At 41.0% G+C, this 72,089-nt stretch overlaps 2 protein-coding genes and 1 pseudogene across 2 annotated transcripts; 2 read left to right on the plus strand and 1 right to left on the minus strand.

Annotated features, from left to right (window-relative positions):
* Positions 1 to 7,918: 7,918 nt before the first annotated feature.
* On the minus strand, positions 7,919 to 11,944 carry HINT1 (histidine triad nucleotide binding protein 1). The gene is made up of 3 exons (XM_024557104.3): positions 11,709 to 11,944; positions 9,670 to 9,774; positions 7,919 to 8,226 (listed from the first exon to the last, which is right to left on the minus strand). Exons 1-3 carry the CDS (start codon positions 11,817 to 11,819, stop codon positions 8,062 to 8,064), a joined length of 381 nt encoding a protein of 126 aa, XP_024412872.1. The 5' UTR covers positions 11,820 to 11,944; the 3' UTR covers positions 7,919 to 8,061.
* A 3,895-nt stretch (positions 11,945 to 15,839) lies between these two features.
* LYRM7 (LYR motif containing 7) lies at positions 15,840 to 36,285 on the plus strand. Its single transcript, XM_024557106.3, has 5 exons — positions 15,840 to 15,924; positions 24,723 to 24,795; positions 26,228 to 26,298; positions 29,142 to 29,223; positions 35,953 to 36,285. The coding sequence occupies exons 1-5, from the start codon at positions 15,907 to 15,909 to the stop codon at positions 36,021 to 36,023; spliced, it is 315 nt and encodes a 104-aa protein (XP_024412874.2). The 5' UTR covers positions 15,840 to 15,906; the 3' UTR covers positions 36,024 to 36,285.
* Positions 19,657 to 21,722, plus strand: LOC112301621 (heat shock protein HSP 90-alpha pseudogene; annotated as a pseudogene).
* Positions 36,286 to 72,089: the final 35,804 nt, after the last annotated feature.

Consider the following 72,089-nt stretch of genomic DNA (forward strand, 5'->3'; position numbering starts at 1 on the left):
TCCCTGTCCCAGAGGTCCTCCTGCCCTTCGTATCAATGGCAGTAGCACTTGGCAGCTCAAAGGCTTGACCTCAGCTGGCCCATCAGTAAACGTGACCCATGGAATCATTTAGTTAGCTCTTTTGCTACTATTTACCATGGGCTGAGAAAAATCTAGCTTCTCGGTGTTAGCGGGACCGTCCTGACCATTGTCCCAAACCAGGCCAAGTACCTAATCTCAGCTTAAAGCCACCCTGCCCACCTGCACTACCACCACCACCTCGCCCTGACGATCTGCCGCCTACAACCATTCCTGCTAAACATTTCTCCGGCAGTTAGTTTCTTGAAACAGTATTTAATGGGTAGCTCACACATTAACTGAGAAGATAGGCAAGAATCAAGAGAAGCTACGCAAATAATGCCCAGCCAAATTAGAACCAGAGAGCTGGCTGTTGGGGCGCAGCTGCGGCGGCCACTGAGCAGAGGGCCTGCAGCTTGCTCCGCTGTCATCCCTGGTATTCAATGCCAGGTCCAGCAGCTGGCAACACTGATACTGCTGTGCCTGCCAACTGGATGCTGCTGTCACTGACACCATCGAGAAATCTCCACTGTCCTTGTTCCTTTGTGTCATTAGTTTCAAATTCAAAATCCCAGATGAGTGCATCTGATTGGCAGAGCCCAAGACAAGGGCCCACATCCCAGCTGGCAGAGGAGCTAGAATATTAGGTGTCTGTTCATTTCAACTTCTCTTTGGGGAGGCAGGGAATCCCTCACATTCCAAGGGGGTTCAGAGGCGGAACATCAATCATTACAAGTGTGCATTACACATACTCCGCTCTGGGTAATGCCACAGGTTGTAATAGACGTGCACCGTGCTGCCGGGTTTTGAGTAACACTCTAACACAAATTGCACAGTGCCTGCCTCAGAGCAGGCATTAAATAAATAGCAATCGCTGTTCACACTATTATAAAGCTATTATCATTACTATCATAATCATGGTGATTGTTATTATAAAATGTCAACCTACAGGGATCAATGAATAAGGATTAGTGAGATAACAAAAGTCCCAGGTAGCCTGTAGAGACCAATGACAAAGAGGCCTAGATGGCCCCTCCTGATGCCATGATTCTGTGTAAGACCCTCCGGAAATGAGGTACAACCCCTGGGTGGGAGGGGAAACTCTAAACTCACTAAAATTAAGAATCTTCACCTTGGTGGATCAGAGACTCAAAACAGAAAATTAGTTGTTACAGAAAATCTAAGAGGTAGCCCTGGCTGGTGTGGCTCAGTGAACTGAGTGCCGGCCTGCAAATCAAAATGTTGCTGGTTCAATTCCCAGTCAGGGCACATGCCTGGGTTGCGAGCCAGGTCCCCAGCAGGGGGCATGTGAGAGGTAACCACACATTGATGTTTCTCTCCCTCTCTTTCTCCCTTTCTCTGAAAATAAATAAATAAAATCTTTAATAAAACAAAGAGAAAATCTAAGAGGTATATTTCTTGCATACTTAATTATAGCCCAATATTTATACACACAACAACTTTTTTCAGGTGCACTGTACCAGGCAAGCCAGGCGCCTGTGTAATGCTTCAGAGGACCTGCCACTCCCACTGTCCTCTCTGTTAGGAGTCTGAGGTCACATGCCTTGGCCACCACGGATAGAGGACTGCCTTACCACAGTGAAAACTGACCAACCCTTCACAGGCTCTTCTGCAGTTTATAAGGAGATCTGGCCCCAAGTTAATGCCTTCAGAGTCCTTGTCTTCTCTTAGGGAGTAGAAGTCACACAGAGGTACAGAAGCATCTGTCTTCAATGGCAGGAGGAGAGAAAGTAGCTGAGTCAGCAGGATGGAGGTGGGGTAAACTGTTGCACGGCTGCATCTTCCTCCCATTCTAGTAGGTGCGCCCCTTTGCAATGGGACTTTCCCACTTCTCCTTGCATGAGTGAGGTCTGTTTCTCCAAACCCTTGAGTCTAGACCAGCCTTTTAACTTGCTTTGACTAACAACCTGTGGTGGAAGTGATGTTATTTGAGTTCTGAATCCTAGGCCTGCAGGGGCCTTGCAATATCTGTTTTACCTTCTTGAAGTGCTGCCCCGAGAACCTTAAACTATTAAGAAGCTTGGGCTTAAAGTCAACATGGAAAGAGGCCAAGCCACCCACTTGTCCCGGCTAAGTCCGTTCCATCCAGCCTACATGAGTGAGTCCAGGCGAGATTAGCAGAACAGCCCAATCAACACACTAAATCATAAGAAATAACATATTGTAATTGTTTAAAACTAAGTGTGGGGTTGTTTATTACTTTGTGACCACCATGTAAGCTGATCTAGCCTACAGGAGAGGGAGGGGTCACATAGAGGAGAATCGAAGGACCCCAGCTGACTGCCAGTGCCAGTCACGAGACACCTGAGTGGGGTCTCCTTGGGCCCTCCGTCCTTCAGCAGACCACAGCAACATGGCTGTGCTCAGGCAGAAGCGACAGAGACCGTCCCGTCAGTCCACAGGATCTTGAGAAATAATAAATCCCTGACTCCTCTCTATTCTCCTGCCCCCATATGTCGCCCACTGGCAAATCCTGCCAGCTTTACCTTCCCGAGTTCATGCTGAATCCGATCGCTTATCAGCTCCACCACTCGTACTGGTCCAAGCTACCATCATCACTTGCACGGACTATAAACTGGCCTCCTAACAAGTCTTTTTGGAAAGACGAAACTAAGGTGTATCTGCATTGGTGTTGGATACATGACTACGTACATTTGTAAAAACTTACTGGATGTACAATTTTAAAAGGAGGATTGTACTCTAAGTTATAAATCAATGCTCTTGACTATTTAAAAAAATAACCACCCAAGCTTTCAGGTCATAGTCACACAAAGTACAATGAATCCATGTTAAACCAATTGCATTTTTTCTAGGACGAGTGCAAAAAAAAATGTTCAGTGTGAAACAAAGAGAAGAAACCAGCCGTAGAAACAGCAGCATTTACTCTACACACACACATGGATGTGCAAGTCACACTATTTTTAAGAAGCTTATAGAACTGGCTGTAATTATAATAAATATATTCAGGGAGAAAACTTAATGAGCTATCATAGGCAAAAATGTCTTTATTAAAGGGTCCTGTATAGCATAGAAAGCAATTCAAGAAGAAATTCGCAGCAGCAGCAGGTGCTTACTTTTTTATTTAATTATATTTATTGATTATGCCCCACCCCCTCAGGCAATCCCCACACCATTGCTCATGTGCATGGGTCATGTGTATAAGTTCTTCAGCTACCCCATTTCCAATATTGTACTTTACATCCCCAGAGCTATTCTGTGACTACCTATTCGTGCTTCTTAATCCCCTCACCTCTTCACCCATTCCCCCACACCCCCTCCCATCTGGCAGCCCTCAAAACGCTCTCCATATCCATGACTCTGTCTCTGTTCTTGTTTGCTTAGTTTGTTTTTTAGATTCAATTGTTGATAGATACGTATTTATTCCCATTTTATTGTTCATAGTTTTGATCTTCTTTTTCTTAAGTAAGTCCCTTTAACATTTAACATAATAATGGTTTGGTGATGATGAACTCCTTTAGTTTTTTTCTTGTCTGGGAAGCTCTTTATCTGTTCTCTATTTCTAAATGATGTCTTTGTTGGGTAGAGCAATCTTGGCTGTAGGTCCCTGCTTTTCATGACTGAATATTTCTTGCCAGTCCCTTCTAGCTTGCAAAGTTTCTTTTGAGAAATCAGCTGATAGTCTTATGGGAACTCCCCTGTAGGTAACTAACTGCTTTTTTCTTGCTACTTTTAAGATTCTTTATCTTTAACCTTGGCATTTTAATTAAGATGTGTCTTGGAGTGGGCCTCTTTGCATCCATGTTGTTTGGGACTCTCTGTGCTTCCTGGACTTGCATGTCTATTTCCTTCACCAAATTAGGGAAGTTTTCTTTCACTATTTTTTCAAATAGATTTCCAATTTTTTGCTCTTTCTCTTCTCCTTCTGACACCCCTAAAATGAGAATGTTGGAATGCTTAAAGTTGTCCCAGAGATTGCTTACACTATCCTCATTTTTTTTAATTCTTTTTTCTTCTTATTCTGATTGGTTGTTTTTTGCTTCTTTATGTTCCAAATCATTGCTTTGATTCTCAGCCTCATCCACTCTACCGTTGTTTCCTTGTAAATTGTCCTTTATTTCAATTAGTGTATTCTTCGTTTCTGACTGGATGATTTTTATGCTGTTGAAGTCCCTACTAAGTTCCTTGAGCATCTTATAACCAGCGTTTTGAACTCTGCATCTGATAGTTTGCTTATCTCTCCCTTTTGTTTGGTTCTTTTTCTGGAGTTTTGATCTGTTCTTTCACTTGGGCCACGTTTCTTTGTCTCCTCATTTTGGCAGGCTCTGTTTGTTTCCATGTATTAGGAAGATCTGCTTTGACTCCCTGTCTTGGTAGTGTTGTGGTCCAATGTAGTAGGTGTCCTATAGAGTCCAGTGGCACAGCCTCCCCTATCTCCCAAACTGGGTGCTTGAGGTGCACACTTCTCTTTTAGTTTAGCCTTTGGCAATGATGGCAGGTCAATGGGGGGGATTTACCCAGGCCAGTCAGCTGCAAGTACTGGCTGTGACTACTGACCAATCTCTGCACTCCGTGGAAAGTCAGCTGTGCTGGGGCAGAGTGTTGGTGCTCCGATGTGGTCTGTCGCTGTCCACTGGGCGCACTGGGGTTTCCCAGGTGGTGCCAGCCAAGGTTAGCCCCATTTAGCTATTCCATTTCCTATACTGTACTTTACATCCCCTTGGCCATTCCGTAACTACCTATTTGTACTTCTTAATCCCCTCACCTTTTGTCCTATTCCCCCACACCCCTCCTGCAGGCCAAGATCAGCCCCCACCTGTGTTTTGCCCGGGGCCACCCTGCCTGAACTATTCAGCAATCTGAGATGGCTGCTACTTGTTCTGGGCTGGGGGATTCACAGGTGGAGCCAAGCTGTGAATCTAGGGTGGCTGCTGCTAGTGCCAGGCCTGGGGCCACTTAGCAAGAGATGTAGTACCTGGGGACTCACTGAGGCCAGCTGTTGCTTGTTGGAGTTTTTAGGAAGTTGTGAAGCATGAGCTAAGACCTGACATTCATATGGAAAAGTCAGTTAACAGCTTGGGTGAGCCTGTAAGTTGGGTGTGACAGAGTCTCAGGGAATCCCCAGGTTGGGGCAAACAGTGTTAGCCAGGTTGATGGAGTCTCATAGATGGCACCTGCCTGCCAGCTCTGTGACTCTGGTGGGGGAAGGGTTTAGAAAAGGAGCAATGACCTTGCCTGCCTTTTGTCTGAAGGGAAATTCTTCCCTAGCTCTTGCCTTGATGCCAGACACTTCAGTTCCTCTCTGTATGCCATGGTGCCCTTCAAGCCGCTACCCTGGTGCTGAAGCCCAGTGGGAGTGAGTCTGAGTAAGGCCATGTGTAAGTTCTTTAAGAGGAACTGCATGGGACTCCAGAATTTTCTTCCACCAACTCAATCCCCACTGGTTTTTGCAGCCAGAAGTTATGGGGACTTACCTTCCTAGCACTGGAGCCCTGGACTGGGGGATCTGGTGTGGAGCTGTGACTCCCAAAATATTCCTCCTGAATTTTTATCCACCACACAAGGATGTGGGACCAGCCTGTACTGCATCTCTGCCCCTCCTACCACTCTGGATGGATGTGGTTGTTTTTTAATTCCATAGTTGTCAGACTTCTTGATTTCTGATGGTTCTGAGTGATGGTGTTCTATAGCTTAGTTGTAATTTTGAAGCGGTTGTGCAAGGAAGCAAGCCGTGTCTACCTATGCCGCCATCTCGACCGGAAGTACTCAGCAGGTGCTTTCATAGTTTTGCTTTACCTGTGAATGGACTGATTGATAGGCAGAGGACTGATATCAACTCTTTGCATACCTTACAGTACGTATTTGAGAAAGGCTTAACGACTTTTCTGTTCTGTTTAACTAAAACCCATGCCATAAGAAGAAGACTTTTTAAAATTTAGTCACTTACTATTTTGTATGGCATTATGAGTACAAAAAAGTATATTGTAATCAGTATGATAAAGCACCAGAAAACAGTGCAATAAGGAACTTTACTTGGAATTAAAGTTGCACCCACTACTATTCACTGAAAATAGTGGTCAAGAAAATGCCTCCGGGACTTGAGGAAGTGGTGAAGAGTGAATACAAATTATGGCGACTTGGAGCAATCTTTTTCAGCAGTTAGGTGAAGTCCAAGAATGCCTGGCTACTTTTCCAGATTCGTGAATAGCTGCAAGCAGTGGCAGAGCAGAGACTGCAACTTGTCTCTCAGTATCTACTCCACTTGTGTTCCCTTCTGGGTGACAAGGTATCCAGCTTTCCTTACAGCTTGAGGTGGCAGTGATATGTAATAGGTAGGGTGGCACCTCTGGAAAAGCTCCTTCAAAAAGGGACATAATTCTGGCATGTAACTTTTTTGGCATGTTCCTTTCCACTTTTTTTGATGGGAGAAGCTGTCTCTCAGTTGTGAGCTCCTCTCAAAAGTTATTCCCAGTAGATGAGGGAGTTTTAGGAACCACTGATTTAGAGCCCATTGGTCACAAGCACTGATAACAACCTGGACTCTTACCTGGCAAGGGGAGCTGGGAGTCTTGTAGGACTGAACCCTTAACCTATGGAATCTGATGCCATCTCTGGGCAGACAGAGTCAGAACTGAGTGGAACTGTAAGACACCCAGCTGATGTCTGGAAAATAACAGTACCCTGTAGGAACTCCAACCCCTTCACACGCTGAAAATTTTGTCTCGGAACCATTTTAGACAGAAGAGTCAGACACAACCAGGAAGACAAATTAGCAGCTGTCTATGTGATTTATTAGCACTGGTTTGATGAAACTAGTGGGAAATATGCCCCAAGAAAGCTGACTCAACCCTCTAACACATAATACAAATGCTTCTTTCATTATATTTTTTACAGTGGCACAAACCCCTCCAAAACTTTTCCCAGAACTTCCCCCACTTAAAAAAGTCATAAAAATACATAAAGCCATAAAAGTATTAGGGGGAAAAATAATAATTTTTTAAATCCTCCTGGGGTGGGAAAGGCTTTTTAAAATATGAAATAAAAATTGGTACATTAACTACATAAATAGTTTAAACACCATAAACAAAAAATGACAACTGGGAAAAAATATTTGTAAGATATAAATGGCCAAGTTTCCTAATCCCCCAAAAATATTTTAAAAATCACTAACAAAATAAAAAATTTGGGAGAAAAACAATTTTCAATTAAACGTGTCAAACCCTACTACAGTGGCCTTCAGAAAGGCGAAGGGTATGTGGCAAGACTAAAAAGAAAGTTTGGTTGTCAGGCTACGCAAGGAGAACGCAGACCCTGAGACCCCCCCCGGAATTCCACACAGCCAGATTCGTGCACAACTCAAATATTTTTGTTGGTGTGAGTGTAACACATTCAAAACAGTGAGTTTTCAATTTGAAGTTAATTCTACCAGGTTCTCAAATCTTTATAATAAATTCTCAGCCAGAGTTTCAGTAACAAGGAAATAACAATGCGTGGCTTCACATGGTCGTCAAAATTCTGTGGCTAATCTACTTCCCTCCTTTCCAAAATCATCCCAACAGTCCAGGGGAAACGTATGAACTGGACGACATCATTTTTAAAACCCAAACTGTGTGTGGTTCAATCACATCACATATTCCTTTGTTCTCAGAAAATAAGAGAACTGCATTAGAAAATTTTCTCCAGGATTGAAAGAACATTTCAAAGCTAAAGTTAAATTTATGAAATTTTGTAATTTGTTGTCAAAGACGGTCACACCATTATAACCAATGTACATATGTTGAGTCCTCCTTAGGGAGAAAAAACAAAAAACCTTCCAAGTTCTGATCACCACCTTCATACATCCCAACATACATATTTTTAAAACAATAAATCAAGTACAGAATTCAGAACATGCAACAATGTCTTTTATTATGTGTGGGTTTTAGAAATTGTTTCCTCAATCTCTCCATACACAGGCAAAAGTGTACTGTTTAACCTGCTAAACAGATCGTTGCCTACAGTAGGGAAAATTACCCTAAAACAAGCTTAACCAGGGGGCCAATTCATCTGCCGACCTCCGAGAACATGAAGGTGAACGTGATAGACAGACTGCCCCCCGTCGGAGCCCTCGTTCACCACCATTCGATAACCCTTCTTCAGGCCCAGATCAGCAGCACATTTCTTGCCAACAATCATTAAATGTCCAAGAAGCTGGAAAAGAAAAAAAAAGTGTCGTAAGCACTGGCAATTTACAACTTCTAGACATTAAGTAATAACTACCAAGGTGAAATATTAAGTTAAAAAACCTGCCAGGTTAAAACTCCTTTGTGGTGACTGCGGGGGGGAAGGAGGGTGGTTTAAGAGTATGGGGTAATGGAAAAAATGCAATAAAAAAAATAATGAAAAGGAGATTTTAAAAAATCCTCCTTTAGGCAAATATTTGGAAACTTTTAATCCTAATACAACATAACTTTTAATAAAAACCCAGTAAGATTAGATATTTATTTATTACTAATTCCAATCAAAAGATTAGGGACATATATCTATTTCTCAATAAAAATAATTTTTCAGTGTTTTTTTTTTAAACTTTATTTATTTTTAGAGAGAGGGGAAGGGAAGGAGAAAGAGAGGGAGAGAAACATCAATGTGTGGTTGCCTCTCATGTGCCCACAAATGGGGACCCAGCCTGCAATCCAGGCATGTGCCCTGACTGGGAATCGAACCAGTGACCCTTTGGTTCACAGGCCTGTGCTCAATCCACTGAGCTATACCAGCCAGGGCAATTTTTAAGTGTTCTTAATAAAGCAAAACATCTTGTTCTCTTGTTATGGGACAGTGTATCAGTCAGGATAGGTTTGGTTATGCTGTGGTAACAAACTACCCCAAAATCGGGCTTAAAACAAAGAAACATGTCTTGTGTTCACTACATGTTCATCACAAGCCAGGCTCTGTCTCTACATCTTTTTCACTCTGAAACCCAGGCTGATGGAGCAGTCACTACAGGATCATAGGGGCAGAGGGAGGAGAGAACATGGCAAAGCAGGTGCTAGTCCTTAGTTTCCACTCAAAAGACATGTGTCATTCCACTGGCCAAATCAAGCCACGTCACCAGTCCTGACATCGATGGCGGCAGCTATAACGCACCCCTAAAGAACAGTCACTTTTTACGAGCAATTATACAGCCTACCACAAAGAGCATTAGGAAAATATTTTAACTGAGGCCTGTACCTCCTGGTAAATCCTAATAATTATTTTCCCCTTTAACAGTACTAATAGAAGAGTCCATAAACCCTCCCCTATATGATATGCTACTTCTTTGTTGAGGAAAAATGAGTCTCATCAACTAATCGTCATGTGGAACCCTTTCTGCTTAAGAATTTGTGATGATGGACGTTACCTGGAATTGCTATGGTGATCATTTCCTAATATATACACATGTTCAATCATTATGTTGTATACTTAAAACTAATATGTCAACTGTATCTCCTTTTTTAAAAATCAAACTACTTACAATTAGTATTGAAGCCCTAATGATTTTGCTTTCTTTAGTAATGCCCCTGGTAAAACGAGTATGTAACATCACTTTAAGGTCAAAATTTAGTCTCCTGATTTAAAAAGCAAGAAAGTAAGATGTGTGCTAGTAACTTTACTTACACTTTCATCAGCATCTTCTGCTACAGAAATCTGGGATATATGCTTCTTGGGTATCACCAGAAAATGTGTTGGTGCTTGAGGGGAAATATCATGAAAAGCAAGACACTAAAGAGGAGGGGGGGGAAAAATCAAAGTTTAGTGAATATATCATCTTGTAAGCTACACTTACTCTTTCACACTAACCCCACGGGAGACACTAGTAAGTGCTAGGAAATCAGCAATGCACCCAAATGCATGTGGTTCCCTGGTCCTTTCCATGGAACTTACACTATAATGGGAAGACTGACTTTAAGTCCTACATGTTACAAAGCAAAAGTAAAAGTGAAATAAATGACTATCAGAGAAAAACCTGATTTAGATTGGGTGTGGCAACTTCGAGGTAGCAACATGTAAACAGATCCAAAGGATTGGTAGAAGTTAATGTAGACAAACCCCTGTCTCCCTTTCCAGTTTGATCTCATACGGCTCTGGAGGGTCAAGCCACACAGTCCGTCTCTCTCTACCCTCAGGGCTTTTTCAAGTGGTTGCCTCGGCTGCAAAGATCCTCTCCCCCTCCCCCCAACTTTGGTCTAACTTAAACTGCTATTCCTTTCCAAAAGGGTACCTTCTCTGATGCCCGCCCCACCTTCCCTAGGTCAGGAGCCCTTGGTTGTGTAATATCTGGCTTTTTTCCTTTACTGCGGTAATCAGCTTTGTATTTATATAAATACCTATTTCTCCCAATTTTACTCAATGGTTTAAGAAATATACTTAATCTCTTTTGTAGAAATGAAGACAACATGTAGACAAATGACATACCACGTGAAAGTTTTTCTATCTCTCGTTCCCTACTGAAGGTGGCAGCTGCTTAGAACCTATCCTGCTTCCCTGTCTCAGGAGTAATTCTACTGGGCATTTCATACAAAATGCTGTATCATTGAGATTGCTTCATGCTGTTATACTGTTGGGACTACAGTGGTTCAAAAGTCAAGTGTTTTAACGATCATTTATAAAAAAGCAACTGAAATTACTTCAAAAGAAATGTGCACTCTTCAAAACAAAAGAACTTCCCTAAGTGTTAACAAAGGTATTTAAATTCACCTCGAGGAATTAACATTTTGAATCTAATAACGCTCCTAGTAGCTTAAAATGTTTCCCTTGTTTTCCATATTTCTTAAATTTAACAAAGTTTACAGAATGTTTTCCATGTTAACCTCCTCAGTCAACCTCCTGCCTACCTTCATCTGAGACCCAAACCCATAAATACGACGGCCCATTAAATACTTTACACGAGATGTCTGAAAGTCACATCAAGTCGGCCTTTCTAACACTGAACTTCACCTACGGTGAGGTCAACAAGAACCACATTCTCAGTCTCTCGGCACAAAATTGCTTCCTGCCAAATATAAAAGGAACCATTCTTCCCGGGCGGGGCGAAAAAAAGCTGATCCCCGAAGCAGGCCCACGTAGTTCAAAGTCCGTGGCCAAAGTGGAGAGGTGGAGGTCGGGTGGGGGTGACGAGCTGCCGCGCGCGTCCGCACTCCCCCCGCCGCCCCCGAAGCGCGTGCCCTCGGCCCTCCGGCGCCACGCGGCGCGGAGCGGACCCGGGGACCGCCGGGCGGCGTGAGCGGGAGATCTCGGAGATTGGGCCTGAGTCAGGGCGCGATCGGGTTTCTCCCTGTCAAGCAGAGCGCGGGCGAGATTGTGCGATTCCTGACAAAGGCGAGGTCCGAGGCAGCCGCGGAGCAGGCGGGCGCCCACGCCGCGGACCCGGCGCGCCCTATGCGGGCGCAAAGACCCCGCGACTCAGGCCCTGCGGCGCCCGGCCGCCTGGCCCGCGCCCGGGCTGATAACGCGTAACCGGAGCGCCGGCACGCGCCGGCCGGCCGCTGGCTGGGGGCCCGCGGCAGAGGCCGCAAAGGTCGGCCGGGTACGGTGCCGTCCCTTCCCCGCGGCGCCGCGCGAGCCTTCTCTACCGTCGGGGGGGGGGGGGGGGACGGGCGTTCCCACGCGCGGCCCCCCAGCCTGAGCCCACGAGCGAGGTGGCGCCCGGTGCCTACCTGGTCATCCTCAAAAATGATTTTGGCTGGGATTTCCTTGCGAATGATCTTCCCGAAGATCGTGTCGCCACCAGGCCGAGCGGCCTGAGCTTTGGCGATCTCATCTGCCATCGCGGCCTCTCTTCCGTAAGGCCGCAGGGGGAGAAGCTCGGGGGAGGGGTGAGCAGGGGGAGCGGGCGGAGGGCGGGAGCACAGGACCAAGCCTGCGCCGGGACCGCTGCTCGCTCGGCGGAGTTGGTCCTGCGCGTGCGCACTGGCAACCGCGGCTGCGGCGGGAGCGGGCGGGCGCTGCACGCCCGGGGGAGATCAAGGAAGCAGCTAGGTTTCCGAGGGAGGCTTTTGATGCAAGGCTCCAAGGAGGTCGCTTTTCTTTGTTCCTTTCTTCTCTCTGAGGGAGTGGAGTTACTGGTAGAAGCCGATCTTCTCTTGCTTTACGGACCCTTGTAGGAAAAATTAGATACTGTAACTGAAAAGATTTGATAGTTCAAGCAGTGCTGGCCCTGTTTGCTGGGTGAGACCCCGTGACACTCATTTCTCATCTACAGTAGGTTTTGGGTCCAGCACGTAAGCCTTTCTTGCATGATTTTCCCCCCTCCCTCTAGCACTGGTTCTCAACCTGGACTGCACGTTAAAGTCATTTGGGGAGCTTTTAAAATATCCCGCGAACCTGGCCACACCCCAGATCAATTCAGACTCTGGGTGTGGTGAGACCCAGGCATCAGTATTGTGTGAACCTCCCTAGAATCTTCTACAAAGAATTTTCCCCAGCAATAATCAACATAATGTCAAATGCCCTACCTTAAAGGACCGAAACATTTCTTATCCACAAATCTTCCTCCATATCTTTGCTCATTTTCAAGATTGTTTCTATTTATTGTGAACACTTTCTCATCTTTTTTGAGCCCATTTCCCTTTTGTCAAAACCACTCAGGACCTCCACTTACAAAATCCTATAGGTAAATCTAGTTCTCATCATACTAGACCTCTTGGCATTATTGGCCACTGTTGACCATACTCTCATCTCAGCAGTAGTCCTCTCTTCAACCTCTCTGGTTGCTATTTCTCCTTCACAATGAGCCTCCTCCTATTCCAGGCTTCTCAATGGATTCTGTTCTCCGCCCTTTCTCTAGCCTAACAATCTGCAGGTGTCCTTATCAAGACAAATTAACTATACCTCCCCACTACCCATATGTGACTATATTTTACCACTCTGTCTTGGCAAAGTTTACTGATAGTGGATCCCTTTGATGTCAGAAGTGTCCCATTGTTATTTTTGTTGGCAAGGGCATTACTGGGACAGTTGGTGAAATCTAAATAATACCTGTAAATTATATAATAGTTTTAGAATCATTTTAATTTCATCACATATCCACAGCAAAATTATCAAAATCAGTTGACTTATAGTGGAGCTGTGTAACTTAGGTTCCTATATAATGTCGCAAAAGGTAAGAGTTCTTTTATACAGCCGCGTAGTATTCCAGTGTGTAAATGTACCAAATCTTTTCTATCCACTTATCTGCTGATGGGCACTTAGGCTGTTTCCAGGTCTTGTCTGTTGTAAATAATGCTGCTATGAACGTAGGGGTGCATATATTCTTTCTGGTTGATGTTTCCGGATTCTTAGGATATATTCCCAGAAGTGGGATCACTGGGTTCAAATTTATTTTTACTTTGTCCTCAACCATTGAACAAAAAGACTCCTCCTGCAGCATTCTATATCTACTATAACACCATTCATTGAAATGTTCAAGCCAAAAGCCTTGAAATAATCCTTAACTCTTCTGCCTGTACTTTCAGCACATTTCATGAATCTAGTCACTTCTCACCTCTACTCCACTACCCTAATCCAAGCTACTATCATATAGATGATCATGTTCTTGTCTCTAGAACCTATGAGTATGTTACTTTACGTGGTAGAGGGGATTTGCTGATGTAATCAAGTGAAGGATCTTGAGGTGCGGAGATGCCTAGATTTTCCAGGTGGGGCCGATAAAATCACAGGGGCCCTTACAAGTGAAAAGGAACACAGGAGAATGAGAGTCAAAGAAGGAGATGTACTGTTGGCTTTGAAGATGGAAGAGACCACAAGAAGAGGGCATTCTGGAAGTCAGAAGTCTGAATTGGGTTTTACTGAGCTAAAATTATGGTAACAGCAGGCTGCATTCCTTCCAGAGGCTCTAGGGGAGAATGGTTCCCTTACCCTGTCCAGCTTCTAGTGGCCACATTCATTCCTTGGCTTGTGGCTCCTTCCTCCACCTTCAAAGCCAGAAGCAGAGCATCTTCAAGCCCCTCACTAACTCTGCTTCCTTCTTCCACTTACAAGGATCTTTGTGATTATCTTGGGCCCACCAGACAATCCAGGATAATCATTCCATCTCAAAATCTTTAATTTAATCGCATCCTCAAAGTCCTTTTTGTCATATAAGGAACATATTCAGAAGTTCCTAGGATTTTGGAGGCCATTATTATTCTGCCTACCACATAGCTCCATGAACTTACATGATGAACACAGTGGAATTTCCTATTCAGTTCTGGGTCCCACACTTTGAGATGTCAACAAACTAGACAGTCCCAGAACAACCAGAATAGTCACCCCATTTATGGAAAAGCTGAAGGAACCATAGAGATTTATCTAAGAAAAGAGGAGCTTCAGGACTGAACTCACTTGGGCACTATGGGAACTGTATTTTCAAATATTGGCTGATTAAGGCTTTCGGTTAATTGAACACAGGACCCAAGTTAGCTGGAAATTATAACAATAAATTATAAACTTTCAGGAAGGTAGGCTATGATCCTGAACTGAGGTAAGCATCTTTTTATCATTCATTAGCAATCAGAAGACTTCAATGCAATATCACAAGGTCATCTAATTTATTGTTTCCTGGATAAAAGAAAGTACTCAGTATATTTGGCTTAATTGATTGATTATGTTAAACACTCTTGCAAATCTCATATATTTTATAAAAAAGCAAAGTCAACTCAGAATTGTCGTAGGGATGTAAAGTACAGCATAGGGAATATAGTTAATAATATTGTTATCACTATGTACAGTGCCATGTGGGTACTAGACCTCTTGGGAAGATCACTTGGTAAATTATGTGTCTAACCACTACCCTGTACACCTGAAATTAATATAAAATAATATTGAATGCCCAATGTATTGACAAATAAAAAATTTGTATTGAAAACAGCAAAGTAGATTATTATCTTGCTATTTTTTATGATTACTTTCAACTGACATAAATCGCAGAGGAGGAAAAGGGCCTTAGAGGCCCATTGGTCAAAAATCTCTTCATTTCTAATAAAAAGTCATTTTTACCTAAAAGTTATCTGAAAGGCTGTGCGGGGTACAAAAGGCAAACAAAGATTATGCAATGGGAACAAGATTGGGATTTTTCTTTATGCTTACAAGGTCATAAGTTAAAATGTGCTTAAATAAATGCTTTGTGATTATTTATAATCTATAAACTATTTCTGACTGCTTGACTAGCAAAGCCAATGAGTAAGGCTGGGCATTTAAAGGGTAAGACTACGCTTTCAGGTCAGGAACAGGGATTTGTAACCCCGACTTCCGTTTACAAGCCCTGAGGTCTTAAAGCAAGTAACTCATCCTCACCTTCTAAGGAAATTAAATGAGACAATGTGTGCATAGCACTTTCGGAAGTCACCGTTCCAATCGATGTCGGTCCGCTACAGTTGTTAAGGCTTGGCTCTCACCTATGCAATTCTGCAAGAAGACAGTCACAACTGGAAAACATTATAATAAGGGATCTTTAATAGATAAGCCCGAACCCGAAACAGGAGGTAATGAATGGTATACATATTGTAGATGCTGACGCCATCCATTAAATGTCAATCCACTCTCCGCCACCAGGGGTTGCCGCAGAAAAACCGGAAGTGACTCTGCCCCTAAGTAACATGGCGTCCAGGTGATTTCCCTTCTCCTCTCGCCTGCAATCGCTCCGGCTTCTCGCGGTTTTACCCGACTCAAGACAGCTGTGGTTCACCAAACTCCTCTCTTTCTCTCGCCGTTCGTTTGCGGAAGGCGGGGCTACGAAGGAGATGCTGCGTGGTGATTGGTTGCGGTGCATTAGGTGCGTAGTTACGGGAGTTGGCCTGCGCACGCCAAGCCCTGATTGGTTGCTGCAGGCGGGACGACTAGATCACTGGAGAGGTAGCGGTGGCTCTGAGGAGAGACATGGGTCAGGCAGCCAAGGTGACAGGGCACGGGGAGGTGTTGGGTGCGATGCCGACCGTGGGTGTGTTAAGAGCGAAGCCTTATGAATGTTTCCTGGAGTCCTGTAGCTGGGGTTCAGGCCCTCCGCGGAGGATGTGGCCCCCGACGCGTTGGGTGACTAACCCCGAAGAGTATTCGAGGGTTTGTGCAGGTGTTCTGGAGGGAGGGAGGCGCTGGTGCCTCCTAGTTCTTAGTCTCCCGGGGTGCCGAGTGTGTCCCGTGATGCGCCGAGTATTTGTCTGAGGGATGCATTTCCCATCCTTGGGAAGTGTAGGAGACACCAAAGCAGCCCTGCGCTCCAACCATCGCGGGAGGTGAAAGGTGTAGTCATTTAACTGGAAGCTACACCGAAGTCTACGAACCGAGGAAACCGAGTCCCGGCAGATTCATTACCAAAAATACCAGCGACACAGAACAGAGACCTGAGCGCTCTGAATGATCCTGGGAAGCGATGGCCCTGCCGCGGCCACATTCCTGAGGACCTGGTCTCAGGTCCATTTGTCATCAAGCTGATGCACGTTCCTGGCTGGTGCATAATGCTCAGAGACGAGCCATTCTCAATCGTAAATACCAGCATGTCTGGTTGGGATCTGTCCCTGTCACTGGCTCAAACGCAGGCATGGAAAGGGGGAAATGGCCTGCTAGAATATAGTGAGGAGAAGCAATGCTTATAGTCACTAACAGGGAGCCGCTAAGCACTGCCTCGTGTACTGCTGACTTGTTCTCGGCACGTTGCAGTATATGTCACAGCACCAGTAGACACAGAATTGTAAAGGATTATTCATTGAAAAAGCTTTCTGAGTGGCCATAGTAGCTATTAGTAATACCTGACAGCCAACATTTAGCCTATACTGTCTAGGCATAGTGCATGCAGCAATAAACAGGCCTCCTTTGCCTTCATACAGAAGTCTAGCAGGTCGGGAGATTTTTAACAATTACTAAATTAGAGTTGTGTTAAGTGCTTTGAGAAGTTGAAAACACAGTGTATTTGTGTGCATATAATTGGGACTTAACCTATCTGGAGGGATTTAAAAAAAAAAAAAAGCTCTAATAAAAGTTAAAGTTAGGTTGTAACCTCGAGTTTAGAAATTAGCTAGGAGAAGAGAGAAAAAGACCATTCCAGAAAGAGGAATTAACATGTGGAAAGTCCTTGAAATGGGAAGTTGCTTGGGAAACTTGAATACAAATGAAAGGATTCATTCCAAAAAAGCATTTTAGCCAGGCCTACAACGTACAGAAGACACCTATGCTAAGCATGGAGGACACAAAGGTAACCAAGAAGCCTTTGAGGAAGTAGGGCGCAAGTAAGCAATTAACATACCGCGTAGTAAGTGCCCAGTGTTGGGGATATACTCGGGAGGGGCACAGAACCCCGGCTTAGAAGGAAGGGGTAAGTAACTAATGACTATCTTCAGTGAAACCTAGTACAGAAATTATATGCCCTTAAAATTACCTCATTATTCAAAAAAAGTATTAAGGCAAAAAGTCTGAGTAACTTGTCCAAGCTTATGATAAGTGCCAAAGTCAGATTCAAACTGATCTGAAGAATACATTCTCTGTATACACTGCCTAAATGTGTCCAATCGTTATAAGTAAGTGGGGAAGAGAAGATGATCTATGACTTAACATTCTACTTTTTAATAAAAGTATATTAACTCCAAGGTGATATTAGCTCTGATAATTCTAGGGTAGTAATGATAACCTCATCCTAACGTGATTGCATCTGCAAATGTCCTATTTGCAACTAAGGTCACAATTGCAGGTACTGGGAACTAGGACTTCAACATGTCTTGGGAGGACACAAGTCAAACCATAACACTGTGGATAAATGGCATTTTTTTTACCCATTCATGAGTTCATGAACATTTGGGTTGTTTCTACTTTTTGGCACTATTACAAATAGTACTACTATGGACATTCATTTATAAGATTTTGTGTGAATACATGTTTTCATTTTTCTTGGGTATGTATACCTAGGCATGGAATTGCTGGGTCACATGGTAACACTTTAACTTTTTGAGCAACTGCTAAACTGTTTTCTGAAGCAGCTACACCATTTTACATTCCTACCAACGATGTATGAGTTCCAATATTTCCACATCTTTGCTAACATTTGTTTTTTACTATCTTTTTGACTATAGCTCTCCTAGTGGAGTGAAATAGTATCACTGATATTTAAATTTGTATTACCCAAATGGCAAATTATGTTGAGCATGTTTTTATGGCCTTAATAGCCACTTATCTCTCTTTGGAGAAATGTCTATTCAAATCCTTTGCAAAGGAGAGAGAGAGAGAAATTAAGAAAAACAAATAAAAATCAAATCCTTTGCCTATTAATTTTTTTATTATTGAGTTGTAAAAATTGATTTTTTATTGTTAATCTTTACATGCTTATCTTAATTTACTTAATTATCTCTACTATTGCAGAGGTCTCCATTTTCCTCCCCTTTGCCCACCTCCACTCAGCCCCTGCCCCGCCTTCCCTCTGGCCATCACCACTCTGTTGCTAGTGTCTGCAGGTTGTGCATGTTCTTTGGCTAATCCCTTCACCTCCTTTCATCCAGCCCCTTCCCCTCCCCTTGGATAGCTGTCAGTCTGTTCCATGTATCCATGCCCCTATTTCTGTTTTGTTCATTAGATTCCACATATAAGTGAGATCATATGGTATTTTTCTCTGACTGGCTTATTTCACTTAGTATAATAATCTCCAGGTCAATCCATGCTGTTGCAAAAGGTAAGATTTCCTTCTTTTTTTAGGGCCATGTAGTAGCCCATTGTGTAATGTACCACAGCTTTTTTTATCCACTTACCTACTGATGGACACTTGGGCTGTTTCCAGATCTTGGCTATTGCAAATAACACTGCAATGAACATAGGGGTGCTTATATTCTTTTGAATTGGTGTTTTGGGAATTGTAGAGTATATTCCCAGAAGTGGGATTGCTGGGTCAAAAGGCAGTTCCATTTTAAATTTTTTGAGGAAACTCCATACTGTTTTACACAGTGGCTGCATCAGTCTGCATTCCCACCAACAGTGCAATAGGTTCCTCTTTCTTCCACATCCTTACCAGCACTTGCTGTTTGTTGATTTATTGATGATAGCTATTCTGACAGGTGTGAGGTGATACCTTATTGTGGTTTTAATTTGCACCTTTCTGACAATTAGTGACATTGAGCTTTTTCTCACGTTCAAAAAAAAAAAAAAAAAGGTCATCTGTATGTCCTGTTTGAAGAAGTGTCTATTCAGGCCCTTTGACCATTTTTTCAGTTGGATTATTTATCTACCTGGTGATGAGTTGTAAGGTTCTTTATATTTTTTGGACTTTAACCCCTTATCAGGTACCTCATTGGCAAATATGTTCTCCCGTACAGTGAATTCCCTTTTCATTTTGTTGATGGTGTCTTTTGCTGTACAGGGGCTTTGTAGTTTGATGTAGTCCCATTTGTTTATTTTTTCCTTTGCTACCCTTGCCCTAGGAGGTGTAGTAGCAAAAATAACTAGTCCCTTATCAGATATATGGTTTGTAAATATTTTCTCCCATTCTGTGGGATGTCTTCTCTTTTTTGATAGTGTCCTTTCTCTTTCTCTTTTTGAGTAAAATTTTTAGTTTTTATAAAGGTGATAAGTATGTAAAGGTTAAGAAATATCGGCCAGTTGCTTCTGCATCCTAGTGCTGCATTACTGTGGAGCCCACACAGTCCCTTAGCTGAGATGCCTGAGGAAACCCAGACTCACAACCAGCTGATGTGGAGGAGGAGGAGGCTGAGACATTTGCCTTTCAGGCAGAAATTGCCCAGTTGATGTCACTGTTCATCAATATTTTCTACTTGAATAAAGATCTTTTTGAAGGAGCTTATTTCAAATTCATCAGATGCTCTGGACAAGATCAGATATGAAATCTTGACAGATTCCAGTAAACTGGACTCTAGGAAAGAGCAACACCTTAATCTCATTTCAAACAAACAAGACCAAATCCTCACTATTGGAGATACTTAAATTGGAATGACCAAGGCCAATTTGATCAATAACCATGGTACTATTGCTAAATCTGGGACCAAAGCATTTGTGGAAGCTTTGCAGGCTGGTGCAGATATCTCTCTGGTCAATTTTGTGTCAGATCGGCCCATTTGGTTACTGAAAAAGTGCTGTGGTCACCAAACATGATGATGAGCAATATGCCTGGGTGTCTTCTGTAGGAGGGTTGTCCACAGTTCAGACTGACACAGGGGAACCCATCTCATTACTCTTTTTGTGGAGAAAGAATGTGATGAAAAAGTCAGCGATCATGAAACTGAAAAAAAGGAAGAGAAAGAAAAAGTTCAGTGACAAACCTGAAATTGAAGATGTTGGTTCTGACAAAGAGAAAGAAGAAAGGAAGGGTGGTGAAAACAAGGAAAAGAAGATCAAAGAGAAGTACAGTGATCAGGAAGAACTGAACAACCCAGAGACAGTTTGGACCAGAAACCCTGACAACATTACTGAGGAAGAATGTGGGGAATTCTACTAAAGCTTGACTAATGACTATGAGGATCACTTGGTAGTGAAACATTTTTCAGTTAAAGGACAATTGGAACTTGGAGCCCTTCTTTTTGTTCCAAGGTGCGCTCCCTTTGACCTATTTGAAAACAGAAAGGAAAAAACCCACTAAGTTTGTATGTTTGCAGTGTTTTCATCATGGACAACTGAGGAACTAGTCCATGAATATCTGAATTTTGTTAGACGTGTGGTGGATTCTGAGGATCTCTCTCTAAATATTTCCCAGGAGATATTGTAACAAAGCAAAATTTTGAAAGTTATCAGAAAGGGTCAAAAATCCTTAGAACTCTTTACTAAACTGGCACAAGATAAAGAGAACTACAAAAAGTATTATGAGAAATTCTCTATAAATATTAGGCCTGGAATACATGAAGACTCAAAATCAGGAGAAGCTTTCAGAGCTGTTAATATACTATGATCTTCTTCTGGTGATGGAATGGTTTCCCTAAAAGGCACATGAAGGGAGCAGAACCAGAAACACATCTTTTACATCACAAGTGAGACCAAAGGCCAGGTAGCTAACTTTGGCCTTCATGGAACATCTTTGAAAGCATGGCCCAGAAGTTATTTATATGATCAAGCCTATTGATGAGTAAGTCCAGCAGCTGAAGGAAGTTGAGGAGAAGACTTTAGTATCAGTCACCGAAGAAGGCTTGGAACTTCCAGAAGATGAAGAAGAGAAAAACCAACAGGAAGAGGTAAAAAGAAAAACAAGTTTGAAAACCTCTGAAAAATCATGAAGGACATCTTGGAGAAAAAAGTAGAAAAGGTGGTTGTGTTAAACTGATTGGTGACATCCCCATGCTACGTTGTCACAAGCACCTATGGCTGGACAGCAAACAAGGAAAGAATCAAGAAGGCCAAAGTCCTGAGAAACAACAATGAGTTACGTGGCAGCAAAGAAATATCTGGAGACAAACCCAGACCATTGCATCTTTAAGACCTTAAGGCAGAAGGCAGAGGTTGACAAGATGTCAAGTCAGTGAAGGGCCTGGTGATCCTCTATGATGGCGCTCCCGTCGTCTGGCTTCAGTCCGAAGGATCGCCAGACACACGCTTACAGGATATATGTACAGGATGATCAAATTTGATCTAGGTATTGATGAAGATGACCTCACTACTGATGACAGCATTGCTGGTGTAACTACAGAGCTGCTGCTCCTCGAAGGAGACGATGGCACATCAGGCACAGGGAAATAGACCAAGCTCACCTGAACGATAAGTTGTACATGTGCTCAATACTTTACCTTTGTTCCCTCTGGCAATATATTTTCAAGGATTTTTTCCTTTTTTTAAATTAACATTTTAAAAATATAAATGGCATGACAGTAACTACTTAAAGGAAAGATAAAGTTTCTATTTCTAAGTGTATGATACTGTGATAGTTTAGGCACCAAAGCAGAGCTGGTTTTTCTTTTCTAGTTTCGTGTCGGCTTCTTTTAACGGAATGAGGTTGTTTGTGGTGAGATGTGTGTGATCTAATGTTTGCTAACTTTGTGGTCTAAACTGTTTAGCTCTCAAGTGGATTCCTTAGTAGACCACATTTTTTGTCTCTGAAGTATAGTGAGATGTACGTGTTTAAAAACAACTTTCATCCCCATAGGATCTACTTTTTAAACCTTCCATCCCCTGTAGTTATCAACTGCGTGTATGGCCTCTAGAAATTAGTACGCCAAGCTGAACCAACTCGATGGGAGTAATTATCCATAGGGCTTGTTTTCCAAATAAAAGTATTGTTTAAAGTAGCAAAGTCATAAGCCAACCTAGGCATGTTGTAAAGCCGTTCAAAAGTAACTCAGAGCAAGTTTTGTGAATGGAAGTGTAGTGCTCAAGTCACATTCTGCTTTAAAAAGATTGAGACAAATACAGATGAATTAAAAAGGAAAAAAAGAAATGGCGTTACACAAATACCAGTAGGTGTCTGCTTCCTTCTACACACTCCTGATTCGTACTCCCCAGAGATAAGAACTTTTCATCATTTTAGTTACTTCTTGTGATATTTACCTGTGTTTCTAAACATGCTTAAACTGCTATTAATTTATTTTCTCTTTGGCGATATTATTTGTTGACTTTTAACCATGGAGGTTGACGCTTCAACCTCCATGGTTAAAAGTCAAACCATGGAGGCTTCCCCTTATACCTTATTCATCTCAATATACAAGTTTTGGTTAATCAGTTTTGGCTCTGGTATAATTTGACTATATAAAGCTTACCCACACCTGAGCTCTCTAATATAAATATAATTACATTGCTTTAATTTGTAATTCTTAATTTTTTTGAAATTAATAACTGCCTTGTTTTTATCATTAGTTAGTTCCCTACATATCCCCAAACTCTGAACAAAACTAAAGTCTACCAGTTTTGTGTTTTCCCTGGTAACATCCTGTCTGGAGCAGTACGGGCTTTTCCTATGGTCCAGACTAGTTGCTTTTTTGGCTGGTTGCACAAACGCTGACCTGTGTTTGTCCTTCACCATCATCTGTGCCTCTCTGGTGTTGGATCACATGTCTTCCTGATTCCCATGATTTTTTCTTCTGTGGTTCATCCCTTGTTTTGGTGGAGCACGTTTGGGGGAACCCATGTAGTGTTCCAAGAAAAGGTGTATGGCATACAAAGAGAATTTGCATTTCTGAAACTGTCCGTTTGCCCTGGTACAATGTCTCTTTGCCCTTGTACAGTAGGTGATAATTTGGCTATGTATGGTATTCTGAGCTGGACATTTTCCTTTCAAAACTTGCAGATGTCATGCTTTGTCTTCTCACAGTGATGCTATTTAGAAGTCAGGTGCCATTCTGATTTTCTACCATTTGTATATGTACTGTTTTTTCTCTCAGATTTTTCTTATTATCAGCATTGTGCTGAACTTACGACGAGGTGTGGTACGGGTTTTGTGTTGGGCACTTGGTGGAGCCCTTTCAATCTAGTAACTCATGCAGCTTACTTGGTGAGCTTTTCTTGATTCATTCTCCCTTTTAACTTCTGTGTTCTCTGTTCCCTGTTGTTGGAGCCATCCGGACCACTCCCTTCATTTTCTTATCTGTTCTCTCAATTTCTCTCTCAATTTTCATTCTACTGTCTGGGCAGTTTTACTCTACTTAATCTTTGCTCTCACTCATTTGATATCCAAGAGCTTTTGGGAGTTTTATGAATGTTCCTTTTTAATTTAACTTTGTTCTTTGTTGTTCTTGTTATTTCATGTTTGCAATAACTTCAAAGTTAATTGTAGTTATTTGTTTTTTGTTTTGTTCTGTTTTATTTTTATGTTTTCTGCTCCTCGTTTCCTGTTTCTGTTTTGGTGCCTGCCTTTGAAGTATAGGTTTTCTAAAATGTTTAAAATAGGCCCAGCATGCAGGATATTCTCAGTAAATGTTAGATATTACTATGTGATAAACTGACTGCAGGAAAGGAGAGAAGGGCGGCAGGGTGACAAATCTCTGTCAGTTGTCTAAGAGAGAAATGGGGAGCATCTGATCTTAAATCGTTTGGGGGTATGGTGATTACACCAAAAAATTAGGCATCCTAACATTTCCACATGAAGAGTAAGGTAAATTTAAAGTTAACATTGATATTTTTGGCCTGAGAAATTCTGTGTCTTCCATAACCGACACTGAGAAGACAGGAGGAAAAGCAATACTGGGGGGGTCATATTGAGGACCTTTTTGGATTTGAGAAGCGTGAGGCAGCTTCAGCCACTGTTTGTCTCTTGCCGAAGTGCCGGGCTCTTTTCTCTCCGTTTTTTAGCACAGTCACAGAATACTAAAAAACCTCAGCATTTTACTTTTCTCTTGAGAAATCACAATTGAACTTGCCTAAATTACCTGAAATATCTTCCTTCTGGGCTCTCTTAGCATGTAATAAGATCATGACTTTGGGTATATGTGTGTCTCACTTTAAGAACAGATGAAGGCCTCACCTTGTTAAGAAAAATGATAACAATACATACCAGACTGTTAAAGTTGTTTACCTTAGCAGACTGGTTTTGACAGGGAGATTATTAACTTTTTAATTATCTTTGAATTGTTTTGTTTCAAAGGACTTTGTGTTATTTTTGTAAATAAAGTCATTTTTTTAATGTAAGGATAAATCATTAATGGAAAGGTATTTTGACAAACCCTGGTTTTCATCACTTAGTTTGAAAAATAGTCTAAGAAACACACAGAAAAGAAATACTGTTTAAATCTTGTAATTATGTAAAATGTGACTTTCTTCTTTTGAGGTCTGAGTTCTGTTTTTCTTGATAGGTTTTACAGCTCTTTAAAACATTGCACAGGACCAGACAACAAGTTTTTAAAAATGATACCAGAGCATTAGAAGGTAAGTTTATTTTTTTTCCCTTTGGAACAAGTGCACTCTTCAGACGGCTGCTGACAGATGCAGGAGGCCTTGTGTACAGTCCGGACTCACCTTAGGGAGTGCCCTTCACTACCTCTTCTCTAAGGTGGTTTGTGTCATACAGATTAGTTTACATTACACTTTTTTGAGGAGTGTATACTTAAAGAAAATTAAAGTCACTTCTCTATTTTATAATCAAATTTCCACGCTCTCTAGGACCAGATGCTACCATATTGTTAATATCTTGTGTCATTCTAGAAGTGACAGTAGCCATGAAAAATAATACTGGATCTGTCCCAAACAATTCCAAATTCAGTATCCACTATTTTATGTGGTTTCTATCTTATCTGGAAGTCAGGAATGTGAAGCTTAGGTTCTGCGTTGGTCAGGTTAGTTCCAATCCTCATGCATTTCTAAACCTCTTTAACCTAGGTGAAGTGTCCCCACTGTCCCTGGGATTCAAGGGTTTGGAATTCACCAAAAATAATTTCTTGAATATTAAAGGATATGCCTTATATTGTACTTTGCACAAATTCTTCATTCTTCTAACAGGCCAGTGATGTAGTTGCTATTATAATTTCTATTTTTTCAGATAAGAAACTAACAAAATGTGAAAGGAATTGCCCGACATTGTGCTTAGTAAGAGCGAAAGCTAGGATTCAGTCTACGCGGTCTGACCCCAAAGCCCAAACTCCTAACCGCCTTACATATTTTATTATGAAGCATAGAAGGAAGGTTTCATGACTATTCTCCATCAAAAGAGCATATTTTTGTTATTTTAAATGTTTTTAAGTGAAATAATTACAAGAACAGCCAACATTGCATATTTAGTAACGCTTTACGTGGATCATCCCATTACATGCTCACAGCAAGACAATAGGCGGTTTGCCAGTTGAACTGAATTGTGCCGCTGTGATGATGCGCAGTCTCACTGGCGTGCTTAAATGAAGGCTTATCTGTCACTCACTTTACCTGCCAGCCGAGGCTCTGAAGGCTGCTGTATCTTGATTTTAATTTGTGTGTGTATGTGTTGTTTAATGTGCTTATATACATTGAGTTTACCATCTTAAAAATTTTAATTTAAATTCTTAGATTTATAGGAACAAAACACTGGATTTATTAGAATCTAATAGCTAGAGGTACACAAATGAAATTGGAAGGAAAAAGCAGGAAACAAAAGTATCAGAGTGCTGAACGTTTACATTAGGTTTAATTACAAGTTTGCCAGCCTGTTGGAAGCTCTCCAAGAGACATTTTTAATCAATTTCTTATTTGTATACTTTGTTTTACATGTGGCAAAGCTATTTCCTCTACTATACAAGTAGCCATTCATAATGAATAACATGTAAATTATTGGGATAGGAATTACAAATAAGAAAAGCAAATAACTGTATATGTATTTTTCTTTCTGTAGCAGCCAGAATAAAGATAAATGAAGAATTCAAAAATAATAAAAGTGAAACTTCTCCTAAGAAAATAGAAGAGGTACAGTAATCTTTTCAATTACAATAAAACTTGTACATTTTCTTAGCAACTAGAGGAAATGATGAAAATAGAAGGGTTATTGGATATAAAAACCCTGATAGTTAAAACAACTGTAGATAACCTTCACTCATTCGGTATGGCTCACCTCCTCTGGTTCCTCTGCCTGTATCCGTAAGACAGCAAGTTATGTGGGGAAAAGAACATGGATGTTGCCGTGGTCAAAACCAGAGCAGCTGAATCATCCCAGACACCCACAGAAATGCTGTCTTCACTTAAAGCAAGTGACTGAAAGTAAGGAGAATGAGTGCTGTAGTAACTCAGAACTACGGAGGGAACGTCTCCTCATGGAGCTCAACTAGACACATTTTTTTTTAAAAGTCCTGTCTTGGCAGTGGAATTAACCAGCCACAGTTTATGACCTACTCGTGGTTTGCCTTCTCTATTTGCATTTTAGTCACTTGTTCTAGTTGAAGACAGTCTACTGACATTAGTCTGTGAATTCCCTAGTACTCCCAATACATATTCACTGAAAAAAAATGCACAATGATTTGTTTTCTGTATAAAATCATGCTGCGTATATACATTGTCTCAGTCTTGAACTTCCCAAGTATTTCTGTATCTAACCTTGTATAAAATAGGGGGAAAAGACCCATAGGAAGAAAGTGAAAAGTGGAAAATTATTTGCAGGACTAGTTATGATTCCAAGAATTGGTTTGATAAAAAGGATGGTACAAATTAGAGAAATTTTTGGATATTTAATAAAATTTCCACATCTTAAAAAATGTTTCATAAATATGCATTATATTTCGAAGAATGGCATTTTTGAAGTAGTAATTATCTATAATAGTCAAGCTAATGATATAAAATGAGATAGCTTAAGTATTTCTATCCCTATAAGATAAAGAAAAAAGGGAAAGATGTCTCTTAAGCATATGACAGGGCAAACAGGGATATATAATTTTTATTTAGACAGAAGTTAAGATGACATAGACCAGCAGTCCTCAGACTTTTTGTTCTCAAGACCCCTTTATATTCTTAAAAACTGAGGACCCTAAAAAGTGCTGTTTTTATGTCATACCTATCAATATGTACCTATTAGAATTTAAAACTCAGAAATTAAAAATATATATATTGATTAAATCATTTAAAACAAGAAGCCTATTACATGTTAACAAATACATTGTTTATGAAAAATAACTATATTTTCAAAGTAATTTAGTGAGAAGAGTGACATGCTTTACATTTTTGCAAATCTCTTTCATGCCTGGCTTAGAAGTCAGCTAAATTTTATGTGCTTCCTCATTCAGTATGTGTTTTAGGTTGAAGTATTTGAAGAAAATTGAGCCTCACACAGATAAGTAGTTGGAAAGGTGTAGGAGTATATAATAGTCTTTTCAAATAATGGTGAATATTCTTTGATACTTAAAGACTAGTTGCAGTGTGGAACTCTGTTCCTATTAGTCCTACTGCATATATAGACCAATGGATAATATATATAGATACACATTCTGGCAGTTGGAGGGGGACGCTCCAGGATTTATACACACCACCTCCTGTCCACTCCCTCTGGTCTCCCCTAATCCTGTGTTCCTCATCTGCCCTTGTTCCCAGCCTTAGACCTAGGGCTCCACTCAGTTTATGCACCTCCAGTGGGTGGGGAGATCCTTTATCTTTGCCCCTTTCTCTGCGCTGCTAAACCCCTTCTCAGGTCCGTCAGGATGGGAGGCTTTGCTCTCCTACAGCCTTCTCCATGTCAATTAGTGGCAGCTCCCTCCTTTTGACGCTCAGACCAAAAACCTAGGTGCTCTCTTTCTTGTCTGCTTTCCTTCTCTCACACATTGAATCTGGCAGCAAATCCTGTTGGTTTAACCTTCAAAATATATCCAGAATTCTACCACTTCTCATCCTCCCCATCATCATCTCCTGGTTCAAGTCACCATCATACCTCACGGAATTGTTCCAGCAGCCTCCTACTGGATCTCCCTTCTTTTGCTCTAACGTCCTACAGGCTGTTCTCAGTACTTTTAAAGGCAGAGTGAGCCTTTTTTAAAAGGAGAGATACTCTATCTCTCCTCTGCTGACAACCGTCGTGATAGCTCATCCATCCAGAGCAGAATCTAAAGTCCTGACCTACCATGACCTGGAAGACTATGTCATCAGGCCCCTGTTACCTTCCTGCCTCACTTCGCTCACTTTCAGGAGAAAGTCTCCCAAATACCCAAGTCCGAATAATCATAGTTTGCCTGCCTGTCAGTGGTTTATTCAGGTGCAAAAGGTATTTCACAGAGAAAGCTCTACTTCTCACAGCTCAAACAGTGCAGAAGGCTCTAGTATTATGAAAATAATTTTGACATCATGGGTCCCCTGAAAGAGTCCCTCAAGGTGTCCCCACCATTGAGAATTTCTGTTCTGTTCCAGTTCTTCATCTTGCAAATGATGAGGTCTGAAACTCAGAGTAGTTACTAACCCAAGACCATGCGCTCAATGACAGAACCAGAGTTGGAATCCAAGTATTGTGACTCCTAATACAGCACTCTTTCTAGTTCTCAGAACATTCAAGTCTGTACAAGAAATATTCACATACCCCCAAAACAAAACTGTATTTTAAACACATTGTAAAATATATATACAAAAAACCTATTCTAAGTCTGTTTTGGAAAAGTTAAAAGTATACACCCATCTGAGCTTTCCATATACTTGCAATGGTTAGAAAAAGTTGAAGGCAGTATTACCTAAAAAAATAAATTGTAGTAAACCCATAGTTTTCAAAAATAGTACATTCATATGAACCATTGAAAAAAACATTTGAAGGATTTACTCTTTGTGTTTGGTTTTCTTAACAGCTAATAAAAATAGGTTCCGATGTGGAATTGTTACTCAGAACATCTGTTATACAAGGTATTCACACAGATCACAATACACTGAGTAAGTAAAGTTAAAGAAAACTATTTTCTGATTGCAATGTGTTTTAAAATAGTGAGCAATTAACTGTGCTTTTAATGCTGATCAGTAAAACAACTTGATTTTGTAAGGCAGTCATTTAAAAATGCTGAATTATGAAACTTTGTCTTACCATATTTTATTCTTTTTCTTTTTTAACTTTTCTTTTTAATCTTAACTACTAGTTATATTTATAAAAGTATAGTTACAAAGATAGTATGGCTATTTTTATTATATTTATTTGAAGTTATTAATATTTCTAGTATCATTTATCACCTACCTAGACTAAGTCTATTTCTTTACTTTTTATTCTGTAATTAGAGTTATTTTAATTCAGAAAAATTGGGATTATAGAAAATAAAAATAGAGTAGGGGATCCTTCATTATACCTCAAGACTCCCGCTGGGGCTTTGGCAGAATCTCATTTCACATTATATTTTTTTATTCCCTAAAATTTCTTCGGAGAAAACAATAACAAAACAAAGATGACATTAACAATTTTGAAAGGCTTTTTTCCCCCTTTAAAGTAAATGATTGAAGTATAACATGCAAACAGAACAGTATCCAATTTGTAACTGTATCACCCAGTGAATTATCATAAAGTGAAACATTCATGTAGCCAGCATCTGGGTCAAGCTCTGTGGTATAATTCTACCAGTACTCCAAAAGCCCCCTCATGGCCTTACGTCCCTGCCACACACTCCCTCCCCACAAGTATAACCACTGCCCTGACTTCTAACACGGTCAACTTGAATACTGTTTGAGTATACCAAAGTTTATGCATGCTGCTGTTGTTCGTTTGGGTTGTTCCTAAATTTGGACTATAATAAATAATGAATCTGTGAATATTCCTCTACGTGCCTTTTGGTTTAAAAAATATGTGTACATGTACATGTACATCTATTTACACATATACATATATAATGCATTTTCTTGGGTATATCTATAAAGCAGTGAATTTTCCAGGTCAAAGGGATTGTGTGTTTATTTAGCTTTAAGTAGATACTGCTAGCCGGTTTTCCAAAGTGGTTATACTAATTTACACTTCCAACAGTGGTGTCTGAGAGCTCCAGTTGCTTTATATCCTCACCAACACTTGCTACTGCGTGTCTCTTTACTTTTAGTCTTTTTGGTGGTTGTCTAATGGTATCACATTGTGATTTTAATTTGCATTTCTCTAGTAACTAATGAAGTATTAGCACCTTTTCAGTTGTTTAATGGCCAGGTATTTAAGACGTGGCTGTTCAAACCTTTGGCCCATTTTTCTTAGCAATTATCGACCTTTTTACTATTGATTTCAAAGACTTCTTTACATGTTTACAAGTCAATGTTATTTTTATTATGTGAATAAAAATTTAAGATATTTTAAATAATTAAATTTGATATCTATATTTCAAATGCCTGGTTTTAGATAGGACGGTATTGGTTTAAATTTCTTTTTTTTTTTTTTTTTTTTGGATTTTCTGTATAGTTTAATTTTCACACAGGGGGGAAAATTGTTATTCTTTCATGTGTTAGTATATAATGCTTCATGGCTTTAATAATGACCTTATTCTTTCTCTTCAGATATAAAAGGGCCCTAGGTGGTGTGGCTCAGTGGATTGAGTGCCGGCCTTCGAACCAAGGGGTCACTGTTTCAATTCCCAGTCAGGGCACATGGCATCTATTTTCATTCTTCTGCATGTGGCTGTTCAGTTTTCTCAAGTATTTGTTGAAGAGGCTATCATTTCCCAATTGTATATTCTTGGCTCCTTTGTCATGTAGCAATTGACCTTACATATATAGAGAGAGATTTATTGGGAGGCCCTCCATTCTGCTCCATTGATCTGTGTGTCCGTTTTATACTGTCCTGGTTGATACTGCTTTGTAGTGTAGTTTCAGATGAAGAAGTGTGATGGCTCTGGCTTTGTTCTTCTTTCTTCAGATTGCTTTGGTTATTTGGGGTCTTTTGTCGTTCCAGACAAAGTTTTAGATGGTTTGTTCTATTTCTGTTAAAAATGCTGTCGAGATTTCAGCAGGGGTTGCATTGAATTTCCAGCTTGCTTTGGACAGTATTGAACTTTTAACAATATTAATGCTTGTATTCCATGAGCACTGAATATCTTTAATTTATTTGTATCATCTTCAGTTTCTTTTATTAATGTGTTAGAGCTTTCAGCGTACCAGTCTTTCACCTCCTTGGTTAAATTTATTCCTAGGTATTTTATTCTTTTTAATGAAGTTGTAAATGAGATTATTGCCTTAATTTCTCTAGTTGGTTATTATTAGTGTATAGCAACACAACTGATTTTTATATATTGATTTTTTTTACCCTGTAACTTTATTGAATTCGTTTATTAGTTCTAACAGTTTTTTGGTGGAGTCTTTAGAACTATGAATGATGTCATCTACAAATAGAGACAGTTTTACTTCTCCTGTCCTGATTTGGATGCCTTTCAGTTCTTTTTTCTTGTCTAATTGTTCTGGCTAGGAGTCCCAGTACTATGTTGAATAGAAGCAGCTTGTCTTGTTTCTGGTCTTCCAGGAAAAGCTTTCCGTTTCTTACCATTGAGGATAATGTTAGCTTGGGCTTGTCATTTATGGCCTTTATTATGTCAAGGTACATTCCTTTTATACCCACTTTGTTGAGAGTTTTTATCATGAATGGATTTAAATTTTGTCCAATGTTCTTTCCGCATCTATTAAGTTGATCCTATGATTTTCATCCTTCATTTTGGTAATGTGGGGTGTCACATTGATTGATTTGTGGATGCTGAACCATCCTTGAATCCCTGGAATAAATCCCACTTGATTATGGTGTGTGTTTCTTTTAATGTATTGTTGAATTTCGTTTGCTAATATTTTGTTGAGGATATTTTGCATCTATGGTCATCAGGGATATTAGCCTATAATTTTTTAAAATATATTTTCTGCATTTACTTTTTTTTACAACACAATTTAAAAAAAATTTTTTTAAATTCTATTATAGTTGTCCCAATTTCCCCCATTGCTGTCCCCTGCCCCACCCCCCACAGTCAGTCCCCACCCTGTTGTCCATGTCCATGGGTCATTTATACCTGTTCCTTGTAATTTTCTTTCATAGTAGTGTACTTGCCTGGTTTTGGTATCAGGATAACACTAGCCACGTAAAATGAGTTTGGAAGTGTTCCTTCATGTTTATTTTTATTTATTTATTAAAAATCTTGACCTAAATTTTGATTTGGGGCCATAACTGAGTTTAAGCCTTTTTATTTTAAGAAATTACTTTTTAACTTTGTTTTTAAAGTTCAGTTTATGTTCAGTATTATTTTGTTAGCGCAGGTGTGCAGCGGAGTGGTTAGATAATCACACACTTCACAAAGCGATCCCCCCACATTTCAGGTACCCGCCTGGCCCCATACGTAGTTATCACAACATTGTCGACTGTGTTCCCTGTGCTGTACTTCACATCCCGTAACTTTTTTGTAATTACCAATCTGTACTTAATCCCTTCACCTTTTTCAGCCAGTCCCCTAGCCCCCCTCCTCTGTGGCAACCATCAGTTTGTTCACTGTATCCATGGGGAGTCTCTTTCTGTTTTGTTTGTTCATTTGCTCTTTATATTTCACAGTTAGTGAAATCATAGGGTATTTGTCTTTCTCTGAATGACTTATTGCACTTAGCATAATACCCTATAGGTCCATCCGTGCTTTCTCAAATGGTAAGATTTTTTTTCTTTTCTATGGCCGAGTAAGAAATTACTTTTTAACAATACATTTAATGTGGTCATAGTAGATAAAGTTTTTCAGGGACTTAAAGTATAGGAAATAAACCATGATCTTAGTGTAGTTCTTTGTCAAGATCTAGCAATTTGTTAAACTAGTATTGTTATGGTACTTTGATATATAATATATAGAGCAGAGTCAGGGGGTTTATAATCTATAAAACAAACTTCCAGTGAAAAATAATATATTGCATGTAAATTTAACTGATATATTTGTCCTAATGAAAGTGTTAGCAATTAATGAATATAGAAAAATTCAGTCATAGGGTATCTTTTGATTCCAAAGATTACCTAGTAAGGTGAGGTATATAAAGGGATGGAGTAGTGACATTTGACAGGTTTTCGGATTATTTACTGCTCTTTGAATGTTCTTGCTTTGTTTCAGGGGGGAGTTCTAAATCCCCCAGGATAGAATCTAGAAAATTCAGTTCCTCAGTTTCCTGTGCAGTTCAAGCATAGGCATTTGACATAGGTGTAGCTCACCCATATTCAGAAATGCACTTGAGCAAAGAGGCTTAGCACAGAATCTGTTTCACTGGCAGGAATAGCATCAGTGGCTGCAGAGCCAAGTGACTGATACAACGTGGCCCTGGTGTGGCGGCAGGAGCGGATGTCAGATGGAGCATCTGATGCTCCATGGGGGTAGAAATGGTGGCGGTTTCTTCTAATGCCCCATAGCAGCAGCAGTTTTTATCATCAGTCCAGTCCTGGGGCATGGCTTTGGACAGTGTTCCTAGAAGCTTAGCTGCAAGCCTGCCTAGTTTTTAAGCTCTTCTAACAATTCCAGTGTTATGTGTGTAGACCAAGTACCCGTTAATAAATGCCTTCTCTGCGTCATCAGCCAGAGTCAGCTTCTGTTACTTTTAAATAAGAACAATAGAAGGTGTTACCACAGGTGAGGTACTGAAAATTACACAACCTAAAATATAATTTAGTTGAATTGAAGGCAAGGATGGGGCATGAGGTATGATTATCATGAGCCTGACCATTACAAGCTTTAAGTTGATGGGCCTTGTCATATGGTGGTGAAATGTAAGGTAGGTGCCTCCCACTGTTTCTTGGAACACAGTCCAAGTACTGGCTGTGATTACTGCAACAGGGGAAGTAATCAAAGTGTCAGCGTGTGCTGATTATTTCTTCCTGCTTTCAGCAAAATACTGAAAAAGGATGGAAGCAGATTAAGCTGGTTGGTCTGCAAAGCAAAGATAGAAGGAAGTACTCCTTTGCCAAGCAGAACTCTTCTGTCCACATTCCGGAGTCTGATTGATTGAGACTCCTATAATTTATAGCAGCAATTTTCAACTGGTGTGCAGCAAGAATTTTTTAAACATGCAAAACTTGACTATGGAGTCAGGGACACTGAGCTCTTTTCTCTTAGACTGTCAAATAAAACTCACAATAGCCAATACAACCATAGCTGTCCAGTGTGAATGAATCAAAATTATACCTATATCTTTTTGTCAGATTGGCAAAAAATATATTTTTTGTTGTGCTGCAGACTTTTAGTAATTAGTTTATGTGTTCCGCGAGATGAAAAAGGTTGAAAATCCCTGATTTAGATAGAGCTTCGCAGGGTTGAAAATGTCAATTGCTCCTATCCACTAAAATTAACGCCAAACCAAGAAGGGGCTTCTGAGCTCAAACATGAAATAAGATTGATGCCCCAAGCCCCCTCGTTTGCCACACAAAGATCAGATACAGGATGTACCTACTCACCTGAGCCTATAGTTTTTCATTACTGCAAGTGTCCATTAGGTTGACTGTGGGAGCAGGGGGTGGGCTGGGGGGAGGAGGGCAAAGAGGGAAAAATTGGGACAGCTGGAACAGTATAACAATACAAAGAAAGAGAAGGAAGAAGTGTCTGTTAGCTCTGGCTGGGTAGCGCAGTGGGTTAGAATGTGGTCCTGATACGCCAACGTTGCAGGTTCAGCCTTTGATCCGGGCTCATACAAGAATCAACCAATGAATGCATTAATAAGTGGCATAACAAATCTCTCTCACACACTCTCTTTCTCTCAAATCAATTTTTTCAAAAAGCGTCCATTAGCTGAGGGTTGGGGGACATGCAGAACAGAGGCCATTACCAAAGGATGAACATCTTCACGCTTAGAAAGCATGTGTCAAGATGTTTGCCTCTGGCTACTTGTACATGACAACGACCGAAAAAAAAAAACAGATTTGAAGCTTATAAAGGTTTTGAATGAATTGTACTGCTAAGAAACCCCAAGCCTGGCTATCGCTCTTCTATTCTCAAGGCCATCTTTGTGCCCCTGAACACATATCAACAGGAAGTGTACTCTGAAAGCTTCAGAGACTCACAGAATGGCATCTTCCCCAATATCCCTACCTCCAGAGAAGGAGGATCCCCTGCCCAGAGGACAGAACCAGGAGCTGTGAATGACAGTGGGCAATAGAGGATCTTTGAGTCTCCCAGAAACCACAATTAGCTGCCAGATTGGCTGACTAGAGAATTATTGCTTTGCCAATCCTGGTGGACAGAGAGAAGGGAAGGGAGGGAGAAATGGAGAGAAACATCGATTGGTTGCCTCTCACACACCCCCAACTGGGGACCTGGTCTGCAACCCAGGCATGTGCCCTGACTGGGAATTGAACCAGCGACCCTTTGGTTTTCAGACCAACACTCAGTCCACTGAGCCATACCAGCCAGGGCCTGAACTTTCTTGAGGATAATGCCTCTTTTCCTGCTAAGGCGCATTAAAAACAAACAAACAAACAAACAAAACCTTGATAGCTCACTTGATTTACAACTGGAGAAATACTTGAGGGTATATTTCTTAAAAATACTTTAGTGCAGGGGTGTTAAACTCATTTTCACCGGGGGCTACATCAAACAAAATATCTCTGGAAGATTTGCCTGAAAGCCCATATTTTATTGTAAATTTTAGGGCAAATGAGTGTATTTACTTTTAATTTTAATGTTGTTAATTATTCCCTTTTTGTTTTTCTTTCAGAACTGATCCCTAGGAAAGACCTTCTTATAGATAATGTGCCATATTGTGATGCACCAACTCAGAAGCCATAAATTTTCTAGGATAAAATCAAGTCTTTAATCTTTAATTTTAAAATACATCACTGCAACAAAAGTCCTGGAAATGCAGATATTCTGAACTGGCATACTGAAAATAAGTGAATTAAAGTATAGTTTTATAATTGAATTTCACTTTAAAAGGACATTGCTAAAAACTGCAGGCCATAGCTAAGTATTTGTAAAGAACATTAGATAACACATTTCATTTCCATTGAAAATCAAACTTTATAAAGTGAAATAAATGCATGGGGAGGTATATCATATTTACTTTTCTTTGACTTCGATGAGTCTGACCATAATTGAGAATGCAGTGTTTTGACAAGTTGATGGGTTTTCCTCCCATGTGAAATGAAACTGTTAGATTAAAATTATTAAATTGATGGTTAGTCCCAAGCGTATTAAATGGGTTAGAATATCACAGTGTGTGCCAACTCTCCAGAGAAGGTAACCTTTGTTTCCTAAAGCTCTGAAATGATTTTTGTAACTAGTAAATAATACAGTTTCCTTTTAGAGATAGAAAGTATCTCTTTGTTCCTATAAAGATGACTTTTTAATCAGTCCTCTGACGTTAAATAATAAAATAGCAAAATCACCTAGGATCACTGTGGAATAGAGGAATCTCAATTTTCAAAAGAAGTAGCGGCCCTTAGTCTAACTATATAATACAGCCTTAGTAGAGCTAGCTGTACTGAGACCACAGCCAGACTTTATTGTCAAAATGTAATACGTGGCTGCATCCTCTTCATTTTCATCAATAGAACTTAAACGGCTTTCCTTCTTCCACATGTCCCAATCCTGAAGAGATTGGCAGTGTCACAGAACACCCTGGTGTGCTACCATCTAATGGTAGGAACTATAAAATTGTGTTTAATATTCTTCTTGTTTCTCTTTTATGAGCATCTTTGCCACTCCGTTTTTCTCAGTGAACAGTGTGTTTTCTCCCATTCTCTAATCATTCCTGTGATGATGACACAGGGTTTTTAGGGGTTTTCTATGTCTTTTTAAAAAGATTTTATTTATTTATTTTTAGAGAGAAGGGAAGGGAGGGAGATAGGGAGAGAAATACCAATGTGTAGTTGCCTCTTGCAAGACCCCCCATCGGGGACCTGGCCCACACACAACCCAGGCATGTGCCCTGACTGGGAATCGAACCAACGACCCCTTGGTTGGCTGGCTGGTACTCAAACCTTTGAGCCACACCAGCCAGGGCAGGGTTTTTAGTTTTTACAAGAATCTCAATGCTTTGTTTTTTGGCAAAACATATTGGTATGTCCATACTGGATATCAAATTTCATACTTAAAAATAGTATTAGGAGATCAAAACAATATCCAAATTATTTAGATGTAGTACACTTAACACTAAACCAGACACTACCCTTAATGCTTCCTAATACTGTTGAACTGATTAGTTAGTAGTCTGTGAAATGGATTATACATGCCAAAAGATTTGATACATAACTTTTCATCTCCCATGTATATTTCTTATTATGTATGTGGAAATTATACCTACATAAAAATTAAATGTATATGCATTTGTGTATACTAATGCTGTATTGGTTATCTGTGATGCAGATGTCTTCTTCCAATATGTGACTCATCTTTTAATTCTGTTTAGGATAAACACGTACTATGGGAGTTTATTTTAATGTATCCATTTTTTAAATCTTTTTTTATTAATTTTGCTTTTGTATTTTTTAAGAAATTCTTTTCTACTCTCAAGTCATAAAAATGTTCTGATACATTTTCCTTTGAACACTGAAGTTTTGCTTTTTATGTTCCAGTCTTCATCCCATCTAGAATTTATTTTTGGTTTTGATATGAGGGAGGAATCTACATCTTTTTTTATGGCAAAACAATTGGCCTCAGCATCATCTTATTGAATAACCCATCATTCTCCTGATTACGTGTAAAGCAATTTTGATCATATACCAAGTTACAATTCAGTTGACCCTTGAACACAGGTTCAAACAGCACAGGTCCACTTATATGTGATTTTTTTAAGTATTTTAAAATTTATTTTTAGAGAGAGAAACATCAATTTGTTGTTCCACTTATGCATTCATTTGTTTGATTCTTGTATGTTCCCTGACCAGGGATCACACCTACATCCTTGGCATATCAGGACTCTATAACCATCTGAGCTACCTGTCTCGGGCCAACACCTGCAGAGTTGTTGATACGTGGTCGGTGGGGAACCTATGGATGTGGAGGGCTGACTGTATGCGTTGATCTATGCCATTTTATATAGCGGACTAAAGCATTCGTGGATTTTGGTATCTGTGGGGTGGGACCTAAAGCCAATCCCCTGCAGATACCGAGGGACAAGTTAAGTTTTTGAGGAGTCAGAGATTGTACACAGATTCTCGACTGCACAGGGTTTCACACCCCTTCGCCGCTATGTTCACCGTTCAAGTGTATTGGAATTGGTCTAACCCTCTTAGCTAGTCAAGGGCTTTGCTCCTGCAGTATTCCTCTCCACTGCCAGATGTTTTCACCTCTTTCCACTGGATTGTTTAGATTGTTTTCAACAGCATTCAACATTCTGAAATATTTCCCATCTTAAAAAAAACAAACTTACTTGAAACCCCTCCTGCCCTCAAGCTTCAGCACCATTTCTCTGCTCTTCTTCGTTCTCAGGGACCTCCACTCCTCCCCGCTCTCTCCTGTACAGACTCCGATCAAGTTTCAGTCCCTGTCACTCCTCTGAAACCCTTCTTGTCCCAGTTACTTGCCCTTCGACTTGTTGAGTGCAGAGGCCAATTCTCAGCCCTTGTTTTATTCATTCTCAGTAGCAGTTGGCATAAGTGAGCATTCCTTCTTTTTCAAATGGAGAGCTAGACACTGATTGACTGTAAGCCGACGCAAGTAGGGTGCAGCCATGAACCAAAGTAACAAAAATGTCCGCCTCATTTGCTGTCTGTCATTTTAGATCCACTCTCAGTCCTTCTTGATCCTGTTTTCAGCCTTCGCTGGAAAGACTGGCCTGTGCGAACCAGCCCCAGTACCTCCTGTGCCCCCTGACTTCTGGTTGGTTCAGCCAGTGAGGACCCTGGCCAGAGATCAAAAGGAGGGAGGGGAGTGAAGGCAGGTATTTATTTTCCTGGGTCTATCCCTGAAAGGTTGCCTCAGGTTGGCAGTATCCCTCAAAATTCCTCTTAAGGTGACCCCTGTACAGTTTTTTCTTTCCACTTTGGGGAAGAGATTCCTTCCCCTCCTTATGTCTGGAGTAGCAACAATTCTTTGCTGCTACCCGTGTCGATTATCCTATACCCACAATTTTGTAAATAGTCCCTTCATAAATCTTTCTCAAACTACCATAATTTAAATGCATTATGTATTTCCTGTTGGGTCTCTCACTAATTCACTGCCCTGGGGGAACTTACTTCCTGGAAGTGAGATACAAACAATAAATATAATTAGACAAGATTGGGTTGGGTGGTATAGCCATAGTAATTAAAAAGTAAATTTAGAAGGTGATAAGTAATATGGAGAAAGATAAGAAAGGAGAAGGAGATAAGGAAGGTGGGAAGAACAGAGTGTTGTAATTTTAAATACTGCGATCAGGGAAGAACTCATTAAGAAAGTGACCATTAAGCAAAGAGAAATGATGTGAGGAATCCGGCCATGCACATAACTACGGGAAGAGCTTTCGAAGTAGAGCGAACTCCAGTACAGTGTCCAGAGACAGGTTCACACCTGCTATGTTTGAGGAGAGCCTCTAAATAGAGGGAGAGAAATAGGAGATAAAGTCATAGAACTATCTGGTAGAGGGAGGTGGAGAGGAAATGCCAGGTTATGTAGGCTCTTACAAAGACTGTGGCTTTTACTCTTAATAAAATGCTGAGCCAGGCCCTGGCCCGGTAGCGCAGCTGGTCGGAGCGTCGTCCTGACGCACCAAGGTTGCAGGTTCCATGTCCAGTCAGGGCTCTTATAGGAAGCAACCAGTGGGTGCATAAATAAGCAGAATGACAGATTGATGTTTGTCTCTCTCTCTTTCTCTTTCTTTCCCTCCCTCCCTCCCTCTTTTCCTTCCTCCCCTTCTCTCTCTCTAAAGTCAATTTTTATATTATTATTTTTAATCAAAGTCTAGGGTTTACTGGCCTGTTCTTTTAACTTTTCCATTCTAAAAATTTTTTTACTAAATATTTTATTGTTACTCTGTTACAGTTGTACCAATCTTTCTCACTTTGTTCTCTTCTGCCCAGCCCACGCCCTGCTCCCACAGTCAGTCCCCACCCTGTTGTTCATATCCATGGGTCATTCATACTTGTTCCCTGCCTAGTCCCTTCCCCTTCTTTCCACCCATATCCCCCTCCCACCTTGCCCCCTCTGGTCACTGTTAGTCTTTTCCTTGTTTCCATGCCTCTGGTTCTATTTTGCTCACTAGTTTATTTTGTTCATTAGGTTCCTCTTACAGGTGAGATCATATGATATTTGCCTTTCACCAACTGGCTTATTTTCACTTACCAAAATATTTTCTAGTTCCATCCGTGCTGTCACAAAACGTAGGAGTTCCTTCTTTCTTTCTGCTGCGTAGTATTCCATTATGTGAATGTACCACAGTTTTTTGATCCATTCATTTATTGATGGACACTTAGGCTGTTTCCAGCACTTGGCTATTGTAAATAGCACTGCTATGAACATTGGGGTGCATAAGTTCTTTTGAGTTGGTGTTTCAGGATTCTTAGGGTATATTCCCAGGAGTGGGATTGCTGGTCTTCTTGGTGTTGAGTTCTTTATATATTTTGGAGATCAAACCCTTGTCCGAGGTATCATTGGCAAATATGTTCTCCCATATAGTCGGTTCCCTTTTCATTTTGATGATGGTTTCTTTATCCGTGCAGAAGCTTTTTAATTTGAATGTAGTCTCATTTGTTTATTTTTTCCTTTATTTCCCTTGGCCTAGGAGATACATCAGTAAAAATATTGCTGTGTGGTATAACTGAAATTTTCCTGCCTATATTTTCCTGTAGGACTTTTATGGTGTTACCACCATAAAATTAAGACTTATAATTAAGACATAACTAAGTCTTTTATCCATTTTGAGTTTGTTCTAGTGTGTGGTATAAGTTGGTGGTCTAATTTCATGTTTTTGCATGTATCAGACCAATTTTCTCAACATCATTAATTGAAGAAGCTATTTTTAGTCCATTGTAATCTCCTGCCCCCTGTGTCAAATATTAATTGACCACACTGACCTGGGGTTTTTCCGCAGCTCTCTAATTCTGGTCCATTAACCTATGTGTCTGTTCTTATGCCAGTACCAGACTGTTTTGATTACAGTGGCCTTGTACTATAGTTTGATATCAGGTATTGTGATCCTTCCTACTTTGTTCTTCTTTCTCAAGGTTGCTGCTTTGGAGAAGAGTGATATAATCTGATTTTTAAGCTTTTAAAGAGACCACGGAGGCTATTGTACTGAGAATGGACTCTGGGGACAAGGGTGAAAGCAGAGATACCAGTTAGAAGTCTTGCATTTTTCTAGGTGAGAGATGATGGTAGCTTAGGCAGTGGTGAGAAGTGGCAAGATTCTGGATTTATTAAGGGGATTAAATGTGAGGTGAGACAAAAAGAATGGAGTCAGGGATGATTATTCCCAAGGGTTTTGACCTGAGCAACTGGAAGGATATCGTCACCATCGATTGTGATGGTGAAAACAGACTAGGTTTGTGAAGAAGACCAGGAGGTTAGTTTGGGCATGTGTTGATTGAAAGGCCTGTTAGATACCCAATGTCGATGTCAATAGGCATTGGGTGTAACATCTGTAGTTCAGAAAGTAGTCTGGGTGGATAAATAAATTTGGGAGCCACTGATACATAGGAAATACATAAAATCATGACATTGGATGAAATCACCAAGAAATCGGTTGTATAGGAAGAAGAAAAATTATTGAGTCCTGGGACACACCAGTGTTAAAAGATTAAGTAGGTAAGGAACAGCAAGAACAAGAAACAGAAGTTTCCAGTAAGATAGGGTGAAAATAAGGAGAATATAGAGCAGATGCTGGCAAGTAATGCCTCACAGGGGTCAAGTCTGACCCATTATCTTTTCCTGTAAATAAATTTTTATTGGAACACTACCACACTTAATTCATTTACATATTGTCTGTGACTGCTTTCATGCTACAATGGCATAGTTGAGTAATTACAGCAGAAACTAATCCACAAAGCCTAAAGTCGCTGTCTGGCTTCCTTACAGAAAATGCTTGTTGATCTCTCGAGTCCTAGAAGCCAAGTCGAGAGCATTTCATTGAAGAGAGAGTAATTGTATTATAGCCGCAGTAAAAATTCCAGTATTGCACTCGCAGTTAAAATTCCAGTAGGCTTAGCAAAGTGGAGGTAGCTTTGATGATTGTCTCAGGAATTTCAGTGAAATAATTGGATTAACATATGCTCATGTCAGTTCTCCCCAAATGATCTCTAAACTCATTGTAATCACAGTTAATATTGTAGTAGGGTTTTTTTTAAGAACTAGTAAAACTTACTCAAAAATATGTGAGGAATAATAAAGGTCCATAAATAGCTCTATCAACCATGACAAAAGAGTGAAATTAATTGTCCAATGCAAAAAAATGCAATGGAACTCTGATTCATACCTCACACCATAAACAAAAATTAACTCAATATTGATCATAGATCTAACTGTAAAACTTAAAAACTATAAAACTTTTTGAAGTAATAGGAGAAAATCTTTGTGATTAGATCTTTGTGACTTTGGGTTAGGCAAAGATTTCGTAGATATGGCACCAAAAACCCAATACATAAAAGAAAAAATTAATAAATAGTCTTTATCAAAATTTTGCTTTGCCAAAGATAACTGCTAATGAAAGGACAAGCTATAGCCTGGAGAAAGTGTGTAAAAATCATAAACTGATAAAGAGCTTTTATCCAGAATATATAAAGAACTTTTAATAATAATAAAATCACCCAATTTTTAAAATAGATCAATATTTGAACACTTTATTGAAAAAGATATGCAAATAGAAAGTAAGAACTCAACATCAATAGTCACTAGAAATTAAACGGTATGAAATGCTACTCATACCTAAAATTAGAGTGACTGACCATACCACGTGTTGGCAAGGATGAAAAAAATGACAGAACAACCTTGGAAAACTGTTCAGCAGTTTTTTAAAAAGTTAAACATATACTCCCCATATACCAGACTTGCCACTACTAAGTATTTACCTAACAGAAATTAAGGCATTTATCCACACAAAGACTGACTTACATTATACAGCAAAGGAAACTCTCAACAAACTGAAAAGGCAACTCAGAGAATGGGAGGAAGTATTTGTATATTGTGTATCTGATAAGGTGTTAATAACCAAAATATATGAAGAAATCATGCAAATCAACGATAAAAATAATAATAATAATAAACAATCTACTTTAAAAGTAGGCTGAGGCCCTGGCTGGTGTGGATTGAGCGCCCGCCTGCAAACCGAAAGGTCGCCACTTCTATTCCTAGTCAGGACACATGCCTGGGTTGCAGACCAGGTCCCCAGTAGGGGGTGTGTGAGAGGCAACCACATGCTGATGTTTCTCTTCCTCTCTTTCTCCCTCCCTTCCCCCCTCTCTAAAAATAAGTAAATAAAATCTTTAAAAATTAAAAAAATGAATAAATGTAGGCTGAGGATCTGAGTACGTTTTTCCAAAGACATACAAATGGCAAACAGACATGAAAGGGGCTGAACATCAGTAATAACCAGGGAAATGCAAATAAAAACCATAAAGATATATCATTTCACACCTGTTAGAATGTCTGTTATTAAAAAAGATCTGAAATAAGTGTTGGAGAGGATGTGGAGAAATGGGAATCCTCGTGCACTGTTGGTAGGAATGTAAATTGGTTCAGCCACTATGGAAAACAGTGTGGAGTCCCCTTTAAAATTAAAAATAGAGTTACCATATGACCCAGCAATTCTACTGCTGGGTACTCCCCGAAAGGTAATGAAAACAAATTGGAAAAGTCACATGCACCCCCATGTTCCCTGCAGCATTATTTACAATAGCAAGATATGGAAGCACCCTAAGTGCCCATCAGTGGGTGAGTGGATAAAGAAAATGTGATACACACACACATATGCATACAATGGAATGTTATTCTGCCATAAAAAAGAAGGAAATCTTGCCATTTGCGACTACATGGGTGGACCTTGAGGGCATCATGCTTAGTGAAATAAGTCAGGCAGAAAGAGACAAATACTGGATGATCTCATGTGGAATCTAAAAAGGAAACAAAACACACACACAAAAAGAACAGATACAGTTCTACTTCCCGCTACACCGAAGTCCAGGGACTCCCCACCTGTTGATATGTAAGAACTATCTACGTCCCTAGCTATGTAAACGGTCTGTTATCCGGTTCCTCACAGCCTCCAGGACTATCTCCGGGTCAGCCTGTAGCTTCACTCTGCTTTCAGATCTCTTCATTCGGGCGTATGGGGATTTGCTTTCTGTTCTTGTGAGCTCAGCTTTGGAGGACAAGCCGGAAGGCAAAGCAGTGCTGAAAGCCTGATGGGGTCGTCTCAAAAGAACACAGGAGCGAGATTGAAGGGACTCTTACTGATCAAATTTGGGGCTACTTATTCATCAAAAATAATAACTATAATGGGCTAACACATTACATAAAAAATAAAATAACCCATAAGTTCATGAAGATAAAAAGAAAAAGGGAAAAAATAGTTTTTGATGCTTTTTTTTTTTACAGATTTTCAACTTTTCCTTACTTTAAAAATTTTTCAGAATCAAAGTTGGAGGAAATGAAAATGGAATCTTATTGAGCATTTTGCTGGGGGAATGGTCTGACATTAGCTAAGTCCACGTGTTGCCAGACTCCAAATTCCAGAAACGGTTACTTCTAAGGAAAAAAATACACAAGATTTTAAGATGTCTTACTGGCAATTAATTCATTATTAATATCTGAAGACTTCTGAGTTTAAGAAATCTTACTCAAAGAGTGTGATTCGGGCCTTCAATTGAGGGGTTTTTTTTCCTGTTTTGTCATCTTTTTCCTAATGTCACCAGAGTGCAGTCTCTCCATTTACTCAGCTGACATTAACTGAATTACCCAGGGTCCATCTCAAAGAGGTGCTAGAGATTCAAAAACGAGACAGTCTAGCAGGGAAGACCAGCAAGAAAATGGATGATTTTGGTGTGATTAGTTCTATTTTATGGATTAAACAGAGTTTTAAGAATATGAAAGTAATTTATTAGAAAGTGGTTTGTGAACTATAATAAGTAGGAAGATGATATGCTTTTTATCTCTTGGAGAAGTAAACAGATATAAAATAACTCACACCTAACACCATTTAAAAAATGAAAATAGGAAGCCAAAATAGGACTTTGTGAGGCAGGAGAACTGGGGGAGCAAGCTCTCTGCCACAAACTGTTCTATGTAGCTTTTTTTCTTCCTCTTATCTTTTACTCTGGCAACAAAGTGAAAGAGTTACTGTCTTAGGTAAGATTTGCAGAAGAACTGACTTGAAGATAGAGATTTGCACGTAGGAGGTTTAAGTTAGGGGTGAGCTCCGGAATAAGCCCTGTGAGGGAGGGAGCGGTGCCTGGGCAGAGGGAGTTGTGGAGCTGCGATACAGCTACAAACAAGGCCTTGGAGCTACACGGCCTTCAGGCTTGTGCTGAACTGAGGCAAGGGGCCAGCCTTTGTTCCATGGAGGGCAGGCTGAACCCACAAAAGAGGCATGATAACCTCAGCGACAACTCCAGAAAAAGCAGGAGCCATGGACCTCCAGCAGCCCGCACTCCCAGGAGCTAGGGCATCTGGGCATTGCACAAACCCACTTCATCAAATACACCTTTCCTAGGCAGCTCAAACTGCTTGAGCAGAAGTACAGCTAAAGTTGGGTGTTCCTCTTCTGCGAAGTTCCCCAGGGGTAGTTATGTTACCTATTTGGACCAAACGAAGATGGCAAGCCCATTAGAAAAGAGCTAATTGTAAGTTGAGATTTGAAGTGAGTTAATGAATGGAGTCATTCATTCATTTAATAAGCGTCTGTCTAGCACCACCTGGTGAAAAGTCCACCAAAGAGGGAGCAGGAGACGAGACCCTAATCACAGCTGTGTCACTGAAAACGGGGTCTTTGAGCAAATCATTCATCATCCCCAGACTTCTGTTTCTTTTCCTGTGTAATGAGAAGTGTGAGCTAGATATGTGTTAGAAATATTTTACTAATGTGTACCGGAAATCCCCCTTTGGCTAGCTTGAGAGAAAGGGAATTGGCTTACGGAGTAAGTTTGTGTCTCCCAGACTCAGGCTGGTCGGAGTGGGGCTGCTGGAACAGACGGGAGGGCATCCGCAGCCCACGCTGCCCTCACCCCTGCCCCGCACCTGCTTCATTCTTCACTGCTGCTCAGTTCCGTTGGCTCTGTTTCAGTTCACAGGAGGAAAGGAACTGCAAATAGCAGCTTCTGAGTTTTCACCTCCTCTATTCAAGAGAGCAGCCACTCTAGGCTAAAATCCCTTGGTCCAAATTCCAAATTGTCTGGGAACAGTCTGTTGGCCTCGTTTGCATGAAGGGAACAACCTTTGATTCAAACAACTGCGTGTACACGAGGAACTCAGAAACGACTTAGGAGAACGCTCACAGGTAGCTGGCGTGTCCACTGCTGTCATTTCTAAACTCCTGCGATTTGATTAAGCAACTACCTAAGTAAAATTTGATTCACTTCTCGCGATCCTTACGTGATACTTTAACCCATTATTTTAAAATGATGATGGTTAATTAAAATATGTAAATTACAAATGGAAATTTGACTTCCCTGAGGGAGGCTGAAGCCTAAAACCCTTAACAAAATGCATTGACAACTTCACTTTTCTATTTAGACCCATAAGCAAAACTGACCGTGTGTACCTGGTAATGTCATGTCAAGGAGCGCACAAAGAACATTCTCAGAAGGGGAGAATGTGGAGTGTTTACCACTTGGACTACAGGTGGTTTTTCCTGGTGATCGGTGTATGGGTTAGATCAGTTTCCGATGTTCACTTACAATGAAGGTCACACTCTGTAACCAGAAGCGTAGCTGTCATAAGGGTTTGTGAAGTGATTGACAGAAACAGGCCGTTGGCAGAGGGTGAGGATAGTCTTTTTTAATTTACATGGAGGGCACAGCTCGTCTGCACTGGAGCAGAGGGCACAGCGGTGTTTCCAGTCCTGTGTGCAAGTGTTCCTGATCTCCAGGTCCCCCTGGGTGTGTCACACTGCCCATGTAAGGACCTGACTGGGGCAGTGTTCCAATCAGGTCCTTGAAGAAGTTCGTTCCCTCTCATCTCAGGGAACTTCATAATTGATCCTTCCAGATCTTTCCAGAGACTCCTACTATGACTGCCTGGGGATGATTCACTGCGACAGTTCGTGATGATTCAGTCAGTGTTCACATAGGTGCTCGGGAAAGAGCTGAGGTAGCTGAGACTGGGAGAATCTGCACCGAGTCCCGTGAGCAGTCCCCAAGCAGGATCAGGCCTCGGTCTGCCTGCAGCCCATTCCTATATCAGGCTTTCACTGATGCAAGGAAATCAAGAAATGCGTAATTATTTGGTAATCTAGTGACAATCTAGAGCACGAGTTAGCAAAATCCAGACTTCATCAGGCTAAATCCAGCCTCCGACCTGTTTTTATCAATAAAGTTTGGTCAGACTGCAACCATGGCCATTCACTTAGGTGTTGTCTATGGCTCCATCCTTGATACAGGAGCACACTGGAGCAACAGTGAGCAGTTGTGATAGAAACCATATGAGCCTAAAATATTTACTGTCTCGTTCTTTACATTAAAAGTTTTCTAGCCTCTAGTCTAAAGACAAATTAATTTTCTTACACTATCTAATTGGCAATCTAGAACATTCCAAATTTGCCACATAATTATATATAATTCTACTTTTAAAGACATGTTTTCTGAATGTGCCTTCTCTTGTAGGCTTATCTTTAGAGAAGATGTTCTTTTCACTAAATGGAGTGGGTAAATAGGTTATCAATATGAAAAAAAATCTCGGTGCATATCTCACACTATACAAAAAAATTAATTTCAGCCCTGGCTGGTGTGGCTCAGTGGGTTGGGTGCCAGCCTGTGAAGCAAGGGGTTGCTGGTTCGATTCCCAGTCAGGGCACATGCCTGGGTTGCGAGCCAGGTCCCCAGTAGGGGGTGCATGAGAGGCAACCACACACTGATGCTTATCTCTCTTTCTTTCTCCTTCCCTGAAAATAAATAAATAAAATATTTTAAAAATTAATTTCAAATGTCATGTAGATCTAAACATGAAAGAGAAAACAACAAAGCTTTTAAAGGAAAACATAGAAGAATATGTTGACTTTGGGTCAGGCAAATATTTCTTAACTAGGACACAAAAAAGCATTAACCATAGAAGAAAATTAGTGATTAATTGGGCTACATTAAACTTAAGAACACATTGTCAAAAACAGGTTAAGAAAATAATCAGAAACTACAAAGTGGGAGAAGATATTTTCAATACATGTACCTGATTTATATCCCAGATATGTAAAGAATTCCTCCAAATCAATATACAAGAGACTAACCTTAGAAAAATGGACATAGGGCTTAAATAGACATCTCCAAAAGGGGATATCTGATTAGCCCATAAACTGTGAAAAACATGCGCAACTGTATTATTCACCATGAAAATGGAAAAAATAAAAGTGCAAGGCAATATGACTACATGCCCGCTAGAATGACTAAAATGTAGATGACAGATAATACCAAGAGTTGGCAAGGGTGTGGAGCATCAGGAATGCAGATTGGTACAACTCTGGAAACCTGTTTGGCAGTATCTACTAAAGCTGGACACATGCATGTCCCACGAACCAGCATTTGTACGCTGGAGGTATGGAACTATGTTCTCCAAAGGACGTGTACAAAAACGGTGGCAGCATTCCCATTTCTATTAGCCCAAACTGGAAACAAGCTACAAGGGTATTGGTAATGTTCCACATCTAGATGCAAGTGGGTATTGCACAATGTTCACTTTGTGAAAATTTATTGAGCTTACACACTTGCGATTTGTGTATCTTTCTGTGAATATGTATATTGTGCTACAGTAAATTTTTTTTTAAAAAAAGTACAATTTATATTATCTTTTTAGCTCCTATGATCTTGGCATAGTGACTTGAACACAAAACTACATCAATAAGTGGTAAGGCCACAGTCCTGTTATATTTTAAGATTTAAAAATCATCAATTACCATTTAATTAATTAAGTTTTGTGCTAGGAAGCTACTTGATAGCAGCCTGTATTTAAGTTCACATTTGTCGCTTATTCTGAGTGTGCCTCAGTACCCTTTCAAGAAGAATAAAATTCTGACCCTTCACACTAAAAATAAAGTCTGGCCTTATTTTCCAGGAACCGTAGTGCTTTATTATTTCCCTCCACAATAGTGAACAAATATGGCCGAAAATACAATTCAGTGAGACGGGCTGTTAACTATTGCGCTCAGGCCTGGGGCTGCTATTTGCCAGGATGTTTTGTGGCTTTGATACACACACAGTGCAGGAAGAGAAAAGTTGTGGGTTGCCACAGCAACTGCAATATACGTATATTGGAATAGGGTTTTGATTATTTCTGCTTATGATCACTAATTCCTCTATATTTTATATCAATATGGCTGAGTAATGGTTGATACAGGAATTACTTAAAAGTATTGAATTTCTATAAATGTAAGCTGTCAGCACTTGATGCTCTGGTCATATACTTGCATTTAATTATGTCATTTGTTTTAGGAATAATCCTGTTTTTTCTCAGAAAGTATATTTCCAAGCAAGCAGCACGTAACACTCATTTCCTCCGCAACGGCACATTTAGCTAATGTGACTCTGTGGCACCCTGATAGAATGTCCTATTAGAGATGTACAAAATGAGGTAGAATGACCGAAGACAATAAATTATTTAAGATCACAAAGCAAATCAGGGCAGGACGACTACTGGAATTTGGCTCAGGATGAGCCACGGATGGAGTGGGGTTTCCGTGAGACGTTTGCGACGGCCCCCTCGCTGTGGCACAGTGCTGTGTTATCGGCGCCTGTGGCTCTAACCACCAGTTAAAAACACATGTTTGTGTGTCTCCAAGGCCGGAATGTTTTTGGGAGTGCCTCACCTGAGACTAAATGTTCTGCTTGTCCACTCTTTCACTCAGAGTGTTAGTGAGGGTTCTCCAGAGAAACAACAAATAGATATGAGTATTTATATTTATTGTAGGAATTGGCTCATGCTGTTTATGGAGGCCCAGAAGTTCCACAATGTGCCACCTCCAAGCTGGAAAACCAGGGAAGCCAGTGGTATGATTCAGTGCCAGTCTGAGGCCCAAGGCAGGGGGGGTGGGTGGTGGTGGAGTGTGACGATGTCGGTCCTGGTCAGCATCTGAAAGCCCAAGGACCAAAAGCACTAATGGCCGGGGGCAAACGATGGATGTCTCAGCTCAAACAGAAAGCAAATTCGCTTTTCTTCCACCTTTTTGTAGTATTCAGGCCCTCAATGGATTAGATGATGCCCACTGCTAAGACAGGGGAACACAAATCACTCATCCGTGGTGATAACCCATTTGGGGGGAGTCTTTGTTTTATGAAGAAGACTGCATTTTAAGATTTGATTTATAGTACTGATCATAAGAGAGCAGAGTGTTTGTCAGATCTATGGAAAGTCAGCTTTCTAAGTTGACATCTGTGCCCCTCCACGTATCCTTTCCAGGACTCCCCCTGCAGTCAGGTGCCCAGTCTCCAGAGGGGAGGCCCATGCCCCAGGTGTATTTAGGGGAGGCCAAGAAAGGAGTCATCTTTCTGACGGCCATTGACGTTCACTTCTGGCTTGAAGGTGCTGCAGGTTAAATGGGAATAGAGGAAAGAAAGGCTCCTGTTGTACAGTTAACTGAGTTCCATTTAGAATGAGAAAGGAAGAAGAAAAACAATTTCCTATTTTAAGTAAATGGATAGGGTGATGATGAGTCAATTAAATTAGCTAAGAAACAGTGCTAGGAAGGTGAGAAAATAATCTGCTATTTTAAGAAAATGGGTGGGGTGACAATGATTTAATTCCGTTAGCTAAGAAACCAGTCCGTGCTTATTATACCTTTCAGGGGGACAGGCCGGAAGACTAGAATCTAGGGCAAATCTGGAAGCTTGGCGGCAAGCGGAGTAGGAAACAAAAACTCAGTGAGCGGCAGGACGAAGGTAGAAAATGATGCTGTCCCTGTATCTCTCTTTCTGAGGGAATCACTGGACGTGGTATTGAGAAGGCAAGGGCACCTCGTCCGTGCCAGTGCACGGAGCACATGTTACTCTGTGACAGAAGCTGCTGAGGCAGAACAACTGGACGAGAAGTGGATAGTGTGTCACCTGGGGCCAAACAGGATAGCGGGGTACTCATCTGCAATGGGCACGCACTAGAGATGTGAAGGCAAGTGCGGGGCTGTGTGTGAGCGTGTGTGTGAGTCGGCCCCTCCACTCATTTTGTTTGTTTTAAATTTCATGTATCAGTGGTTTCTTTGATTCAGTGTCATTATCAAATCATGCAAATAATAACTAACGTATAAAGATCTTACGATGTGCCAGGTGCTGTTGTGAAGTAGTTAAAATATCAGTTGCAAGTCCAGACAGTTATTCTTCCTTTAGAGATGAGGAAACTGATGTGCAGAGAGGTTAGATAACCTAACCCTGCACACAGAGCTGGTAGGTAAACCTGGGCGGCAACCCAGGCCGTCTACAGGCACAAGCCTGTGTTCGCACCTTCCCTGGAATCCTCTGTCTCAGGATTCAGGGGCTTTTGGACTGCTCAGAACAGAACTCCTTACTGATTCTATTTGTGTGCGTTTATGAAAAGTCTCTTTTCTTTTTGCACTACAAGATTCTACCCCAATACTGAAATTTAGGTGGGAATTTCTTGTATGCACCGAGATACTAAGTACAAAAACTTGGTTACTCTTTCTTATGAATTGAAATGAGCAGAGCTCGTCATGTGAGCATTATGTAATGATGAGTCAGAGCTGTTTGAAAGGTTTCGGGAGTGATACACTATTAATATTGCTAATTGTCTTATCACTGAAAGCATAACTTTACACCATGTTTATTGTAAATATTCTTCAGGTAGGGTTTAGTTATTTGATTTCTGACTTTGTATATACATTAAAATCAATGGTAACTTGCCGTGTTCTTTTCAATACTAATAATTAATAAAATATTAAATTTACATGACTTACCTATGGAAAACAACAGATAGGAAGTAGGGGAAAAAAGGCTGAAAAGAGGGGAAAAAATGAGAAAGAAGAATTCATTTTTGCAAGTAACGAGAAACATTTTCCTCTCTACTTTAGAAATTGTTTGCAGAAGTCAGAGGATATTGTGTTAGACATGAAGCTTCTCTGTCCTGTAATAGAGACAGTCCATGAAAGCTGCATCCTCTGGAAAGAGAGAGCAGCTATCTGAGGGTTGCACGTAGTTGTCTGTGGGTTTCCCCACTGATAGGGTGCTCACACAAGAGGATGTTCACTGTGGGGGCCCGTTCCTCACTTCCCTTGCATTCGGCATGTGTACTGCTGTGCTGTCCACACTGGAGGAGGTAAATGCATATCACTTTGGCTGGGGGTGATGGTCAGTCTTTTTGTACCAACATGACTGGGCTAAAGGATACCCAGATAACTGGTTAAACATTTTGGGGTGTGGCTGTGAGGGCATTGCCAGGAGAGATTAGCATTTGAATCAGTCAACAGTGAAGTTGCTCCAATTGTTCCTGCTCTCTAGCCTGTGCTGTCAATTCTTCACTCTCCGTCAGCCGACAAGCATGCTATTATTTCTACTGTCTTTAATAAAATGAACTAAAAACTCCTTTTGACCTGCTTTCTGCCCCCATCTACTGCACAGTTTCTGTACAAAGTCCTTAATAGCCATCTGTAAATTCTGTCTCCACTCTTTCTCTCCCCACTCTCTCCTGAACCTACTCCAGCAAGGCGTCTGCCCACACCACTGTACCGGAAGTGCGCTTGCCAAGGCCTTCAGGTGACCTCATAGGGATCATTCCAGTGGTCAGTCCTCAGACTTGTTACCTGCCCAGCGCCATTTTATGACATCGATTGGTCGCTCCCCCTTGATGCACTTTCTTCACTTGGCATCCAGTACACTGCACTCTCGATTTTCCTCCTCCTCCCGGTCTCTGGCTGACTTGGTCTCCTCTCTCCAGCCCCTTGGTGTTGGAGTGCCCCAGGCTCAGTCCTGGGCCCTCCCTCCTTTTCTCCCCATATCACCTACCTTGATGATCTCATCTGTACTCTGGGCTATAAATGTACCTTCCAGGTTGACAACTCCCGAAGTTATCTCTCCAGCTCAGATATCTCTTTTGAATTCCTGACACGTATCCAACAGCCTGTTCAACATCTCCACTTGACTATTGAATAGGAATCTCAAAATCTGCAGATCTAAACCAGGGGTGTCAAACTCATTTTCACCGGGGGCCCATCAGCCTCACGGTTGCCTTCAAAGGGCGAAATGTAATTTCAGGACTGTATAAATGGAACTCTCCTTAGCTAGGGGCAGGGAGTTTGGAGCTGTGCTAGGTAGAAAGAAGGTGCCAGGTTGGATAAGACAAGGTGGAGGGCCGGATTCAGCCTGCAGGCCTTGTGTTTGCCACCTGTGATCTAAACAGAGCTTCAGCTCTACTCTTCCATCTGCACCTTGAAAGTCCCTGACAACTCCATCTTTCCACCCGCTCAGTCACTACCTTCGTGTGAGCTTTGACTCCTCTCTCTCTCATCCAGTTTATTGGGAAACCTTATTTGGTGCTCCCTTCCAGTATTCCCAGAATCTAGCTACTCCCTGCTTCCTCTGTTACTACCCTGGTCTGAGCTACCACCCTCTCTCACCTGGACTAACCCAATAACCTCCTCACTCTCTCTCTTCCTCTAACCTAAACCCCATAGTTAGTAGCCAGAGTGAACTATAAAAATGTAAGACAGATTATGGCATTTGTCTGTTCAAAATCCTCCAATAACTTCTCATTTTACTCTGAGCAAAAGCCAAAACTCTTACTGTAGGCCCAGGGTCCTACTTCACGTGGCACCCCACTATGTCTCTGACCTCAGTCTCTACTCTCCCCTTCACTCACTGGCCTCCTTGCTGTTCCTCTATTACCCTGGACCCACTCTGGGGAAAGGGCTTTGATCTGGCTGCATTCTGCCAACTTCCTCTCCTTCATGTCTCCCCTCAGTGAGGGGACCTTCTCAATGAGCCTTGTCCAAGCCACCTGTTTACTACTACAGCTGTATCCGTGCACGCATGCACTCACACATGTGCACGCACGCATGGTGCACACGTGCACACACAGTACAGTACACACACATTCACACAAGGATGTGTGCACATGCACACTCACACATGTGCATGCACACACCCCTGGCACTTCGGATTATCCTTACCCTGTTCTACAATTCCCTTTTTTCTGCAGTCATCACCTGCTAATACATATATTTTAAAATTTACTGTATGTTATTTATTATCTGTCTCCCCACTAAAATGTAAACTCTGGAGGGTACATTGCTTTGTTTTGTTCACAGATGTGTGTGTATGCGTATGTGAGCGTGCCACGTCCCTGGGTAAAAGCCAAATGTGAGTTTAAATCCTGTGGTGGAGGGGCTGTCGCCCGCATTCCAGTGTGAATGAGGCCCACACACCCCACTGGATCTGCTGATATTCTTGATTGAGCTGCAAGTTGAGGCATCTTTTTTTTTTTTAATTTTTAAAAGATTTTATTTATTTATTTTTAGAGAGAAGGGCAGGGAGGGAGAAATAGAGGAAGAGAGACATCAATGTGTGAGAGAAACATAGATCGGTTGCCTCTTGTCCACACCCCACCGGGAATCAAACCAGCCCCCACCGGGGATTGAACCTGCAACCCAGGCCTGTGTCCTGATCAGGAATTGAACCAGCAACTTTTGGTTGTGGAACGATGCCCAACACACTGAGCCACACTGATCAGGGCAAGTTCAGGCATCTTTTGGGTCAAGTATTTGAACAATGTTTATGATGGGAATTCAAACTGAGTCAGAAACTGGGTGGAAGAAAAGTGGATGATGCAGCTGCTGGAGGAAGTTTGTCACAATCTGGGAAAGAAGCCTGACACGGGAAACCAAACTCAGCCCTGAGGCCTGCAACTTCGAGGATTTGGGTCCACACACTGCCTCCCGCTCTTCGACCTCCCCACGGGTCCTGACTCAGCCCGGAAGTGCCGGACAGGGAAGTGTGTGCGTAATACTGGAAAAGCAGCTCCATACACTATGTGACACCTCAGGCCCCAGGCAGCCCCGAAGTGGGATTCCATAAGACCACAGAACACAAGGAAAAGGAAATGATTTCTTTACCCATTTTAGAAAAGAAAGGTAAGTGCTAGTGGCCAGGAGCAGACTGGTGGTGACAGTGACAAGGTCTGACTGGACGCAGGGGATAGGATGACCACAGCAGGGACAGGAGCCAGGTGGCCTGGAGCCAGACAGAGCCCAGATCCAAGTGACAGCAGTGCTGCACACGGCAGACTCGCATGGTTGGTGAGACTCCGTTACAGCCTCCGAAAACCCCAGAGATACGTCTGTAAGGGAGAGTCTCAGAAGAGGCCCCAGGTTTTAGTCACGTGAGTGAGAGTTTTCGAAAGAATGGAACTTGGTTCTCAATATTAAGGTGACTTTTTTTTTTTTGTAACTTATAAGCCAGGGAGTTCTAGGGACATTCAGAATCACTAATTTATGACTGTCCTAAAAGAAATTCTATCTCATGCAGAAGCAAAGGTTCTGAAAGATTTCTGAGAAACAAGCCAAAAGTTAATTCTTTAGGTGATTGAATTACAAGGCAAATTGATTTTACAATTCCACTGGGTTTTTGTTGTTGTTGTTCAAGTTAGGGCATTGACTGGGAAGAAGAGAGACTTTGAAAATTGGTGTGTGGGCCCTGGCCGGGAGCTCAGTTGGTTAGAACGTTGTCCCGATACATCAGGGTTGCAAGTTCTATCCCTGGTCAGTGCACATACAAGAATCAACCAACGAATGCATAAATAAGTGGAAGAACACATCGAAGTTCTCTCTCTCTCTCTCCCCCCTCTATAAAATCAATGGATATGTGGACTGTATGGGCAGACTTAAATGAAGCTTGGTCCTCGACCTTTAAATTCTACCCATCGTTCTTCGCCAGCAGAAGCAGCCCTTCTCTCCTGTCTGAAAAGGTCCGTGTCCCCTCACCTAACGAACCTGAGAGGAGACAGAGCCTGCACAGGACTTTCATGCAGGATCACCTCTCATTGTTTCTTGACCTGTAACCGACTTAAATGCCTCAGGAGGTCAGTTATAAAATGACTTATGAGAAGGAACCAAATGCGCTAAAAGAATGGCTAATTTTTGCCAATTTCAATGGATAAAAACATGTTGGGTGTTTGGGATTTTAAGAGTGTTGTAGCAGGGTGGAAAGAGCATCAAGTAAGATCGGGTCAAATGTATGGACGTGGGGGCCCGGAGCAGCGATTCTGGACCCCATGTGTTAGGTCAAGGAACAGAGAGTGGCGTTACCGGTTCATTCGGTGGTTCACTGAAACCTGGGACTGAAAGAGGGTATGTTCCTGAGCTGGCAGGGACCCAGGGACAGTACTTCATTGCCAAAGACAAGGTGGGTGTGGTTAACAAACCGCAGAGCCAAAGTGATTCGCAGAACAAGTCAGTCCAAGGAGATCTTTGGTGTTGGCTGATTGTGCACAGTGTCCGGGGTCAGACCAGACAGCCAGTCTGCTGAAATCTGGAAACTCTAGTTCTGATGAGCAGAAATCTGACTTGAATCACACAACGGAGAGTCTTGGCCCCTGAAACCATTCCCAGAGTGAGCCAATTCACAACCCAGAGCCCCTAGAGTTAAGGGAGACCAGGTTCCCCAGAGGAACTACCATGATCCACAGCCAAAAATAGATTCTGTGAGTCTTCCTCATAACCATCCCCAAAGGGACCTGCAATCATTTACCAGGATGACGTGCATTGGGGAAGGGGAATAACCTCACTTCGTGGAGATTGTAGGACTCTGGAACTAATTCCTAAAGTCATGGTCCAACCAGTAAAAGGAGGAGCTTCTGAAGGTCCAGAATTCATACCCTACGTTTGTTTCTCCTGTTCTGGCATGCACAGTTGGAACAGACATACTCCGCAGCTGGCAGTGGCCTTACATTGGTTTTCTGACCCTTGGAATAAAGATTATTCTAGTAGAAAAGGCCAAATGGAAGTCACTACAAACTTGCCTCTACTTAGCAAACCAACACTCTTCCTCCTGGTTTGCTTCTGTGATCGAACCTGGACTGATACAGTTACTCAGAGCATTTTAAAGCTTACCTGGGGGTAACATGATTCTGACAACATCCAGTTAGAGAGAAGTATGAAATGAAGAAGACTGATGACTTGGACAGTTCAGCAGCTGACCAGTCGAGAGAGGGCACCCTCACCATCAGTGGTATTCATGGTATTTTTAAAGACGGTCCCTTGAGAAGATGTGGTCTTATAAAGAAGTAGGACCTTATAGTTTTGGAATCCAACTCCTATATTTGGTAGCTCATGACCCCACGTCAGGTTAAATATGCTTGTTTTATAAAACTAAAGTTGAACGCTAATTTGTAGAATTTAATTTTATTTGGGGCTACTATATTTCAGTTTGCATTGGTAACTTTCCTTACCATGTATAAAAGTGAAAAGTTCTGTTTATTTGGGTAATTGAAATGTAGTGGCTTTCATATATGGTATAGTTTACCAGTGTCTGGAATTCTGGACTTAAAGGCGGTACGAAGAAGTTTAGAGAAGGAAATTTGAGGGTTAACAATGGCAGCCGCTATTTTACTGATGTTATAGGAGATGAATGGATGAGTGGGCTATTTGCTAGAGGTACGTAACCAGCTTCGTGGTTAATAAACATTATTAGTCATGTCTTTCGTTGTCTGTCCAGCCTACAGCACCATGTAATGAATCCGCTGCATAGTCTATAAACATGGCGCAGCCTTGGTTCCAGGTGGCTTTCTAGTTTCCCTGGAGTTTTGGCTTCAGTCTTTGGCTTCTGTGAGACTTACATCCTTTATCTGAGTTCTGTCTCCCCTTCCCCTCCCTCTGCCCCTGTGTCATGTGCTGAGGAAATCAGTGTGTTTTATAGTGTTGGGAGGAAGGTGGTATATATACTGTCAAATTATTGTGACGGGTCCCCAAAATATTTTTCTTTCATTTAATATTTACTAAGCATTAATAGCCAATACAATTTCCCCCTGTATCCTGTAATTTAATTTACTATGTAGTTGGGTTTTAGTAATGTAAGAAAACTTTGAGCTCTGATCAGAAAGTAGGTTTTTTTTCTTAAAAGAAAGAGAGAAAACTGTAAGAGACATCTATACACACAGCACCCCAATCTAACAGATCATCATTTTACCATATTTCCTTTGACGATTCCTTCTTTTCTTTCAAGAAATGAAACCTTTCCCATAGCATTTATAAGCACACAACTGCTTTTTGTTTAATGATATAGTCCCCAGAAGTGTTGCCAAACGTCCAATTGGTCCTAATGACAGTTATGTTGCCTTACTTTGTAATTCCTTGAAATTCACTCCCTTTGCTCATTGCCCAGACGGTATTCCCGGGAAGCAGCCAGGGCAGGTAACTTGTCCTCGTCTTGCCTTCACAGGAAAACCCGCTAAGGTCTCGCCACTAGTAACGAGATTTGTTGCAGAGTCCCGTGGGTCTCTGTATCAGTTGTCACCCAGCTCAAAACCCAGAGACCACCTTAGTCAGTCCGAGGGAAGGAAGGTAACACAGGGAACTAATTACAAAATCTTTGAAAAGACCAAGGATCAGAAAGATGAAAGTAGTTACTCCCACGACGAGGAAATCCTGCACCGGACTATTTCATGTACAAAAAATACACTTCTTTTGTGTTAGGTAAATGAAACGGAGGAGTTTAACTGAAGCAGCAACTAGCAGCACTATTTTCTTTGACAGTTTCTGGGCTTTTTGGTCACACTTAGAAAAGTCTTCCCCACTTCAAGATTTTTAATAAATATTCTTCCTTATTTTCTGACAGTATTTTTATAGTTTCCTTTTTTTACATTTAAGTCTTTCATCCACTTAGATTTTACTTTGGTGTGGGGTTTTAGGCGGGTAGAGATTAAATCTATCCCCCCCCACCACCATCGCTGCCAGTTATGCTAACACATTAATGGCTTAATCCACAGATTTGCGCTGCCCATGCCATGTAATACATTCCAACTTGTTGCAACAAAGCGTTTGCATTTTCTATTCTGTCCCACTGCTTTTCTGTGTATTCAGATGCCAATATCAAGTTCCTATCTTTATAAACATGTTTGTTTGCCTTGTAGAGAAAGGTCACACTCCTTACTCTTCTATTTCATCATTTTCGCAACTAGTCTTATTTTTCCATATAAACTTTAAATAAGCTTATCTAGTTCCCCCCCAAATAAAATCTGGTTTTGGTCTTTTGCAGGGGGGAGGGTAGAGGGAATCACATTATTTTGAACAACCAACTTAGTCATTTTTGTTGCTTTTTTTAGCTATTTTCCAGTCCTTTGTTCACCATTGTTTCTTTCATCTCCCTGTTTTTTAGTTCAATTTTCTTTTTGTTTAGAAAGTTACATGAGGTTCTGGGAGAGGCAGACTCCCTTAATCCGCTTCTCTGAAATGACTTTATTTTCTTTCACTTGTGAACAGTAGTTTCATTTGTTATAGAATTCTCTTCCGACAGATCTTCTTCTTCAGCACTTTGAAAGTATTATTTTTTGCTTTCTGGTTTCTATGTTGCTGTCGACATATCCGTTGTCAGTGAAATTGTACTTCCCAGTTGCCTTTCAGCTTTTTCTTTTTATCGGAGCTATTTTGTAGTATCCATTTTTTCTCAAAGTTGCCGTAAGAGTTTTCTTTTAACTTCTTTATTTTGTAGCATCACTGTGATGTGTCTGCATTTGGATTTATTTTTATTTGTTCTTCAGTCTCTCTCCAGTCTTCTCTGATTTGGGAATTAATTTCATTCATCATTTCTGGAGAATTCTCAGCCATTATGTTTTCATAGATAGCCTCTCCTCTATTCTCTCTAAAACTCCTTTAGATGACACTGGGCTTTTCAGCCTACCCTTCATGTCCCTTAACCTTGCAATGTGATCTTCCCATCCTTTTACTACTTCGTGATTTATTCTGAATCATCTTCTCTGCTGCATCATCCACTGCACGATTTTCTTCAGCTGTGTGTAATCTGTGCTTTAGTAACAATAAGGTCATTGAATTTTTCAAATCAAATGATGTTTTTCATTTCTAGAAGATATGTATATTTTAAAATCAACATCGCCTGTTTTTCATATGTATTGTCCTGTAATTTTGGTTCCTGTTTTTTTCTTAAAATTTTTCTTTAAAATTTCTTTATTATTATGAATTCTTTTAAAATCAATTTTCTTGACTTTTTAAAATGACTTGAAAGGTATCTTGAGTGAGTTTGTCGTTTTTCATTGAGACGCCTGAGTGCAGAAGTCACGTGACCATCGCCGAAGCAGCGTCTCCATAGGGCAGTTTCGGGTTAGCTAGGGGCAGGCGCCCTGGTGTTTTTCATTGGGGTCCAGCACCAGCTTTAATATTAATGTCTCGGCTGGGAGTTCCCTCACCGCAGGGGTAGAATAAATTCAGATTCCACATCCGAGAGAGGCTTAGCTTTAGGTTTTGTTTCTCAGCGGGGCAGTGGGGATCTCTATGCCGGCGTCCTGCTCGGGGCAAACGTCCTTGCCTCCTCTGTGACTTGAGGGAGTTTTTCTAGCCAGAGGAGAAATCCGTTCACAGTGATTGCTTTTTGGGGGGAAGTATCAGTTCCATGTCTTTGCTGGGAAAGGCCCAACGCTGTATGTTGAGTTCTCCTATGCTTATTAAACCCCAGTCTCCAGCTATTAGAGTCAACATTTGTATTCAGTAATCTGCCTCAGTATCAGCTGAGATCACAAAACAAGTGACCTAGATTCTTGTTTACCATTCCCACTTTAGAACGATTTAGCTTTCATTTCTGGCACCTGGGCGACTTTTCTCTCTTTCTTATAGGCTTAGTTACAGATTTTATATATTTCTGTACATTTAAAGCAACATTTTTCTGAATTTCAAAGTTCATGTTATGCATTTTTATTATGTCCTTTCTTAGCTCAGAATCTAAACTACTTTTCTATTCTATTCTTTTATTCATAAACATAGCAGGATCAGATTTCTCTACCCCCAACATTCCTTTGCATGTTTATTTTTGCCTGGTTACCTCTCAAGCTGTACATCGAATTTCTACTGACCGTTTATGTGGAGGCTTTGTAGAAGCTTCCAGGAAAGTGCATTTATATGTTGAGGTGCAGGCAAGCATAACTCCACCTTCGGCAGATAATTTTAGCTCTAGCCAGATCTCACTCAGAACTTCAGGGAGACTCTTTTTCATAAAGAGTAAACACCCCTGCCCCGACTGGTGTAGCTCAGTGGGTTGGTCGCCTTCCTGCAAACCAAAAGGTCGATGGTTCCATTTCCAGTCGGGGCACGTGCCTGGGTTGCAGGCCAGTCTCTGGGTGGGGGCGTGCTGGAGGCAATCAATCATGTTTCTCTCCTGCACACGGATGATGCTCTCCCTTTCTCCTTCCCTCTCCCTCCTCTCCTCTTCTCCCTCTCCCTCTCCCCCACCCCCTCTTCCCCCTCCCCCACCCCCTCTTCCCCCTCTCCCACCCCCTCTTCCCCCTCTCCCACCCCCTCTTCCCCCTCTCCCTCTCCGTCTATCTCTCTCTCAAAATAAATCACTAAAATGTTTTTTTTTTAAAGAGTAAACATCCCTGTGTGATGAGATCATCCCAAAACAAATGACCTCAACTCTTGTTTACCTGTGACCTGACATTATACCCTCTGGTTTACAAAATTTTGAACAGCAATTCCCTGGTTTTAATAAAATCATGGTAAAAGTATTATCTATTATGCTATCTGGTTTCCTTTAACCATCAAAGAGCTTATGGTAAATTTGTCCTAAAATTAGTTCTGGGAAAGTAGATGTCCATACCAATGATTTTGTCTGCATTCTTATGTCAGAAATGAATAATATATGCCATAATGTAATTCATTTTTGCCTCTATGCCAGGGAACATAAAATCTAAACCAATGTTTGTTGACATTAAAAAAAAAATTCTGGTGCATGCTAGGAAATTTCTACCCCCTGAATTTCCTTCATTTATTTTATGTGTTTCTCAAGATTATAAAATTATGGTCTAATTTTGCATGGTGCTCTCTTTATAAGCTGTGATATTAATAATCCATTAAACACTGTCTTGTCATGTGTTACCCTAAATAAGTTTGCTTTTCCTTATTTTATACTTCAGCTCTCAATTTATATATTTTCCTGTGCACTTCCTTTTCTCTACTAGTATCACCACTATTTCTTTAGATTTGGTTGCATGCCACACACGGGTCTCAGGTTGCTCGTATCACCTTCACTTTGCATAAAAGTCAACACTTTGCAGAGTGCTTTCACTCTGAATTCCTTTTTAAATACTTTTCTCTGATCTCAGAAAACACATTGTCTTTTCCCTGTACAGGGTCAGCCCCTCTATGTATGCCCCTGACCCACCCCCTTGCCACCTCCCAGACCACCTTCCGTCATTTATGTCTTCTCCTTTATTGTCAATCTCTTCATATCCACAAACACTGAAACCTCTCATAATACCTGCATGGTTTTCAAGCATTTTCTCAAATGTCATCTCAATGAAGTCTACCTTCCCTTTAAATCTTCATTCCCTCTCTGCTTCCTATTCCTGTTAATCACTTTGTTCTCTTTAGCACTAATCTTTGATACGTATACATACATATATACAGTCATTTTTTTACTACCTCTCTACTTGACACGCAATAGGTACTCACTAAACATTTGTTGAGTGAATAAATAATATTATTACTTTACATCTTCCCAATGTAATGAAAGTATGATATCTTATTAGATCAACTTTTAATTTGGCTTGATACTCTTTCATTTATACATCATGCAACTACTATTTAGTTCGTGGTGTGCATTTATTTCATTTAAGTTATTTCAACAGTGAAACCTAAAGGATGGGTCGTGGCTGTGGGAAAATATTCAGAAAACAGAACTGAATTCTGGGGTTTTTTCTTCCATCTCAATTCTACCTTCTAAGTGGAGATAGTTGTGGTAAATGAGCAAAAATGAGTCTCTTTACACTTTTTCTTGCTTGTGACAAATAGGGTAAGTTGTCTTCTGAAATTAATAGCTGAGAAATGTAAATTCATTATTTATATGTTCTTTCTAGAAAAAGTCTATATATGTTTGCAGGAAGATTATCAATTTTCTTCTAAAGTTTCATGGCTCATTTTTTTGCTGTTAGCTTTCTCCTCCTTTGAGTTTCACCCAAGTCCTCATGGAACAAATGGCTTCATCTGTGCAGAGAAATCATGGATCGGATCAGCAAGCAGAGCCTCTCAGACAGACACAGTTTCCTGACTGTGCAGCCTCTGTCGTCACGCAGGGTCCCATGCTCAGAAGGACCCTGAACTTGGCTTAATGCTCTGCTATTGCTGTCTTGATATTCTTAATACTTTTTTAAGGTATTTTTATTTATTGACTTTATGTGATTGATTGATTGATTGATTGATTAACTTGAGAGAGAGAGAGAGAAACACCAAGCCGTTGTTCCACCCATTTGTGCATTTGTTGGTTGGCTCTTGCATGTGCCCTGACTGGGTATCGAACCGGCAACCCTGGCACATCGGGTACGATGCTCCAATCAACTGAGCCACCCGGCCTGCGCTTAATAATTTTTTTAACAAGAAGCTCCACATTTTCATTTTTCACAGGGCAGCACAGATTATGTAGCCAATCCTGATTTCAGAACTAGGTCATTTCTAAAGCAAAGATTCTTGGTGAAATGGAGAGGTTTTGATGTCAATAAAAAGTTAAGGCTCCTCAGAAGTTAAGTTTGTGTTTCAGGATTAGCCCAGGAGGCTCACAGCCTCAGTCCATGAGAGAGACGGCTCTGTGGTAGCAACAGTTGTTCCGAACTGTCTGAGCTGGAGTTCCTGTGGCCCAGCTGCATCTGGGTGCACCTTTAAAGGGGCCACAGATCCAGCAACAACAATAGAAGCCGGAAGACAATGGAGTTATTCACTGGGCTGACCTACATGGCTTTCTCATTAGAATTCAGTAAACTCCTATTGTTGTGAGTGGAGATCTTGAAATTGAAAGCAAAAGAATGGAAAAAGTTATACCATACAAACACTAACAAAAAGAAAGCTGATGTAGCTTTAATAGTATCAGGCTTTAGTGCTACTAAAGATAAACACTTCATAGTGATTAAAGGTCCCATTCCAGTTCACCAGGGAGATATAAAATTTCAAATTTGTGTGGATTTGACATGGTCCCCATATTTAAAGAAAAAAATTGACATAACTACAGTAGAATTAGACAAAATTGCAATCATATTGGTGATATGAAGTCATGTCTTTCAATATTGATGTAATAAACAGGCTCAAAAAAAACCCAGAAAAAGGTAAAGAAGATCTAAACAATATGCTCAGCAAGCTTGACTTAATGGGCATATGGAGAAAACTGTACTCACACCTACAGAAAACACATTCATTTCAAGCACACAAAGAACATTTCCAAATAGTACCGGGAAAGGGGTGAGCGAAGTGTCTGCAGCCCCAGGGGGTTAAGGCCCGGCGTCTGCTAACCCAGAAGTGAGTGGGGTGGCCGCTGACTCCCGTGATTCCAAGAGCGAGAGAGGCTGCTGAGGAGTCTGCTTCCAGCCTTGAGAGGTTAGGCCACAGCAGCAAGATCTACTCGTCCTCAAAACCTGAAAAGATGCAGGTCACTGAGAGTGGTGGGTGCATTGGGAAAAGGAAACTCTGGCTTGTTTTCCTACCAGAAAAGCAATCAAACAAAGTGAATGCGTGCATTCTGTACGGCTAAAGCTAGGGACTCACAGTTACAGGAGCCATTCCTATAGTACACAGAGCAAATGTGAAAGAAAAGCCAGGATATCGGCTACCAATGGCTCAGCATCACAGCCAGGCTGGTGATAGTCTGGGATGCATTTTGTTGCTTCTGTGGAGCAGAACTACAGACAATAATTAGGCCAGACTGAAATAAGAAAATTATGGGAACAAGAAAGGACAAGGATTGTATCAGTTCCCAACTCCTCTTCTCCTAAGGAAGAGACCCCGAGCATTCTTGTTGAGTTTGCTGGATTCCAGAGCTTGCAGTCGTTATTTCCGGGACTTTTTGAATGTTTGTTGGTTTTCTAATTTACTTATTTTTGGTCTGTACTGTGCTTACTGTTCTTTTGTTAGGTTCTGTGATTGATAAGGATGTTCCGGGTACAGGGCATGCTGATTATGTTTATTCACTGTAACCCTTGTGGGTGGCTTCTGTAACAATTAGCCAGGTTCATGGTCCAGAACCATCTGTTCTTGCCAGGATCGTCCATTAAAACAATGTGTTATACCAAGAAGAAAAAAATACCTGGTTTTCTCATACGAGATTTAATAGACGGATTCTTGCACCCTGCCCTCTTCTTGTCCCACAGAGCTGAGACTGGTACAAGTCCACAGTGTACAGTGAACCTATGATGGATATTTGAGGCTTAAATAAGAGAGTAATTATTATTATTATTCTCGTAGTGCAGTGGTTCCTAAATGTTGCTGCATATTTGAATCATCTGAAGGGATTTTCTAAAATCCCAATACCAGAAGAATTTTCTTATATGTATTATCTGAGTATTTTTTTCTTCCTGTCCCAACTTTTGTTAAAAGTAACATTTCTTTAACATCAGGACTTAGGACATTTACATTTTAACCACAAGCCTGACTTTTATTTTGTTCAGTTCTTCCAGTTACATGAATTCAATATTGCGTACTTTGTCCTGTTGCCATAGTTTCCCCATTTATCTCTCAGTTGCCTAAAAGGGAATCCTCAAGTATTAGTTCAAGAACTCATGGGTATTATATTCCCTGGGTTCTTCTATCAGAATTGTAGTTGTATTGTTTTTATACCTGAAAAGAAATTCACTGGGCATAAAATTCTTCAGTCACACTTTTTATCCTTGAGGGCTTTGAGTTCTGCGAGGAAATTACTTTACTGACTTCTAGTTAGGGCTGTGGAGAAATATGAAACTCCAGCCTGGCAAACCAAAGTTTCCTTTCTTTATAAGGATGCTCAGTAAGGTCCTTGTTAGGGTATGTTTTATGTTGGTTGGTTCATAGTAGAGTCAAGTTACCTTCTATTTGGAGAAAAAGTTTTCTTGATTTATGTCTTTAAATACTTAAGATGGTCCTTTCTGGGGGGAAGGGCTCATATCTTTGAGGACACTAATTTTATGTATGTTGGATCTACTTTCTCATCTTTCTTAATGTGATGAAGAGTTATCTGAAAATAACCTAAAGGAAACATCATTTTAAGTGGGAAAATATTAGACACATTCCCTTTAAAGACAGGAATCAGACAAAGATTTCCTCCATCATCATTTCTATTCAGTCTTACATTGGTGGTCCTAACCAGTGCATAGACATAAAGTTTGTCAAGAAAGAAAGAAAACCGTTGTTATTTGTAGTTGACATTGTTTACAAAGAAAACCCAACGTAATCTACAAGTTAACAAAATGTCTAATGTAAGACAAGCGTCAGCTGCATTTCTATATACTAGCACCAAACAACTAGAAACCATAAAGAGAAGAAAGTATTTATAGTAATATTAGAGAATATCAAGCCTCTGGAAATAGATCTAACAGAAGATATTCAAGACTTCTTTAGAAGAAAGTTTAAAACTTTGTTGAAAATATTAATTATAAAAAATATACTACACAAATGCAAGGTGTTAATATTGGGGAAACTTCAGGGTGGGAGATGGAGGTTATATGGTAACTGTCTGTACTTTCCCACCCAATTTTTCTGTGTCCTAAAACTGCTAAACCTAAAACTACTAAAAAAATTCCATTAATTTAAAAAATGTACTTTAAAAAAGTGGCCGGGAGAAAATGACCCCTGAGTTACTCTTAAAGGGGAAGAGGAAGTTAGCAGGTGTATGTCTGGGGTTTGGGGCAGGTTCCGGGCAGAGGTGCTAACAGGAGTAAAGGTGCACAAGGTAGGACCAACAATGAAAACAATGTACTTTAAAAACATATACAGATGTGCCCTGGCCGGTATAGCTCAGTGGATTGGGCACCAGCTGTGAACCAAAGGGTCACTTGTTCGATTCCCAGTAAGGGGACATGCCTGGGTTGTGGGCCAGGTTCTCAGTGGGGCCTACGTGAGAGGCAACCACACACTGATGTTTCTCTCCCTCTCTTTCTTTCTCCCTTCCCCTCTCTCTAAAAATAAATAAATAAAATCTTAAAAAAAAACCCTGAACTTATTTATTTAAAAAAGCATATACAGATGTAATAAAACTATATAAAAATAAAGTGAAGATATAGGGAATAACACTATAGCTATCAGAATTCTTTGTTTTTTTAAGATTTTATTTATTTATTTTTAGAGAAGGGGAGGGAGCGAGAAAGAGAGGGAGAGAAACATCAATGTGTGGTTGCCTCTCACGTGGCCCCCACTGGGGACCTGGCCCACAACCAAGGCATGTGCCCTGACTGGGAATCAGCTGGTGACCACTCGGTTTACAGGCCATGCCCAATCCACTGAGCCACACCAGCCAGGGCTATTTATCAGAATTTTTAACAAATACATGACTTATTTTAATAAATTTGTCTATCTGTCTTATTGATTTACAATTTACCAGTTAATGGAATATGAAATTAAAGTTGAAATTATTTCTTGGTGGGTCAAAGAATACATCGGGAAAGTCTTGCTGAATAAGAAACTGTAAAAAGTCCCTTTAGTTCTTTTCACTTTTCTAAACCAATAAGTCATTGTAGAGATCATTCTTTCCTAAAGGTAGTTATTTAAAGAAAAAAGTAAAAAAAAACCCAAACTTTCATCTTTTCCTCATTTAAGAAATTCCCATAAACTTGTCAAATGGTCAAAATGTTAACTTCCTCCTCCCCCAAATAAGTTAATTTTCTTTCTCTTTTAAGACACCAGGCTCTTCTAAGAGTTTTTCATAATTTTCTCTTTACATTTAACCTGGGGTAGAACATGCAGTTCTATATGTGAGAAAAAGAGAAAAAAGAAAAAATTGCCTAGGAAACAACACATGAAGAGCAGAATAAGTCATGAAAGTGACATTGCCCATTGAATCTCACGTGTGTGCGGTTATTGTTCATAAGAAGATAACCCTAGTTAATAAAAAAATTGGATTAATAAAAAATTAACCAGAGAGAAATCAACCTCTACAATACTGATGACTTATTAAATGCAAACAGATGAGCATGAAATAATCACGTAGGTACTATAATTCCATTTCAAGTTCTCACACACTGCCCTTTATGAAGGAACGCTCCTGGAGCTTCTCAAGGAAGAAGTTGAAGGAAGACTATTTTGAAGTTCAACGGTTATGTATGATACATTAATGATATGTCCACAGTGTAGTTTGTCTTTCAGCCTATTTATTGTCATTTTCTAAATAAAGCCAAACTCCTTAGCATGACCTAGTCTCTTTCTGCAGGTTTGGCATCATTTCCTCTCCACGCCCACGGGCACCGTCTCCAACCTTGCAGGCACTGCCTGGTTCCCTACGGGCACCCTCTCGCCACTCCCTGACTTCTTACTTGTTCTTCAATGCCAAAAAAAAAAAAATCTCTTCTTCCTTTTATTTTGGGGTAATTCCTCTCAAGAACCTGCTCTTTCAGGAATCCTTCCTGGATCCCCACAGGCTGAGTGAAATACCCTCCACTAGAACTATCTCTTTGATAATACTTAGCAAACTGCCTGACTTCCTCTTCACACTAAGAGCAATGTGGGAGCCGGAAGCTGTGGTGGCAGCTTCTTGATTCAGCAGCTTCCTGACTAGAGCTGGAGCCAGAGCAGGGGCTGGGCAGTCTTGTGGCTGCAGGCTAGAGAGGCTGGAGAAGGGAACATTCATCTCAAGGCCAGGCTGACCTGAGAACAAGGTAAGACCAAGACTGGTGTTTGAAATGGGGGTCAGCAGCAGAGAAGAAGTTGTGGTGGGTACAAGAGGCAGGGCCTGGGAAGACTTAGGAGGCAGAGGGATGTGGGAGGTGCACAGAGGTGCTGGGACCCAGAGCAGTCCTGCTGGTTTCACTTGGTTTTGCCAATTCTCCATCCTCACCCCAGTGGCTTACACGCCTGCTTCCATCAGTAAATCCACACTACCCACTCTGGGGCCTGCCACACAGGTGTAGGCAGCCAGTATCTGTTGAACTGAATTGAGCCCCATTCACTCCACTTTAAGACCATTCTTTAAAACTTCTCACAAAGGACACTTTTCTAGGAAGACTTCCCTGGTCCCCACTAAACAGGATTCTGTTCTTGCAGATATCTGTTTCTGCTTTTTGCATTTTTTGTTTTTTGGGGTTTTTTTTTTTTTTTGCTATCTCTTGATCTCTTTCGACATTCCAGTCTTGTATTATACACATCTGGATGTGTCCTATTTTTTCTGAGCGTGCCCTCCCTCGGTGCAAGGTCACTGTCTGAACCATCTTTGAAGCCCTGGTAGAAGTGTCATGGATTTTGTGAGGGTGTTTCCCCGGCTGCTGTGCACTGTTCCCATTTCCCACCAGTCCCGGTTTGCTTTAGTCCCTGTCCTCTCAAATGGGGCCATCGGCGTGGAAAGGGGAAACGGGTTTACGTGGAGTCCACCAGTCGAGTCCAATGTCTTCAAAGGAGGAGCAAAGGAAATAAACATATAATCCTCTACTGAAGTTACTTTAAAAATTAATGTGTATTCTTTGGTGCGAGACAGGTTTTTGTTTTAACCAGCTATCATGGTTCCTCCTATTGCTTTACTTTGGCTCTGTAGCCCTGATTTGTGGAATGTTGTGGAATCTGAAACTGGAAACGCATCTACCACTTATACCCTGATCTTCTGACTCACGTGTGACTCATTGTAACTAAATGATGGTAAACAAAACAAAACAATAGAAAACCATCTTGACTTGGCATGTGCCAGATGTGTGGGTGTACACGTGTGTTCTCATTCATCTATAGTGATCTGCTTATCACCTATTTATATTTATTTTATAATTAACAGAGAGTAAAGGGGAATTTATTGAAATATTTATTTAGAGGTCTAGTATTCAGCTGTCCAATATCATAACCACTAGCTACACATTGCTATTGAGTTCTTGAAACATGGCTACATTGAGTTGAGATGTGCTATGAGTAGAAAAAATATAAACAGTTTTGAAGGCTTAGTAAAAATAAAACAATATATTTCGATTTGATTGCATGTTGAAATGACAATATTTTGATATATTGGGTTAAGTAAACTATATTATTAAAATTAGTTTCATATGTTCATTTTTACTTTTTTTCATGTGGCTACTAGAAATTTAAATTACATGTGTGGCATGCATTATATTGCTGTAGTCTAGTATATATTGCACTGGTCTAGTATATCCTATAATTTAGTTACTTTTGCTTTAAAAACATTGCGAGGAAGTTGTGAGAAAATTCTGCACTAATAATGGAGACAAACTACGGATAGTCCGCTGTGCCGCAGGCATTGAGATTTTACTTCTCACTTCATCCTCCCCAAACTTATTAGACAGGCATTATTACCATTTTAGGATGAGTAGACTGGGGCTCAAGGAGGTTAGGAAATTTCCTGCGAGCAATCTGCAAAGCATGCTCATACCCACCTGACCCCGGAGATCTTTTCCTTTGTCCTAGAGCACGCTGCCTTTCCTTTTCAGAGACTGGCACCGTGCGCGACCAGAAATCCTACCACTCTTGATTGGGAGATCTCATCAGCCAGTTACTTCAAAATAAGCTCAGGTTTCCTTTATTTCCCCAAAAGAATTTTCCTCACCTATCAGGCATTCCAATCTCTTCCCATGGTTCCCCTCCCCATATAATCAAGAGCAACGCCGGCTTCTTTACTAGCGCCTGAGAATTGGTCCGTCTGTCTTTGTGGAGAGACAGGAGTGGGAACTCAGACGCACTCTTGAGGCTGGAGGCCCAGCCTGCCTAGAGAAGGGTTAATTCAATGACAGTGGTTGTGTTAGTTTTCTGTTGCTGTGGAACAAATGACTATTAGTGGCCTAAAGCAACACCCATTTATTAGCTCATATTATCTCTAGGTCAGAAGTCCAGTGTGGGGCGGCTGAAATCTAGGTGCCTGGAAGTCTGAGTACTCCTCTGGAGACTGGGAGAAAAATCTGCTTCCCAGTGCATTTTTGTTGTTGGCGAATTCAGTTCCTTGTGGGTACAGGACTTAGGTCCCTGTTTCCTTGCTGGCCGTCAGCCAGGGGCCAGCCAGCTGGACTCCTTGTCACGCGCTCTGGCCCCCACCCCAAGCCAGCAGTAGCGCACCAGATCCTCGTCATGCTTTGAATTTCTCCGACTTCTTCTGCCAGCCAGCAGAGAAAACTCCGCTTATAAGGGCTCATGCAATGGGATCAGGCCCACCCAGATTACTTTATTTTAAGGTCAGCTGTGACATGTGATGTCACGCAACCATGGGACGATAGCTGGTCCTGTTTACAGGCTCCAGGGAATAGGGCATTAGGATACTGGGGGAGCGGGTGGTGCATTTCAGCAATGTGCCTGCGACAGTCCCGGGGATTATACCCGGGCACGGCCACCGTCACAGTGACAGTGACAGTGGCAGGGAGCAAGCTATCAGAACCCTCCCAGCTACTTAGCGTAGCTGGTCCTGGGGACGAAAGCAGGTGCTGAGTCACTGGGGAGCAGTGGAGTACTGGGTGTGAAGAATCCTGGTTTGCCATCTTCCCTCTCTTCCAACTTGACCTCCAAACTTGACCCATCAGAAGCTTTCTTTGTGAAATCAACACGGAGCTCTCTATGCTAGGACGAAGTGTAACATTTCTGTCCCAAGTGCTTTCAGGGCGCCAGCGTCCAGGCACTTTGAGGTACGTCAGAGCCCCGTGTTTTCTCTTGCTGGAGCCCTGGTA

Source organism: Desmodus rotundus, chromosome 10 (genome assembly GCF_022682495.2).
Source record: "Desmodus rotundus isolate HL8 chromosome 10, HLdesRot8A.1, whole genome shotgun sequence".
Taxonomy (NCBI): domain Eukaryota; kingdom Metazoa; phylum Chordata; class Mammalia; order Chiroptera; family Phyllostomidae; genus Desmodus; species Desmodus rotundus.

What these genes read in the sequence shown, in the direction of transcription:
- HINT1 (XM_024557104.3), bottom strand. Translation starts at nt 11,819, where the DNA reads ATGGCAGATGAGATCGCCAAAGCTCAGGCCGCTCGGCCTGGTGGCGAC. An exon ending in TCATTTTTGAGGATGACCAG is followed by an intron (nt 9,775 to 11,708) that starts GTAGGCACCGGG and finishes CCTCCTCTTTAG; the next exon opens with TGTCTTGCTTTTCATGATAT. An exon ending in CAGAAGATGCTGATGAAAGT is followed by an intron (nt 8,227 to 9,669) that starts GTAAGTAAAGTT and finishes TTTCTTTTCCAG; the next exon opens with CTTCTTGGACATTTAATGAT.
- LYRM7 (XM_024557106.3), top strand. An exon ending in CTCCTAAGAAAATAGAAGAG is followed by an intron (nt 26,299 to 29,141) that starts GTACAGTAATCT and finishes TTTTCTTAACAG; the next exon opens with CTAATAAAAATAGGTTCCGA. An exon ending in CACAGATCACAATACACTGA is followed by an intron (nt 29,224 to 35,952) that starts GTAAGTAAAGTT and finishes TTTTTCTTTCAG; the next exon opens with AACTGATCCCTAGGAAAGAC.